The sequence below is a fragment of the Nuphar pumila genome, chromosome 2 (genome assembly GCF_984573655.1).
Source record: "Nuphar pumila chromosome 2, dmNupPumi1.hap1.1, whole genome shotgun sequence".
Taxonomy (NCBI): domain Eukaryota; kingdom Viridiplantae; phylum Streptophyta; class Magnoliopsida; order Nymphaeales; family Nymphaeaceae; genus Nuphar; species Nuphar pumila.
In genome coordinates this window covers 64455099-64527187 of record NC_143250.1, presented here as the reverse complement: position 1 = coordinate 64527187, position 72089 = coordinate 64455099, and the positions used below count along the sequence as shown (strand labels likewise).

The window sequence follows — 72089 nt, the reverse complement described above, 5'->3', positions numbered from 1 at the left end:
GTTTCCCTCGTTTCGACGAGGTGTCTTCCTCTAGTCCCATCAAAGTCCTCATATATTCCTTTCCCCATTAAAGTTATTTTGATATATCTTCGTCCCATCCAGGTTAAGGGCCAAACCTGAGTCATTCCAAATGGCTGATCTTGTCTCACCCATGAGACTTGATCAAAATTCTTATCTTTCACCATTTCGGGATCTTCGCCCAAAGTCCCATCACGATTTCCTCATCTCTATCATTCAGTCATATCATTGTCGAGGATTTCGTCTCCCCAAGCCATTCAGGACAAAGCTTTAAGCCTGAAAAGCCATAATTCTTCCACACCCAGTTCAGATCTGCTGACTGGGGCATTTTTCAAAATTTGGAGTGTTTTCTTTGCCACTAAGCTCGGCTTTCAACTGGTTTAGTAGCAAAGAGGGGCATCTGTGAACACCCCAAATTTTTCAAAATCTTTTGAATATTCCCCTTTTGCCCCTAAATTCATTTTTTGAGTAAATAAGTCATTTTAAATCTAAATTCCAGTTCATTTCTCAAAGTTTTATTGAAATTAAATTCATTTCATATGTTAAAATTAATTTTGGATCTGGATCTATTGTCCAGATCCAAATCTGAATCTCCTTGTTTAAATTTTAAATCAAAATTATAGAAAATACCAAAAATAGCCTTTAAATAGCTCGGATAGTCCATTTGACATCTGTTTGGATCCATCCCATTGTATTTCTCGATTCGAGCATCAAAACTCGAACATTTTCTCAAAACCTGGGTCCAAATCCACTTTCTGAAGAAATTTCTCCAAATCGGTCTGAAATTCTCAGAAAATATACTTTTGAAAATATTTCTCAGAAAAATACAAAAAAATTAGTGTTTAATCTTTGTTTTCGTGTAAAAACTTAGATTTTTGTTCCAAAAATAAAAAAAAAATAAATAGAAAAATAACACGAAAAGCAAAAAAATCAGAAAAACTACGAGAAAAATAAGTAGGTTTTGAAGGGTTTTTTTTGCCAAAAACCTCATCTTGAGCCATTTTTTTTAAATTTTTTTTAAAGAGGGGATCCTTGTTTTGGAAATTTGAGAAAGGTCGAACGGCCATCTCCCGCGCACTCTCCCCTCTCAATTCCGACCGTTGATCTTCAAACAAACTCCTTCTCCTTCAACCCCTCATCTTCAACCATCTCCCTCTCTCGAAGGCTCCTCTTCCCCTTTAAGAGGAAAGCTCGTAGAAGGAGCAAGGGATCCGTCTCCCACCTCCCCACGGCGCCATCCTTTTCCCTCCTCCTTCATATCAGGTAAGAGCTTTTCTTCTTTTTCTTCTTTCTTCATAGAAATTTCTTTTTCTAAATTTCATCCCTTGTTTTTGTTTCTTCATTTTTTTATTTTTATTTAGCAAGATTGTGCGATCGATCTGCATATAGCAGAACCGATTCACTCCTTTGCAACAACAAATGGAACAATCTTGTTCCAACACATTTTATGTATTATTTCACATTTTCATTTTTCATTTATATTAAGTTCCCCAAATGCTTTGCTCTGTCTCGATAATCAGGTAGTACATCGTTCTCCTTCTGATTTTATTCTACTTTTATTTCCTTTCTTCTTTTTTTTTTCTACTGATTTCTGTTTACATTTAGCTTCCAAATTTACCTTCTCATATTTTTTTTGGGGGTAAATGTAAGCCGAATATGGCATTTCGTTTAACATTCTTTTTCCCCATTTCACGTATTTGTCCTCAGTTATACTAGGGGGAGTCTTAATACGTCGATCTCTATTGATCCCCTGTTAAGTTTTTTTTTATATGCATCCCTCATAGATGCCATCAATGATGGTATTGGATTGCTGTGTTAAGTTCCTGAAGCAACGAAAATTGGATTTGATGATATTTGTGATGGACAGCAATATTGGGTAGGCTATCTTGGGTCAAAGCTTAAATATATCACATTTTGTTTCAGTCTTGCCTCTCGTTTGCAGCTAATGTTGGATTCCATTTGTGATAATCTGCTTGTATCCTGGGTTGCATTTTCAATTTTTTTTTTATTCATTTTCTGTTGATATGAAGGAATTTCGTATCAGTTTCCTGTAGATATAAGGTTTGTTTTAGATCAAGAATGAATTCAGATTCGATTTGGCTGAAGGCTAATTGAATTTTGATTCATCTCTCTGATGAGATATCAACTCATTTGCATTTGATTTCCTCATAAAGATTGTGATTATCAACCACGGCAATAAGCTGTTGCGCCAATGCTAAGCTGCAGAGCTTAAATCGCTGCTGCGCCAATGCTAAGCTGCAGAGCTTAAATACCCACCCTACATCCTCATCGTTTTCTATGTCCATCATTCCAATGCTTGGTCTGAACTTATATATCTACATGAAGCCGTTCATTTTCTTTTTCTTTTTTTTAGATACTTGTTTATTTCTTCTTTGCTCCCATCAAGGAGATGCTCAATGCCATGATTATAGCTGATATTTCTCGTCTATGTAATGCTTCCAATTGTTCTGGAATTATCGCTGGTGTCTTAATGGTGAAAGAGGCTTCCTTGCAACGTGGTTGTTGGGCTTTAGTCAGTTTTTTTTTTAGTAATAGAGTCACATCAATTTTTCTTGACTTCACTTCAGCATGAGTCTTAGTTTCTTGATCTAATGTTATCCTCATATCAATCATACTGTATAAGCTGTAGGTATAAATCCTTTATCATGTGCCTTTTTCACAAGCACCAGCATCAGATCATTAATATTAACACCAGTTCACCGATCCTTGTGGGCAATGCCATCTCTGTAGCCCTACGAGTTGTGTGTGTTTGCGGTAAAAGAAAATCTCATCCGGTTCAAGGTTCCTCAGGAAGGGATCCATCTTGATTCAAATCCCTGGCCTAGTAAGGGAAAGGTGAAAATTTTGTTGGTCTGAATCAAATCATGGCATGGTGGCCAAATTGATCTTCTAAGCAAATTGTAACTTTTGATCAGAAATCTCAAATTCAAATCCGTTCTTTTAACGGCTAATTCAGAAATCTCACGAAGCATGCTGAGATTACATATGGGTAGTGAAGTTTAGCATTGGAATTCTTGTGATTACGGAATCACAGCCGTGACATGCAAGCTATGCCATGGTAAGAGACTTATCAAAAGTGATAGGATTCTGTTTTGCTGTAAATTGCTAGTATTATACAGCATATCTCCCTGTTAAAGTTTTGGCATCTATGCACCTTCTCTCCATCGTCAACATGCACTGCCCGACGCCATCTCCAGGTAAGTCATTTGTTCCTGTAAACACCACCTATACATCACTCTCACCATTTGTTGTGCAACACCCTGTGTAATGTCTACATAACAGCCCCTGTTTTTTTTTTTTTTCTGTTTTCGACATTCACTAACTTCTCTGTTTCTTCAGTTAGTAGCTTTTCTTGCTTAAATTCTTGTTTTGTTATATAGTAGTTCTATATGATTTTCTGTTTTACATGAATCTACTGTATGTTTACATGACTGCATTTCTTGTATTATCCATTTTTGTTGATATCTTGAATTTCTGCAATTTAGCTTAAATTCTGCAAATTAGCATCATTGTCATCTACACTTTGCCAGGTGGTTATACCTTCATTACTATTTGTTTACTGCATAACCTACACTTCCTATCATGATGATAAGCACTGCACAATCCTTGCTTATTGCCCCTTTTGCATTTCCCTCTGTTCCTTAGCAGCAACTCACAATGAGCACCCACTGTAGCAGAATAACACTCACTTGCTGGCTGTGCATTACAGCTCCAGCTCACCCTCATTGTCTCTTACTACTCCAATATATATGCAATATCTAAACCACTGTACCCACTTGCAGTCCCACTGGCTGCAGCATATGATTTTTCACCTTCTAGCCATGCACTGTTCCCCTTTCATTTCACCCTTCCCAGCATATCACCCTTCACTTGCCTTTCCCTCACTACCGTATGTCACCATCTTCCCTCAAAATCTGTTGCATAGTAGCCTTACACCCTGCTGGACCTTCACGTTTCAGCTCCATTATCACTTATAGCATCACCAAATATGTCATTATATCATCTTCCACCTCTTTTTCTGCTACTATACGTGTACTACAAGCACACAACCCCTTTACAGCTGTCTCACCTTCATCATTACATTCCCCACAGTGCCTTCACATTACCTTCATTCCCTAAGTTTGCTTGGTGATTCCTCATATCTTGTTACAGTGACTTACAAGTTGTTGTGTATTCATGACTCTTAAATAAATACTATTCACCTACTCTCTATTTGTTACCTCCGCAGCACCAAGCCTCCCAACCTCCATCCTCCTCGTTGCCCCAACTGTGCTCATTCGCCATACTCATACATCCAGCCTGTTGCATCTCTTTGTAGTAGCTGCAGCAATGATTCCTCATATACCATCAGTCAGCCATGTTATACCTCTTTATTGTGCTTCATATCACCCCTTGGTAGTCCCTATTTTTACCTACCTTGTAGCTTCCTCCAATACTTACCTCACCAATATCTCTGGGTTTTCCTGTAATATCCACTAAATTCCAGTTGCAGTACATTACCATGATCATGACATTTGGTGTATTCACTTCATTAGTTCACCTTGACACTACGTCATCCACTCACTGTCATCTTCCACTTGCGAACTGCACTTACACAGTCCCTTCACACTCAGCATAGTGAATCTCATTCATGTCACACATATTTAATGAGAGTGTATATATATATATATATGTATATATATACATATATATATATATATATATATATATATAAATATCATGCTTGGATATATATATATATATATATATATATATATATATATATATATGCCTACATATATGTATATATATATATATATATGTATCTTCCACATATGTACATTGCCTACATAGATATGTGTCAAATCCTTAAATACAACATCTGTTTATTAATATCCAATATCCTGTGCTAACTCTCTTTTTCAGGAGGATATAAAAAGTTTGAATTTCTCTCTTGGATTAGAAATTTCTGATATTTACAATTCCAAGTTGTAATAAATTAGGTATAAATGAGAAATTTAAATTTCCTATTTTAGATAGAATGAATGAGCATTGTAAATATCATGAATTACTTGTTTTTCATGTATTTTGCCTTTATTTCTCAAATTCTCACAAATGGCTACACGAATGGCACGTGCACCATTTTGCAAGAGGTAAATTAATCCTAAGTTGATGATTTACATCAACGGCCATAGTCTGGATGTAAACAAGACTTAGGATTTTTATCTTTTACGAAATAACACTGGATCCATTTTCAAAATTTATCATATTTTTCTTAAATATTTTTTTCTTTTATCAGAATTTAACTTAAAATTAACTCAAAATATATACCAATGGCCATAGTCAGGGTATATTGAGAGTTAATTTCATTTTAAATTCTATAAAAGCACCAAATGTGTTTTATTCTTTACCTGAATTTAAATATAGATTATTATATAATACATTCAATGACCATAGTCAAGGATGTATTATATCCTCAATCTTATTTTAATTCATCCAAAGAATGAAATAGCTTTTCAAAATCTAAATTCAAAATTCTTTTTAAATCATTCATCATTTAGGATAGAACTGCATCATATTTCAAAATTACTTTTTCAAAACTCCAAGTGATGTAAATATCTTCTTTAATCAAACCTTCAAATCCTGTTCATCCTTTTCAATTCTATTTCATTTTCCATCTCAGAGTCCAATTTAACTCTGAGATTTCAATTTCATTTCATATTTAAAATTTCCAATTTAAATTCATTTTCAAAGTTCAATTTTTGAAGTTTCAAATTCATTTTCAAAAGACTCTAGTCAAACTCAAAGTTCAATTTAACTTTGAGATTCTTGATTCATTTCAAGCTTCAAATCTCAGGTTTGAATTGACTTTGGGATTCATCTATATATTCAAAATTCAATGTCTAAAACTCCTTTTCCCCAATTCAAATCAGACTTAGAAATTCTTGATTCCTCTTCTAAATCTAACTCCAAATCCATTTTAGGATCCAGGATTCAACACTCATATTGGATCTCAGACTTCAGATCCAATTCCTCTTTAGGATCCAGAGTCCAATTTCACCTTTGGATCTCAGACTTCAGATCCAATTCCTCCTTAGGATCCAGACTCCAATCTTACTTTTGGATCTTAGATTTCAGATCCAATTTTCTTATAGGATCCAGAATCCAATTTCACGTTGGATCTCAGACTTCAGATCCAAATCCATCTTAGGATCCAGAGCCCAATTCTATATTTGGATCTCAGACTTCAAATCCACTCCATTTTAGGATCCAGAACCCAAGTCCATCCTGGATTCTAAAGCTCGGATCTCATTCCCTTTAGGATCCAGAGTCCAACTCCACTTTTGGATCTCAGACTTCAGATCCAAATCCACTTTAAGATCTAGAATCCAATTCTACTCTGGATCTCGGACTTTAGATCCAAATCCCTCCTAGGATCCAGAACCCACTTGTATATCGGATCTCAGATCTCAGATTATAAACCCATCTTTAGATCCAATTCCATTCTCAATTCTAGATTTCATTCCATTTTCAGATCTCATCTGAACTCCCTAAATCCATTTCTATTCTTAAATACCATTTGATTATCCCAGATCCATTCCAAACTTGAAAATCCAAATTCAATTCCATCTCAAGTATTCATTTCCTTTTCTAAATTCAAATCCAAATTCAAAGTCGATTTTAACTTTGAAACTTCATTTCCTTTCACTTTTTAGAAGCTTCAAGTCATTCTTTCTCATTTTTTCCAAAAATCCTAATTTACTTCAAAAACTTAGAATTTCTCTGATCTATCTCAAGTTCTAAGTTAGATTAAAACATTTCTTCACTCCCTTACCAAATTCATCTCAGAATACTTGGAGATTTCTAAATCAATTTTCAAAAGCGCATACATCCTTGCATTGCACAAGCATGATTCTTTATACATTTAGAGTTAGAATAAATTCTTAGATTATATTTAGGCAAAGCAAAAGGCATAGATTCGATCCTTGGTTCGATTACCCCTGGTAAAGGCGCCAGGAACGGTCGAACCTCGTACCAACGAGCGAATCCCGTCTCTCTATTTTCCCACAATATTTTCAAAAACGGAGGCGAGTTAAATTTTTAAATGTTTTCAAATTAAGGTCAAGTGAGACTATGCAAAATAGTTCATCTTCTCTCTTTCTTTCTCTTCTTTTCTCTTCTCTCTTTCTTTTCTTTCTTTTATTCTTCTCCCTTCAAAAAGGAGGAAAATAGAGGTTGGACAAGGAAAAGAGAAGGAAGAGAGAGAAACCAACGAGAGAGGAAAAATTTTGCGATGATCACAGTATGCCATGGGTATATATATTAAGAAATGCATATTTGTTGTAAACAAACTCTACATGATTATGTCATGTATATTCAAAGCAAGCGAACAATTATGTTGGTCCACATCGTCACCCCTTATTTTATGGTATATCGGTTATCTTATATGTTTATTTTCTTTTTTTATTTACTAATGTATCTTCATGTTTTAAACTTACTATTATTACTGTTTCGTTCAACAAGGTATTGTCCGCCGAATGTCATACACGACTGAATTTCTAGACGAAATACAATACTGGGGTAACAATGACCAAACGACAGACTTTTGTTCAAGTGAAAAGTTTTGTAACCATATCGATTTGTAAGGTGTTAAATCTATTTAAGATCTTGTTCTGATTATTAGCATCGATTTTTATAGTATCAGTACGCATTTTTGTATCCATTTTTTAAGATATTTAAAATCGATTTGCAGATATTGATTTATACATTATGGTAATGAAAAAAGCATTGGGTCTTATACGTGTTGGATGTACGAGAACAAAAAATATGGCTATACAACTCCTTGGACTATGACATTTGTGAAGACTGTGACATTATGCATTTGGTAAGTTTCTATCTTTAAGATTACCGTATCTTATACCATGGACCGAAATTTACTTGCTTTTGCATAAACCATAGGTTGGATTTTTCAGAGATATGTTGGGTGTCGACATTGGCCCGTGGAGGCTTCACATCACAGATGGTGCTTCTTTACAAAATAATGGCATCGATTGTGGCATCTTTATAATGAAGTATATTGAAGCAATATACTATGGACGAGCACCAACATTCACCGTTGTATGCTGTATACTGAAACATGTTTTATTATCCTATATTATTGGTGACTACATTTTTATATTGGTTTGACTTTTGAGTTTTTTTTAGGAGGATATACCTGAATTTCGCATAGAACTATGCAAAAAAATTGAAGGATTTTCTAGTTGAGAAAGATACAAAAATCCAGACTGCAAGATTACCTAGAAAGCTACGAATGACGCGAGGCCTCCAGGAGTAAGAGGAAGTCATTTTAAATGTCTACCTGTTCTCAAGGATAACGTGAAGAGGGTTACGTTCTACTGCTAAGAGAGAGAGAGAGCATTTTTTGGTTCAACTTTTAATTTCTAATTTTTTATGTACAGACATTTATAACAAATTTTATAAGATTGTGTACAAAATTCACATTGATACATAAACCAAAATTATGAACCTGGCACATGTGTGTTGAATACGCAAATCACCACCTCAAGCGCCCAAATTGCAACAATATAAATTTTGCAGGCATACATTTCAAAATCATAATACAAATATCTTGCAAATCGACACATCTTATAATTTATAGGATATTATATTGATTTTTAAGAGATATTATTTTGTTTGTTAATATTGAATTGTAATATATTATGTTGAATTGTCGTATATCGATTTGTAAGATATTATGTGTTTTCTAGTGTCAATTTGTGAGATATTGTTTTGATTGTTAATATCGACTTGTAATATATTATGTTGAATTGTCGTATATCGATTTGTAATATATTATGCAGAATTGCCTTATATCAATTTGTAAGAGATTGTGCTGAATTGCTTAATATCGATTTATAATATATTATGTTGAATTACTGTATATCGATTTGTAAGATAATGTGTTTTCTAGTATCGATTTCTGAGATATGGTTTTGTTTGTTAATATCATTTGTAAGCTCTTATGTTGAATTGTCGTATATCGATTTGTAAGATATTATATGTTTTCTATTGTCAATTTGGGAGATATTGTTTTGTTTGTTACTATGGATTTGTAATATATTTTGTTGAATTGTCGTATATCGATTTGTAGGATATTATGCTGAATTGACATATATCGATTTGTAATATATTATGCTAAATTATCGTATATCGATTTGTAAGATATTATATGTTTTCTATTGTCGATTTGTGAGATATTATTTTGTTTGTTAATATTGATTTGTAATATATTATATTGAATTTTTGTATATCGATTTGTGAGATATTATGTGTTTTCTATTGTCAATTTATGAGATATTGTTTTGTTTGTTACTATCTATTTATAATATATTTTGTTGAATTATCGTATATCGATTTGTAGGATATTATGCTGAATTGTCATATACCGATTTGTAATATATTATGTTGAATTGTCGTATATCAATTTGTAAGATATTATGTATTTTCTTATGTCGATTTGTGAGATATTATTTTGTTTGTTGATATCGATTTGTAATATATTATGCTGAATTGCCGTATATCGATTTGTAAGCTAATATGTGTTTTCTAGTGACGATTTGTGAGATATTGTTTTATTTGTTACTATCAATTTGTAATATATTATGCTGAATTACCGTATACCAATTTGTAATATATTATGCTGAATTGTCGTATATCGCTTTTGTAAGATATTATGTGTTTTCGAGTATCGATTTGTGAGATATGGTTTTGTTTGTTAATATCGATTTGTAAGATATTATGTTGAATTTTCGTATATCGATTTGTAAGATATTATGTGTTTTCTAGTATCGATTTATGAGATATTGTTTTGTTTGTTACTATCGATTTGTAATATATTTTGCTAAATTGCCGTATATCGATATTTGTAATATATTATGATGAATTAACGTATATCGATTTATAAGATATTATATGTTTTCTAGTGTTGATTTGTGAGATATGGTTTTGTTCGTTAATATCGATAAGCGATGCTATCATGTTGAATTATCGGATACTGATTTGTAATATATTATGTTGAATTGTCGTATATCAATTTGTAAGATATTATGTGTTTTCGAGTATCGATTTGTGAGATATGGTTTTGTTTGTTAATATCGATTTGTAAGCTATTATGTTGAATTTTCATATATCGATTTGTAAGATATTATGCTTAATTGTTGTATATCGATTTATAAGATATTATGTATTTTTTAGTGTCAATTTTTATGATATTTATAGTATAATTTCTATTGTAGAATTACAATAAAATATTATAATATTACAACACAGAATTATTGATTTACAACAAAGAATTATAGAATTACAACAAAGAATAATCGATTTATAACAAAGAATTATAGAACTATAACAAAGAATTATCAATTTCTAATATCGATTTATGAGATATTGTTTTCGTTGTTAATATCATTTTGTAATATATTATGCTGAATTGCCGTATATCAATTTGTAAGATATTATGCTGAATTGCCGTATACTGATTTGTAATATATTATGTTGAATTTTCGTATATCAATTTGTAAGATATTATGTGTTTTTGAGTATCAATTTGTATGATATGGTTTTGTTTGTTAATATCGATTTGTAAGCTATTATGTTGAATTTTCGTATATCGCTTTGTAAGATATTATGTATTTTCTATTGTCGATTTGTGAGATATTATTTTGTTTGTTACTATCGATTTGTAATATATTTTGCTGAATTGCCATATATCGATTTGTAGGATATTATGCTGAATTGCCGTATACCGATGTGTAATATATTATGTTGAATTATCGTATATCGATTTGTAAGATATTATGTGTTTTCGAGTGTCGATTTATGAGATATGGTTTTGTTTGTTAATATTAATTTGTAAGCTATTATATTAAATTTTTGTATATCGATTTGTAATATATTATACTCAATTGTTGTATATCGATTTATAAGATATTGTGTGTTTTCTAGTATCGATTTTTATGATATTTGTAGTATGATTTCTATTATAGAATTACCACAAAGAATTATAACATTACAATACAGAATTATCGATTTACAACAAAGAATTATAGAATTACAACAAAGAATTATTGATTTACAACAACGAATTATAGAACTACAACAAAGAATTATAGAATGCTAAACATTACAACGATTTATAAGATATGAAAGTTAAATGCTACAACTATTTTGTAGCTGAAGAATCCACACGTGATTCCTGTGTTGTATTGCTCACGTTTGAATTGAACAGAGCCTGTCACGAAACAAAATAATATCAGACACTACATTAAGTTCAACAAGAAATGCAAACATCCTTCCAAAATTATTACATACCAAAAGACTTGTCAAACTCATGCCATCATTTCATTCAAACAAGTCGGGTGGATTGCAAGTTTCAACATTGTAGTTCACGTCTATATGGTATTGCTGCATGTTGAAAATTACACAAGTTAGATATTGATAGGTTGCACGTAATACAATTTACAGGGAAGCAATATACTGTATTAGATACCTGTTCATACGAAGGGCTTGGTTGTTTCTTAGATATTTTTTTGTCAACCAATTTCAGTGCACCCTTTGTCCTCTGACGACTGCGATCAGAGGCATGTTTCCTTTTGATACCCTTCGCTAGGTGAATATTTCTATCATAATCTACAACGTTTACTCCTGACTTGTCGAAGATGATGTTTACGCTTCGGCGCAACTTCTCACAAGGGTCAGAGAAAGCATGATTTTCACCTACGTTGTTCAATCCCATTTTCTTAGATTGGTCTTCACAAGTTGCAATGGACTCACGATAAATTAACTGCACTTTTTTAAGTAATTTTCTTTATACTTTTCTCATATATACATAAGCTTCTTTGCTTTTCGATGCCAAATCTGCAATATGCATAAGTGATCTACATAGTTGTTGGAAATGAGAGGCTATCTGACACTTCTCATCAACACTAGATGGACTGACATTATTTGTATCTAGCAGTTCAATCTTTGCTTATCTCGTCCATATTCACATTATATATGATTCAAGTATTTCTTGTATATTCTCTTGATTAAGTGTCTTTAATGCATGATGACATAAAATACCTTTGAATTTAAACATTTTGCATGTATATTCAATTGTTTCATTGTCAACATTGTACGTAACATGTGCTTCTTGCCTTTTTTGATGCTCTTCGCCCTTCCATACAACATGGTATTTGTGCATATTTTCATATTGCATACGTTCTTCTATGTTGCAATTCATGACCTGTATAACCTCCTTCTTAGTCTATTCGAATATAGTTAGTGTATACAGATCTGCAAGTCGCGTCAATATTTTTATGCCCAAAGTTATAGGGCGAGTGTTGAAGCATTTCACATCTTATTGAAGCTCATTTTGTCTAAGACTGTCTACAAATAATTCATATTGTTCCATAAAATGAAGCATTGTAAAACATGAATACAAAGTTTTTTTCAATGTGGCATGTATAGATTTAGCTCTGTGTGTGCTTATCATACCTACACAAAAGTATTGTCTTCCATATGTCAATGCCCACTTTTCTTCGTCTGCATATAAATGTTGTAACCACACACAATCTTTAAGGTCGTACATCTGAATCATTTACTTTTAATCAAACATAAAGGTGACATCGTCTATGCTCTCAAGTACACATTGTCTAAACTTTTTATCAAACCTTGTCGTCTGATTAAAAATGTGTCCTATGTTCTTTGCTGCATTTTGAAAGATATGCCATAAATATAGGCGATGATATGCATATGGCCATACATGAGACACTGCAACTACAATTGCATGATCACTACCTGTAAGTACAACTCCAAGGTGCTTCCCATTCATTGCCTGTGTAAATACTATGAACAACCACTCAAAGGTTTCCTTGGTCTGGTCATACAAAAAAACGCCGCCTAATATGCAACTCCGTGAGTGATGGTTTATTGTGCAAATGGCCACTGTTCCGTATTAATCTCCACTGTCGTATAAAAAACAAGCACATCATTGAAGCATTCATAATCCACTATTGACTTTGAATCTGCCCAAAACATATTCACAACATACCCATCTTCATCCAGTTGCATTGCACTAAAGAAACCAGGGTCAATGTTTGATTTTTTTTTTAGGTAATCAACCAAAGAATATATTCCTCCATTCTTCATGTTTTCTAACCTCTTCCTTCTCAAGTGGTTTCTTAGATCCATAGGTGTGAATGGTACATTCTCGCGACCACCATCTACGTGCACGCAGAAATTGTATATCTTCCTTGATGCAATACCGACGCTATCAGTTATTTCAACAATTGCAGCATGCGCTTCAGTTATTTTATGATGTGACCTCAACATAGGAGACATAAATGAAACGGCTAATTCATGGTTATGATCATTGATTAAAGTATGAACTACATATTTCCCATTCAGAAGTCTTCTTAACACCATTCTCGTTGGACAACCACATCTTGAATCTGGCTTGCTCCTTGTTGGATTTCCACTTGACTTCTTCTAACCTTGCTTAGAACAAACATATGCCTTTCTCACCATGACACCCTGTGCATTTTTTGCCCAAGAATACCTTCTAACACTGAAGCCAAGTTTTAAGGCATAATCATTGTAAAATTTATATGCAGCTTCCTCATTATTAAACTGCATTTCCTCTACGAGAACAGAGTCAAGTGTACTAATATGTAGACTTGAGGTGCTTGCACCTTTGTCAAGTGCATTGTTATGATCGTCTACCTCATTATCGAATTGCATTTCGTCTGCTGAAATATTTGAGTCAAGAGTGAATCCAATGCCTGCACCTTTCTTATCATGTGCATCATTAGTGCACATATTCAATTCTTCAGGTGCGTCGATAGTACAAATATCTGTTTGCTCCATGACTTCCCAATGATTGAGATACACCATATTCACTGCAACTAGTTGATATACACAACACTGTCATGAGCAAAATATAAATTTGTGTTAGCCAGCGCATATGTTTACTACGATTTATTCAAGATGCATATAACGGCTACCGATTAGTTAAGCATAATAGCTTACAAATCGATATTAACATACAAAACCATATCTCACAAATTGATACTCGAAAACACATAATATCTTACAAATCGATATATGACAATTCAACATAATATATTACAAATCGGTATACGGCAATTCATCATAATATTCTACAAATCGATATACGACAATTCAGCAAAATATATTACAAATTGATAGTAACAAACAAAACAATATCTCACAAATCGACAATCAAAAATACAAAATATCTTACAAATCGATATACGATAATTCAAAATAATATATTACAAATCAATATTAACAAACAAAACAATATCTCATAATTCAACAATAGAAAACACATAATATCTTACAAATTGATATACGACAATTCAACAAAATATATTACAAATCGATAGTAACAAACAAAATAATATCTCACAAATCGACAACAGAAAATACATAATATCTTACAAATCGATATACGACAATTCAACATAATATATTATAAATCGATATTAACAAACAAAATAATATCTCACAAATCGACAATAGAAAACACATAATATCTTACAAATTGATATACGACAATTCAGTATAATATATTACAAAACGATATTAACAAATAAAATAATATCTCACAAATCGTCACTAGAAAACACATAATAGTTACAAATCGATATACGGTAATTCAGCATAATATATTACAAATCGATATCAACAAACAAAACAATACCTCACAAATCGATACTAGAAAACACATAATATCTTACAAATCGATATACGGTAATTCAACATAATATATTACAAATCGATATTAACAAATAAAACAGTATCTCACAAATTGATATACATGTTTCTGCAACCGCGATCTGGTTACATTGCATATACTGAGTGAATGGATGATACTGGATGGGGTAGAGGCCCTTGCTCGCATATATAACCAAGCATTCTTGTCAGAAGATCCCACCACCTTACAAATATCTTCAAGTTTTCAAGCGTTGAAACAATATAATCTACCTGCAATAACAAAACAATGCCTTAATGACACTCACGATGAGATACGTTCTTCAACAATAACATGATGACATGGAAAGATACTCACGACGCTTTAATGACACTTGTTGGAATGTTTGTGCGTCATTGCTTTTTTCTATATTGCCTAACGAAAACGAAGAAGAAGAAGAAGAGAAGAATGTAAAAAGAGATGGCCGACAAATCCTCCTTTGACGCCCACCAATGATCGAACTAGTCGTTCGATTTATAGTTATCTCCACGAAGTAGGAATGAACCAGGAAAAGTTTTCTATCTAACACAAGGCAGAAACGAGAAGGCAGCCATGTGTTGTAGCACAAGCTAAAAACAAAGGCGGAACGCGCAAATCTATATACAGGGAGCGGGAGGACATTTTCGTCCAACGCATATCTATCTTACGGGAGGACATTTTCGTCAAAAACATATCTACCTTTTTTATATGTTATTTTATTATAAAGTCATTGTGGGCAACATTGGCATATGAATTATCGCGGGTCCCAAGATATTCCTCCATACACATCGAAACACGCAAATTTGTGTTCCGGGAAGAACCCACAACACCCTCTCTTGCTCTAAGGGGAGGAGTGAAACTTGCATCCGATGTTTGTGTTCCAGGCATGTTCTAGGCTGGATGCATGGGATGCCATGTTCCGGACGTTCCGTTCCTCGGATGTTTGTGTCAGGCACATGAAGTGCAGACAGTAGCAGCCCGCAGAAGGTGCTGGCTACTCTTGGAAAAAATGAAAGTTATACAAGACCTCGCTAACAGGGTTGTAAACGGGTCGGATTCAGAAAGCCAAATTTGCAAAAAATTGTCTGTCCCAGATCAGAACTGATCTTACTTCCCAGTGTACTTTGGGATCCCAAATACGATCCATTTGCATCCCCCTACTTGCTAAGCCCCTTCGTGGGTCACTCTTTATCAAATTCTTCAATCACACCCATATATTTTCCCCAAAACTATCAAATAGTGAGTCCCAGTTAACCACCAACTGGGCTCCGCTGTCTGGTAGGAGTAACTAGCACACGTCACCTTGTGTTGGAACGTTGCATGTTCAAAACCCAATGGTATGATTGTATAACAGGTAGGGGTCTGTCCATAGTGATAAATATCGCAAGATTTATGAAAAAAACATATATACTGCGATTTAAACACGATATTTACGTTTTAAATGGCCATTTATTGTGAAAAACTATGTATTTTATTTTTAAATATTTTTATTACTATTTTCTTATAAAAAATACTTTTTATATTTTTTAATTTATTTTTTATTGCCTAGATTTTGCCGAACAAAACACTAGATTTATGAAAACATTTCAATAAAAAAAGGGAGTTTGAGTTAACCCGGCCAAAAACAAAAAAGAGCAATGAAACAATTTATTTACAAACGCATATTTTGCCTAATATTCCATAAACATACTAATTTCTGAAAATATATTTCGAGACCCATCCTTTTCAATGACACCGTGAAAGACCTGAAATTCAGTTAATGGTATATGCGGTAGGGGGTGTCAACCGGGTTTAGTTTGGATGCAGGTGGAACCAAACTTGGCCCTCATTTTCGAGCATAGTATCTGATACGGACCCGAGTCTAATCAGATCCATCATAAAAGAAATCATACCCAGACCTGATAAGAAGTACATGAACCAGACTATCATTTTTACATTGAAATTTTGTGGGTCTTAATCGGAACTCGGGTCAGGCCCAGGTTTGGTATAAAATATCACAAACTATATCCAGGTCCATGTATTAATTGGACTTTCGGGTCCAGGCCCTGGTCTTAATCGGTTCTTCTTATTTATCACCATACCCGGACCCTATTTGGTTCGGGTCGGGTCCGGATAAACCCAACGGATCCGTTTCATTGTCCGTTTATGGAATTCTCAGAAATTTGACACGTGATCACCAAAAATAAGCAAAAGGTGGGTCTGATTGTGGAATTTCCCCTTATTAAAACCGCGGACGGATTTTTCCTTGCAGGGTCGGACGAACATATTGAGGTACGGCCCCGCAGGCCTGTCAATGAGGGCGTTCAGAAGGTACGAATAGGACCCTCTAAAGTACAATGTCAAACACTGGAATTCGAGTTTGATTATTAAACACCTGCGTCCTCTGGCTGCCTGGGCTCGGCTCGTTAAGGGTAACGCGCTTAGCCCGTGAGTTCGTCACCAGCTGAGCCGATCACGAGCTGACTCTTTTTATAAAATTTTTTGCTTTAGGGTGTTTTTAAAGGTAACCATAAAAAGTTTCTTTCTTTCAAAGGTATTTTAGTCATTTTTATAAAGTTAAATCTATATAATATAATGTTAAATACAAAACTCATATATATATATATATATATATATATATATATATATATATATATATATATATATATATATATATATATATATATATATATATATATAAGTGTTAGAATGCACCATCGTCATCATTATTTGTACATCCTAATAATAACATTTATAATTGATTTTGGGATACTAAATGCTCTTGAAAATGACTTCCTTTTGTTGAGGTTTTTTGTTATTTACTTAAAAATAATTTTTTAACATAAAAATCTAATAACAACATCTACCCTTTCCCTGCCCTCTTTCCCCTCTCTTCAATGGCCGCACACCCATTGAAAATTTGTCAGAACACAATCAGGCATGATACCTTCTAGCACTCTCAGCTGCTCCATCAGGGCTTACCTGAATCCAACCCAATGTTTGTTTGTTGTTGTGTATCAAGATCTAATGTGGAAACCAAAACCCATTGATTTCATTTAGTGTTGTATATTATTCTTTTTATTTGAAATATTCATTGTAAAATTCACAACAGCAACCAGAAATTGGCTCCTTGAACAAATCATGGTCATAGCAAAATGGTTCAGATCTCCCCAACCAACCAAAAAAGGTGGTTATAATACAAGGTAAATAAAGAAACTTCACAAAATTTCACTCCCAACTAAAAGTTTATAACAAAAGATCGAACAGTGTTGTGTTCCCTAATACCTATTATTCTATTAACCATCATTTCAAATTGGAACCGAAGCAGCAATTCTGAAATGCTGAACACCTTTGACAAATAGTGGCACTGTCAATAGCGCCACATACCATCCAACTTTAAATAGCAACTGAGATGATGTTTAGTTTTGAATGGGATAAAATTGTTCACTAAAACTTCAACTCTTTTTCTATATCAGCAACATCTCAACCAACTCCTCAACGCTCCACCAACCTACCAAGAGAGGAGGCATGAAGAAAAAGAACCCAAATCATTAAAAAAGAAAGAAAGAAAGCGGCTTGGCTACCCGAAAAAAGAATATAAAAATCAAATACAACATGAATTTAGAGCATTGAAACACCTCTTGTTTGGTATCATTTTTACACATGGTGTTTGGGTGTTCATCGCATTGGCTAAAGACATCCAAGAGGTACCCTTGACTTGATCTCTCTCTAAAGAATTCTATGCTAGAATCTTTGAATATGACATGGGAGCCCTGTAAAAATAGCATCCATTGAATTTCAGATTCTTGGATGTGTGTGTGTGTGCGTGTTTGGGGGGGGGGGGGGATAAGAATCAAGGGTTGACCATGGAAGTTGAATGATGCCTACAGATTGAGGGGTCTGGGAATTTGGGGTCACTTGTTCACAGAATGTGATTTCCATGTTTCAATATGGCGTGTAGGGCTGGAAAGAAAAATGGTGCCACTTTGAACACATTTTCTCGGAAACAAGACCAAAAATGGGTCAAACAATGATTTTTAGGAGCATCAAAGGGGAAAAAAATAAAGAACTGAACTTTGAAAATCCACTCATACTTTAAGATTATTTTCTTTCTTAGATGTGATCTGGTCACCTCTGAATGTCGTTGATCTGTAAAACTCTGATCTAAGATCTTGCGAGTTCAAGTTCAATTGGTATTACTTTTCAGAAAGAAAACATACAAAGTTCATACAGAGAAAACATGACTTTTTTTTTATACTCAAATTCTTTGACAAAGTTCATCATTCATAACATACAAAAGTAATAATTACATAAGTATTTAATAACATGAAAATAAAACTAACAATATACTTTGTTGCACAGTCAAAATATCTGAGACTCAAGGCTAATCATAATCATAATCTCATCACAATGCATGTTATTCAAAGATTATAACATACATATAGTGTCATAAGATAATATTTCTTTCTAATATGCATGACATATCATGACTGACATGTGCATATAATCATCTCATTGTGATTAACTCATGCATGACCATTCTATATATATCATGTTTACAATCAAGAGTTATATTTCTAAACATGTCTCACTGCAGTGAAATGATAAGGGAGACCCTATCGGTAGCTAGCCGAGAGGTCAGGCTCAAACTCAACATGATTTATATTACATTCTAACCATAAATGACTTTAAACCCACTGGTAGCTAGTCGGAGGTCAGGCTCAAACTCGGCATATATATTTTATGCTACATCCTAACCATAGATGACTTTAAACCATCCATGATTATCTAGAATCATAAATATTGTGTGAATATAAAACTCTAAGTCATATCTTAAGTTTATTACCTTGAACATTACTCTCAAGCTCGTGTTTCACTCGTTCTCCCATGAGTGTCATTGTGAAATAATCATGATAGTTCACATTCTCAATCTCAAAATGGCATTAGGGTTCATACTTTGTATTATACTAAGCATGCAACAAGGTAGTGTCTCTATATTGTTAAATCACTGGTGGCCCACTCTTCATGATGGTTACACTCTAACTGCGAACTAGGTAACTCTTTTTATAAGTCGTCACTTCTGAGGTTTAAGGAGTTAAGCATGCTAATCTCAATTTAATTAAAATAATATGACTAAATTTAAGAGACTCAAGGTTAATCATAATCATAATCTCATCACAATGCATGTTATTCAAAGATTATAACATACATATAGTGTCATAAGATAATATTTCTTTCTAATATACATGACATATCACGACTGACATGTGCATATAATCATTTCATTGTGATTAACTCATGCATGACCATTCTATATATATCATGTTCACAATCAAGAGTTATATTTCTAAACATGTTAATATGCAACAATAATGATAACATGCAACACAATATGATTTATTCACAACTAAGATTACTTTATAATATATATTACCTCGAATGTGAATGATGCACTCTGGTCGCAATCGAGTCTCAAGTGACTCTAACAATAGAATCTGATTACCATACAAGCATCTTCATATTAATACACATATATTATTTATATTTTGACAAAATTACCAAAATACTCCTCTCAAGGTGATCTGCCATACCTCAATTTGTGTGTCCCTGGTTTAGTCAAAACCATAGAACAAGAAATTTTTTCTTTACGATACAAATCCAATGCACCAAACCTCACTAAAATGTGAGTTCATAGTACGAAGTTATGCCTATTTTATTTAATTAGATATTGGGTACACACAAGGGTAATTTGATCATTTCAACTTTATGATTTGACTCAACTCATCCTAGGTCAAAATAGGTTCGGTCTGAGTTTAGAATACTAGGTTTATTGAACCTAGTCTTTACCCAACTGGGTTTGAGTTCAAACTCATTTGAATTCTCAAGAATCCATAATGGATCCGCTTACTAACATGTGTAGATCCATATCCAGTTTGGTGTAACTAGACTGGACCTAACTGTTTCAACTGGGTTCAGTTATATTGTAGTTAGGGATAGACTTGACTAGTTCAGTTTTGTCCCAGTCAGAAATAGACTGAACTGGATCTAATTCAGTTCCAAACTTGATCCATACTAAATTACAAACTGGATCCAAATCTAATTCTGGATCTAGAACTGTCAGACTGGATCTAAACCCAGTTCTGATCTAGATCTAGAACTGATCTGAATAGTCTCGAACTAAATCCAGTTTTAGTTCTTATCCAGATCTAATACAGTTCCATCCAGCCCCATACTAGATCTAGACCCAATTCTATCTGGATTCAACTCAACTTGGATCGATCCAGGTCAACTGGATCAAACTGGACCCAGATCCAGTCTGATCTAATTCTAACTAGATCCAAACAGATAACTGAGACCCTATCAGACCTGACTCAGTCTGGTTCGGTCGACTGAGTCAGGTTCGAGACTTGTTGACCAGACTCAGTCTGGACTAACCTGGACCGAGTTGGTCTTGGTTAGATCTGTTCTGGTTTGGGTTCAAACCCAGACTGGTTCGATCCGACCGAGACTTAGACTTTTTTTTTTGGTCTCACCTAAATCGACCCAAGACTTGGTAGACCCGACTCAGTCTAGTTTACCACCCAGACCGAGTCGGTTATGCCGAAGTCTCAGTTGGAGTTAAAGCGGAAGGAGCACATTCTCTTCTTGACTTCCACCTCCCACAACAGAACAAGTTGTCAGCCCCCTCTCTCTCTCTCTAACAATGCCGACAGCCATGGCCGCCATTTTTTTTTCTTTAATACGCCGGCAGCCATGACTGCCGGCCTTTCAAAAAAAATAAAACAAATAAGGGGGAAGGGCGTACTTGCTGGTGGTGGCTCCTCCAACGACGTGTTCCGGCGACTACATGCCGCCCTTCCTCTCTATCACTCTAAAGGTACTTATCTCTCCCACTCTCTGCAACTCTCTCTTTTGTGGTTCTCTTGTCTCGTGGGCAGAGAAACTCACTGTGAGGGCTCTTTATAGAACCCTCATGGCCAGTGAGGATAAGCCTCACCCTCCCCACCCAACGATAGGGGGGGGGGGGGGGGGGGAAGAGGAGGTTTATCCTCACCCCCTTCCCACGATGAGTGGGGAAGACGGTTGGGGAACCATCTTTCCCATTCGTTTGGGGTTCTTTTATTTTTTACTTACCTTCCCCACCCGACATCATCGGGTGGGTTTTATATGATCTTAAGATGAACAACATCCAAAACCTGTAAGAATTGGATGGGCCCCACTTTTTTAACGATGTTGTTCGTATTTCAGTTGGACGACATCAGAATGGTTTAAAATAAATGACTCACATTGAGCTTTTCTCATTGTTTTGATGGGTGTCATTCAATTTTAAGATGAACGACATCCAAGACGCCTTTGACTGTGTTCCTTTTTCTCTCTCTCTCAAACAAGATTAGGACGCTTAAAGAAGTTAGGGTATAAACTATAAGTACACCAAAGGCATGACCTGGATTCTAGTAGTAGAAAGACAACAAAGCTTTGCAGTGCCAGGTAGAAAATGCAACACAAGTTTTTTTATGAGTCAAGGAGCAAGCAATATCCGGTAGGACCTATAAACAGAAAAATTTAAGGTGTGTGAACTTTCAAAAGCAAGCAATGAAGACTTTTGGCTGAGATGATCACATTACCGCAGTATCCCCTTTTATCCTGATCAAGTATTGAAAGTTCATAGTTCATACATACTCATTTATCATAAAAATTATGTGGTTAAAACCCACGAGGAATGGAAGTAACAATGCACGTCCCTTTTAATATTGTGTGCCAAGAAACCGTAGTAGAAAATGTTTAAACATTGGCTATTCTACTAGTTTTGATACTATAAGCCATTTCAGGCTAGACTCACTCTAGAGAATTATTTATGTATATTGACCATCATTATATAATCAATGTAATTTAATGGGAAAAGATAAAAGAGAGAATTTATTGTGTTCTATGGTAGTTGATAACAAGCACACATATGGTCTGAAATTAACTGTTTATCAAACAATGCAAACAAATGTGGATCACTAGTTAATTGAGGTGGGCTGAGATAATGTCACGATTTCAGAAACAAATGAACATGTTTCATGCATTCAAGGAATGGGTCACTTTAGTATCTCAAAATGGATGCTTAGATGAGCGGACAAGAAAATTATGGAGCAAATACTCTTCTTCAAGCAGAGAATCTATGAGAAAATATGCCAAAAGGATAGCACAAACACCACAACTGGGCACAACAGTGTTGTGAAAAGCGTTGAGGCGTAGCGAGGCGCTCCACCAAAATCTGAGGCGAGGCGTAAAGCATAAACCTAAAAAAAAAATAACTTTAAAAAACTATAAAAAATATCTAAAATTACAAATAAATAAAAAAGAGCTTTATTGATAAAGCAACAACCAATAAGAAATAAAAAATCTCAAATAAATACTGAAAAAATATGAGATTAACATGTAAAAGTAACATTAATGCAACAACTTGATCTACATAAGTATTTAAAAAATAAAATATGAGCATTCATTCAATAAAAAATTAACATTAACAACGAAATGCATATTAGTATTAACAACATCATGTCATAATTAGAAAATGCATGTTAGCATTAACAACCAATTGTTAATACATTTGTCCAAAACTCTTTAAAATGAGAGTGTTAACATTCACAATTGCAAATGAAAGATCCAAAAAAACATATAAATGGTCATAGTCCTATGATATGAATTAGGGCTTAGGCTCATATTGTGTCTCATCATTTTCAATATCTAAGTCTTCAATGTCATCATCTGAAGAATCCATATAAATATGTTCTCCTTTATCTTCATTCTCGGATTCTTCATCATCTGCACTTTCTTCCTCCACATCCTCAGTCACTTCTTTTGCTTTTCTTTTTTCTTTAATAAAAAATTATGTATTAAATACTTATTTTATGTAATTAAAAAAATATATTTATATTCATAGCAAGGTGAAAAGAATATAGCTTTACCTCGATCTCTTGAAGACCTGTCCTGCCTAGAACTACTTTATAAATCATGCGGTGAAGTGACTTTTTTAATAGGCACATGCTCAATGTCATTCATGTTGAAGTTCAGATCCAACCATGAATCATCAAACCAATTGGGATCACTAGGCAACACTGGATCTCTCTTCTCCACAATCTACTCATCGTCTGAGTCTATATAATCTTGACATATAGAGTCTTTGGTAGTCCTTCTTATCATATTTCTCTCTCTTAATTTCATATTGTCCATTACAAAAACCAATGCATTCATCTTCTCTTGCTCAAGTCTATTCCTCCGTTTTAAATGCATCTATAATTATAAATCATTGGTAATCAATTATAAGATAATAACAATTATAAAAATATATTTCAAAAATAAAATACAAAGTCACAAACCAATGAGAAAATACTCCAATTTCTCTCACAGCCCGATGCACTACATGTCAAACTTAAAATTCGAATTGCAAAATTCATCAATTCAGAATTTTCTTGTCCAAATGAACTTCACCAATCAGCTGCATTCAAATAAAATAATAAAGAATTGATAAAAACATTAAGAATGTCACAATTAACAAAAACATAAAAAAAATATTAACAAATAACAACATAATTGCAAACTTACCAAGACTTTTTAATTTTCTTGTTGTAACGATTGCCTCTCTACCAAACAACCCTTTTGTCTTTTTAAATGCATCAATTTGTGTTGTAATTTTCAACCAAACATTTTCATTGGTAATCAATTTTTTAATACAATCATAAAAGTCACTCATAACTTCTTCATCCGGGTTGAAGTTGTTAGTATAATGAAAATGAAAATTTAAATAATAGGCAGCTGCATGCAAAGGCTTATGAAGTTGCAAGTCTCATCGTCTATCAATGATATTCCAAATAAATTTATATTTTTTTCAACCTTGACAAGGTTTGAAGCAATTTCCTCATTTGCTCTATCCATTGCCTCGTATAAAAATCCTATAGCAGACTCATCTGCATCGACTAATCGCAATACTTTCATGAGTGACAGTGTAGCTTTAATTGCATATGATATAGCAACCCAAAACTTATGATAATTAATAATAATATAAAAAATATTCTTAGCATCATATTTCTTATAGTAATTAGATGATCTAAAATTTGAAGACAAAAACATCGACTTCAACTCTTTTTTATAATATCCAATACTATGAAGTGTGAGATATGTTGTGGCAAAATGAGTGACGACTGAACGTAACCGTTTTTTCTTCTTTGTAAACTTTCTCATCAAATTTAATACCTATGCATGACTATAGATGTATCTTATAATTTTTTGTGCCTTTTCCACTATATCTTTAAAATTTGAAATATTTCTAATATCTTCTAACATCAGATCCAAGCAATGCGCCGCATATGGTGTTCAAAAACATATTTTTTTTGTTGTTAACATATTCCCAGCTGCCACATAATTTGGTGCATTATCTATAATGAATTGCACCATATTGCTTTCACCAACTTCTTCAAACAACTTATACAAATTTATACCCATTTTTTTCATGTCGATGATGTCAATGGACTTCAAAAATACTGATCATGATAAGAAGGTGGTTTGAACCCTCGTCCAAAATTTGCAATAGCTTCTACTATTGCACCAAAATATAGACTCTAACAATTAAACAGTAAAGGAATTGTTACATTTAGTTTGTATTCATTTATCTTTATTTGTCATTTGATGCTCTATAGTTGATCACCCATAATTCTTAGCAATTATTGTCGGTTGATGACAATAGATAACTGAAGATTTGGCTCTTTTTAAGGCCTTATAAATGTGTTTTTATTCACATGCCTTATCTATTTCCTCGATTTGGGGCAGCAAGGTGACAGAGTTATTCGAGACAAAAAAAAAGTTATTTCACGTTGTATACCAGCCTAAAATTTAATGCTAAAGGAGATTGGAACTCAACCGAACTGCAGACTGAAATTTCGACAAAAAAATAACAAAAAAGAAAAATATATACAAATATATAAAACATGTACCTCTCTTCTTCTTCTTTCGAAACCCAAGCTCGGGTTAGGTTGACATACGAGACGAAGAGAGGTGGGAAAGATCGAGATGAGAGGTGGAAGATGAGTGAGGGACTGTGAGAGAGAAATGAGTGAGGGACTGTGAGAGACGAGAGAGAGATGAGTGACAAAATGAAAAATTAGGGCCCGACCCAATGTTTTGGTCAAATGAGGGCTTTGACCCTCATTTGACCAAAAAAACAAGGCATATACGCCTCACATTGAGGCACATTTCGCCCTGGGGCGTACGCCTCAAGGCTTTTACGCTTTATATTTGAGCCTCAAGGTACAAAGGCCCTTGCCTTGAGGCGAGGCATGCTTTTTGCGCCTTGAGGCGTGTTTTTAATAACACTGGGGCACAGTAAACATAAGGATCTCATGATACCTGCAAAAGAAGGATGATGTATTTATGAAAGTAAAAAGCATAGCAGGGGAGAAACAAACACCTTTTCTTCAAGGAAGGTCTAAAGTGGACAATCAAAGCCAACACAGACACCAAAGGACGCATGTAAAATATAAAGCACCATACCTGGTGAAACAAACTCAAGATGCTTAGCAAGTGATTACCACACTATGAAGGAGTTCACGTGCTTTCAACAATACAGACAATATGTGAAAGCCCAATATCTCCAAGATTTGCCATACTTGAAAATAAAATCTGTATCTCATTCCAGATGCAGAATCAACAGCTGGCAACATCAAGAGAAAAATAACTAAATAACAAGATCAGAAATGTGAGATTACCACAACAATCAGTAAAAGCTGTTCAAGTCTTTAAGATCATTCTTGTGCTAGCCCAGCTCACACTTGAACAATAATATTTGCACCCATTACACTACAAACCTTCAATTCCCATTAGTATTACTTATATTTTGGTGCAATATCTTCATTACAACATGCCCATGACATTTCAAGCACTGAGAGATACAATTCTTGCTTAAGACTTAAATCTTGTAACCATTAAAGAAGGAACCTCCACATAAAACCAAGGTTGCCATCTTTCTGAAGGTAGTGCTACCTAGAACTCATAAAGACACCAGCCACAAAGAATGAGCATTGCATGATGACATAATGTAGCTTTACCGTAATGATCTCCCACATCACCTTAACCAAGAAGTGGTACTTAAAAAATAGATCTTGATTACAGGATCATGATTTACTGTTGAAAAAAGCACTCAGTAGAAAAATGACATTGACAAACTATAAACATATAGAAATAACATATCAGAACATGAATTTTTACGATTAAACTGAATTAGGCAGAACCCAAACATAAACATATGGAAATACAATATTGTACCATGAACTTATATCAATAAACCAAAATAGGCAGAACACAACTATAAACATATGGAAATAAAATATTGTACCATGAACTTTTATCAATAAACTGAAATAGGCATCCATAACAGAGAGAGAGAGTTCCATGAATTCATTCAACTCTTAGCTAATATCGAATTAGATAACTCCTTAGGAAGAACAATGTAGTTAAAGAATTTACATCCCAAAATGATTCACAATCCAAGTTTAGTATCAAAACTCAAAAGAATCATACCAATCAACGCAGTGAAAATTTTGCAAAAAAAAATAAAGGAAGAGAGGGAATCAAAAAGGAAAAAACGGTAGCGCAAATGGCAGAGTAAGTCCATCTGTGATCTTCCCCACTCCTAGAGAGACACAGAAGATATGTCATTGCTTGAAATGCTCCCATGGCTCTCACTAAACATCGAAACAGCTCTCTCTAAATTGGCAACGATATCTGTCATGCTCGGCCGCTCCTTCCCTTCCAAATTCACGCAATGCACTGCTGTGTAAGCCACGAGCTCCACAGCCTCTGCCTCCATTCCCTGCGGTGGAGCCACCCGCTTATCCAGTATCGCCGCCAACTCGTAGGAGACAATCTTCCCAACCGCGAAATCTACGACGCTCACCGGCATCCCGGTTTCCACATCCTTGTGAATTGCCCGCTTTCCAGTCAGCATCTCCAGCATTACCACACCAAACCCATAAACATCACTCTTGGCGGTCAGGTGCTGCAAGCCATAGTACTCAGGATCCATGTACCCAACTGTTCCTGCTGCCATCAGATTCAGGTGGTCGTGTTCCGCCTCCGGCCCCTTCAGAGACAGCCCAAAATCGGACACCCTCGCCGTCCATCCGGCGTCTAGCAGGATATTGGACGATTTGATATCCCTGTGAATGATCGGCGGCACTGCATAGTTATGCAAGTATTCGATGCCGCGGGCGGCATCGAGGGCGATCCTAATTCTAGTCCTCCATGAGTTTACAGGCGAGTCGGGGTCGTTCTTAGTGTGGAGGTGATCGTAGAGAGCGCCATTGTGCATGAATTCATAGACCAACAACCTCTCTTCGTTCTCCTCGCAGAAGCCTACCAGAGAGACCAAGTGTTTGTGGTGCAACCGAGAGAGGAAGGAGAGCTCGGATTGGAACGCGCTTTCTTTCTCCTGGAACTTGTTCGTCATCGGGCCGATATCTCCCCTCTTGATCGCCACCTCCCGGCCGTCGGCGAGCTTGCCTCTGTAAACCGTCCCGAAGCTTCCAGCACCAATTCTGTTCTCCGCAGCGAATCCATCGGTAGAGTCCGAGAGCTCCAAGAAGGAGAATTCCTCCACCCCGCGATCGATCGGCTTCGTCGACGACGTGCCGCTCCGCTGCCGCCTCATTCGCGCTAGCGAGCTCTGCCGCCGGACCATCGAAGACCTTGATGGGCTAGTTACAGCGCCACCACCACCGCCACCGATCGTTGGCTGAACTGAATTGTAGATCTTTTGGTGCCTGCAGCAGTAAATGCCGGACCAAATGCAGTAGACGACGGTGACGACGCCGGAAAATGCTCCGATGCATCCTATCACAGCGAAGGCAATCAATCCCTTGTTTCTCCGGTTAGCGGCCGGACTCGATGGTGGAGGAGAAGGTGGTGGTGGTGGTGGAGATTGGACGCTACAGGGTGCACAGATCAGCCGAGACGCCGAACAGAGGTTCTGTGAGTCAGGGTACGTACCGCATCGGCACTCCGAAGCTTGGGTACAACGTCCCGGGATGAGTTGAGGCAGCGGAACGGCTCTCGCAGGATTGAACCGGTTTGGCCCCCAACAGACGACGGAAAGGTTGCCGGTGGTCAGCCCGCAGACGAATTCATAGCCGGAGACGATGGACTCGAAGGAGGTGTCGCTCGGAAGACCGCCGGAAAACCCACCGCCCCAGCACACCACCGTCCCGTTCGGTCTCCGGATCGCGCAGCTCCAGTTACTACCCAACGCGAGGTCGGAGAATCCGAATTCCGGCGACGGAGGAGCATTAAGCTGGCCGGAATCGTTCTTCCCGTGGCAAACCACCGCACCGTCGACGGCAACCCCACAGACGTGGGATTCTCCGGCGACCAACAAGAGAAATCCGACGCTGGAGAAACTGGCCTGAATATCAGCCGCGATCGTGGCGGAAGCTGCATCGCCGGGGACGGCCCAACAGAGGACGTGGCGGTCCTCGGCGGCCGATATCCCGCAGGAGAATCCGCGTCCGGCGGTGACGGACCGGAGCCGACCGAAGGCCGGCGGAGGCACGCGGACAGGCCTCCAGCAATCGACGGCGCTGGAGGCGTTGCGGATGGCGCAGACGTGGCCCTCCCCGACGGTTGCCTCCGCGAGCGGCGCGCTGGCGCTGTTGTAGATGCGCCTCGGGAGGATCAGCACCGAGCCGCCTGGCGCCGCGTCCCAGCAGAGCAGCTGAGAGCCGCCGGATCGGAGGCCGCAGAAAAAGTCCCGGCCGCCGGCGATACCGTCGAAGGAGACGTTGGGCGCCACCTGCACCCTCTTCTCCCCCACCACGCACTCCACGCTCTGTGGGACCCACCTCCCGCTGCGGATACCGCAGACGGTGCCGGTCCCGTATGCCACTGCCACCGTCGACATGGAGCCGAGCGCATTGGCAGCCGGAATCACGAGCACCAACCCTATCACCACCACCACCACGGTGGCAATGATTTTAGAGGCCTTCTCCTTCATCTTCTCCTTCTAAGAAGCAGAAGAGAAGCAGAATAAAAGATGATCAGTCCAGGCCTCATCTTCAGGGATAGAGAGAGAGAGAGAGTGGGAGACGCCCAATTATTCATTCAAATCACTGTTTGGTTCGTCTCTGAATTTAGAGAAGGTAGGCGATTAAAAGGAAAGATATGCAGAAAAGGAATTCAGATTAAATGAAGGGAATTAAATAAGGATTTGATAATGGTAAATGACTGTCTCTCTCTCTCTCTCTCTCTCTCTCTCTCTCTGCTGTGGAGCGTGCGAACGAGAGAAATGTTTGGTGGGTGAAAAACGAGAGACATCAAGTACCACCATTGGCTAATTTTCATTACACGACCATTTGTTTTTCACGGTCACGTGAAAAACGACTTCATTTTTTGTGGGAAAATGAGCCTTTTTTTTCCTCAAACGTTCTCAAAAGCGGTTCACTGAATGAATCGGTTCTTTTAAAACCGATATAACAGGTCTGAATACATTAAATAAGATTCAGGCACCGATGGGTAGATCCAACCATATGGATCTATTTAAGGGGTTGCCATGCTAAGAGGGTTATTTATCTTGAAAACATAATAAGATTCAGCTTTCAAGCAGTCCTCCGATGAAAAAAGGACCGGATCCAGTATGAAACCTTTATGAATTTTGGTTGTTCCGACCTGATCCAGATCCGGCTTTCCTACGTGTTTAGCTGATCCGGATCTCATTTGTTTGATTCACTCTTTCCTACTGATATACTACTACCGAGTAAACTTTTAAAGGATTCTTTTATATTTGAATCTGATTATTTGATGTTTGCAAGCTTGATTTTATAGAAATCAACTCTTAAATCATTCAATTATGATATATGGGTAATTTTTTTTTTAAGATTTAAAAATGCATATAAGTTTTATGAATATTCAAGCTTCAAAAATCATATTTTTTTCATAGACAATACAACCCAAATATCAATTCTTAGCAAACGAACCATGTTGAACATATTTGAGGGTCAAATTTACAAAAAAAAATGTTCAAAATGCCTACTTCATACTCAATTTCTATATTCTCACAATTCTCTCTCTCTCTCTCTCTCTATATATATATATATATAGAGAGAGAGAGAGAGACCCATTTGGTGCTAAACCGTATGCTAAATGGGTTTTTTGGGCTTCTTCGGTGCTTTTTATACAATTCCGGCCATAGTGACAAATATGGCAAGATTTACGAAAACCTTGTGAGAAATTGCCTGAAAGTTTAAAACTGCAATTTCTTGCGAGATTTATGAAAAAACATAAATATCGTGATTTAAACACGTTATTTATGTTTTAAATGGCTATTTATTGCAAAAAAATCATGTATTTTTATTTTTAAATAAATTTTATTAATATTTTCTTATAAAAAATATTTTTTATATTTTTAATTTTATTTTTTTATTACCAAGATTTTGCCGAAAAAAATGCAAGATTTATGACAGCTACCAGCTAGGATGGGTGTTTATGCATTTGGGACCGGAAGTGAAGCCCTTTCTTATTTGTATTTACACTAAAAGAGGAATTTGGCAGCTACCAGCTGTCACTTCCTCAAATGCATAAACTCCATAAACGCCCATCCCAGCTACCTATCCCAATACGATTCAGACAACATTGATTTCAGGTGAAAACAAGGCTAAAGACAAACTATGGAATTTGTTCATAAATGAATGCATGCAAGAATTCATACGAGTACCAAAAACAAATTTTTTTGTCCCTGTGTGAACAGGAGAAAAAGAACGGGAACAGAGCACCTTTAGATGAGGTTGATTCTCAAGATGAACGGCATCCGAACCTGTAAGAATAAGATGCTCATCACTTGAATGGGCCCTACTTTTTTTTTTTTCCCGTTAGTGTTTCAAATGAACGGCATCTGGATGGTTTAAAATGAATGGCTCACAATAAGCCTTATTCATGGTTTGATGGGTGTGAATCATTTTCAAGATGAACGGCATCCAAGGCAGCTCTGACTGGATCCTCTTTCACAGGAAAAGCACGTCATAAGAACAGCATACGCGGCGGTCGCATACCTTAGAAACAGTTGGTGCATGTCACCTTGTGTTGGGACGTTGCAAGTTCAAAACCCAATGGTAAGGTTGTATAACTGATGGGGGATTGCCTAACCCCATCTTGTGTGCTACCAACCGAAGGCATGGTGGGCGTGATGTTTTGAATGCTTTTTCAAAATTGGTAGGCTTTTGTTTTTCTTTACTTTTTTTTATGCACAAATTATATTGAAAAAAGGGGAGTAGGAAGATTCAATCAAATACATATATGCGGGCCCCATATGGCCAATTAAAGAAAATTGGCATCGCTTAAGACTTAAATTCATCTCGCTTAAAACATGTGGCAGAGGGATTCGAACCTGGGCCTTCAGCTTGTCACAGGACCCCGCTTACCGCATGGGATACCTACATAATCCCCACTTTCTTGAAAAGGACTTGAGAGTGTAGGGCTGCCTTTTTTTGGATTGCCTTACTGCCACTGTCCTGGCCGCCTAAAACTCCATAGGCTTACTCTTCGCTCCCAGAAAGTTCATCATGCTTTGGCTTGCGCAAGGGGTGACACTCATACAATTAAGGTAGGGCTGGCACTACTATGGTGTTTTTCTGGCAGTGAGTGGTTAGAGAATTATTCAAAAATATGTTTCTGAGCGCCCTATATGGCTGGAAAGTATTTCAACGGCTCTGATCCCATCATTTGAGGTATAATGGTATTCATCCTACGGTTAGTATTATTAGTCCACATTATCACGTGGACTCAGGCTAGCTTAACCATTCAGATGCATCAAATAGATAGCTAAGGGCCGGTTTGGAATCTGTAGCTGGGACGGGCGTTTACGGGGTTTATGCAATTGAAGAAGTGGCAGCTGCCAAATCCATGTAGTATGACCAAGATTTTACCTCAGGACCACCAAATGCATAAACGTCCATCCCAATACTGAGATTTCAAACAAGCCCTAAGATCAACATGGAGGATCCTTCTTAGGCATACAATGCCAAAAACCAGCTTATTTGCCAAGCCAAAAAAGCGCTTTCCAATCAATCAGAGATTGCAAGAAAAAGGTCCATCAACTTTCATCTTATAGTTTCTCTCTCTCTCTCCAAAAAAAAAAAAAAAGAAAGAAGAAAAACTAGTCTTATATTCAGAATATGTAGTTTTGATGGGTAAAAGAACTAAGGAAATGAATACCCTTTTTCTTTAGGGACTTCTTAAAGAAAGGTATCAACCCCACCAAGTAGACATGAAAGTATAACAATTAGGGGTGCAAACGGTACAGGGAAGATCTGAATTTGAATCCAAAATGCAAACAGTAGATCTGAATCTGAATCAGATTGGAGGAGGTTAGATTGAATTTGAATCCAAAATCAAATGCATTCAAGTCAATTTTTTATTCAAAACAACTCCATATCCCACTTAAAATGCTGATCTGAATGTGAAAGTGATCAGATTACAAGTGAAACTGGGATCAGATATCCGACCATATCTGATCTGTTTGCAGCCCTAATAACATGAGAAAAGACAGAGGGAAATTTTCTATCTGTCAATTCACTCTTTGATGCCGGATAGAGAGGGGAAGCTAAGCTACTCCTTTTTTCACATCAAACAAACAACACATGCTAATGCTCTGTTAATGCTATGCATTCAAAAGCATTGGAAGCAAGCTTCCTCTTTCCCTTCATCCGAAAGGCGAAAGAAAGTCGTTGGTGGGTTATAACCTCGAGGGCCTCACTCACCAAATTGAGCGAGTGAGGCCCTGCACACTCAGGGCCACACCATATCACTCACATAGCAGAATGCACACTGCGAAGAAAGCCCCTACCGCACTCCCCACCCACAAACTCCCACTTCCCAGGCCCTTGCGCATAGCATGATGTCAGAGTTTTCCTCGTTCTTGAAGCAGGTTATATGTTCCCCCCCCCCCAAACACGCAGGCGCATGTTCGGGGGTTTGAATGAGCGTCACATATATAAGCACATGGGACTTATATCCTCGTGTGTGTCAGCATCACTTAGCGTCGGAGTCCAGTGCGATTGCAAAGACTTAAGTACCCTTTCCCGTCATTACCGCCATGACATTGGTCACGATGTATTTATGAAACGTTTGTGGTTGTAAATCGCGCAGATAAACTACGATATTTGTTGCAACATCTATATCTCACAACTAACTTAGATCAATACATGCTACCTGGATTTGAAAGCACAAGTTGTCATGTTACTTGATGACTTTAAAGTAAAAGTCAGAAATGAGTTGTCCTATAGCGATTTACACAATGACTGATAAAAGGTGAAAAAGAGTAAAAAAAAATCAACATGATGTTTATTGGTAGAGTACAAATCGAAGTAACTTGGTAAATACAAATCGACTTACAACCACATCGATTTAAGTTTTATACTATAACAATATTTTAGTAACAAAGGCAAATCGTTATGCCGAACATAGACGTCATTGCATAAATTACGATATTTGTTGCAACATCTATATCGCAAAACTAGCTTGGATCAATACATGCTACCTGGATCTGAAAGCACAAGTTGGTATGTTACTTGATGACTTTAAAGTACAAGTCGAAAACGATTTGTCCTATCGCGATTTACGCAATGACTAATAAAAGGTAAGGCAAAAAAGAAAAAATAAATCGACACGATGTTTATTGGTAAAGTACAAATCGAGGTAACTTAATAAATACAAATAGATTTACAACCACATCCGTTAAGTTTTATACTATAACAATATTTTAGTAACAAAGGCAAATCGTTGTGGTGGACATAGACGTCATTGCGTAAATCACGATATTTGTTACAACATCTATATCTCACAACTAGCTTGGATCAATGTTTGCTACCTAGATCTGAAAGCACAAGTTGGCATGTAACTTGATGACTTTTAAGTACAAGTCAGAAACAATTTGTCCTCTCGCGATTTAGACAATGATTGATAAAAGGCAAAAAAGAGAGAAAAAACAAATTGAGACGATATTTATTGGTAAAGTACAAATCAAGGTAACTTTATAAATACAAATCGACTTACAACCATATCGATTTAAGTTTTATACTATAACAATATTTTAGTAACAAAGGCAAATCGTTGTGGTGGACATAAATGTCATTGCGTAAATCATGATATTTATTGCAACATCTATATCTCACAACTAGTTTGAATCAATACATGCTAGATCTGAAAGCACAATTTGGCATGTTACTTGATGACTTTAAAGTACAAGTCAGAAATGATTTGTCCTATCACGATTTACACAATGACTGATAAAAGGCAAAAAAGAGAAAAAAAATAAATCAACACAATGTTTATTGGTATAGTATAAATTGAGGTAACTTGATAAATACAAATTGACTTACAACCACATCGATTTAAGTTTTATACTATAACAATATTTTAGTAACAAAGGTGAATCGTTGTAGCAGACATAGACGTCATTGCGTAAATCATGATATTTGTTGCAATATCTTTATCACACAATTAGCTTGGATCAATACATGCTACCTGGATCTGAAAGCACAAGTTGACATGTTACTTGATGACTTTAAAGTATAAGTCAGAAATGATTTATCTTATCGTAATTTACATAATGACTGATAAAAGACAAAAAAGAAAAAGGAAAAATAAATTGATATGATGTTTATTGGTAAAGTACAAATCGAGGTAACTTGATAAATACAAATAGACTTACAACAACATCGATTTAAGTTTTATACTATAACAATATTTTAGTAACAAAGGAAATCGTTGTGGTAGACTTAGACATCATTGCATAAATCGTGATATTTGTTGCAACATCTATATCTCACAACTAGCTTGGATCAATACATGCTACCTAGATCTGAAAACATAAGTTGGCATGTTACTTGATAACTTTAAAGTACAAGTTAGAAACAATTTGTCCTATTGTAAGATTCGTAATTTATGAGGCATTTTCAAGTAAAAATAGCATCTGAATCCGAAATATGAATCAACTCGATTTGTACGAACCAGTTATACTTAGGGTATTCGTATCTTCGCGAATATATGCTCAAACACTCTGGAAGTCCTAACTTCCTACCTGAGTAAAATCAAGAGATTTCCACGAGCCAACTTTCTTAGTTACATTAATACGAAGAGAATGGCGTACTTAGAATTTTTCAAAAAAAAATCACCGAAAACCCAAAATTTTGGTGGGACCCACGAAAATGTTGGTGGGACCCATATAAATATTTCTCAAAAAATATCTGGTGGGGCCCTGAAAATATCCTATCAAAATATTTAGTGGGACCCACAGGATAAGATTAGTGACTCATCTGCATAAGATCAACATAGAATTTTTGGAAAAGCCAAAGGCAAAAAGGTAAATGGGTTGCTTAGGGGCTAAGCAACCTTGGCTATAAATAGAGGAGCCCCTCCTTTGAAAAAATCGTCTAGCCCTCTCTCTCTCCTCCTTTTCCAAACCTCCCCTACCTAGCCTAGCCCACTTGAGCCTGCCTGACCTGGTCTGAGTCTGCCTGATCTGGCCCTAGTCTGTCTGACCTAGTCTTAGCTCACCTGACCTGGTCCAAACCTAGTTGACTTGACTTGAACATAGTTGGGTTTGAAGTTAAAGTCAAAGTCTTTTTTGTTCCCAGATTTTGGTTTGGTTTTCTGAACCCAGACTTAGCCTGCTTGGGCTAAGATCGAACCTGCTGAACCCAGTTGACTTGGACCAAACCCAGTTTGATTTAAACCACTTAGGTTAAGCAGCTTGACCTGCTTTACCTTTTTCTCAACTAGGTCGATCTTATCTGACCTCTCGACGGAAGGATCGAACCTCATTCGAAGCGTTGAAGTTGTTTTTCAACGATTTGAAGTAAGTTCGCTTCGTTGATCCATCTCTCTCAAGTATTTATTTATTTGTATATAGCATATACTTTCTGAAGTAGTATTTGATCCTAGTTCTTGGTTGAGCCCTTTAGGATACTTTGGTGTTCACGCGCTCGCCTCGTAACTATCGTTAGATATATATGTTGAATACGCAGTATATGCATTCTTAAAAATGGTATCTCGCCCTAGTTTCTGGTTGAGCCCTTTAGGACACTTCGGTGTTCACTCGCTCGCCTCATAACTATCGTTGGATACGGATCTTGGTGTATATCATCTGAAAATGGGTCGTCGCGTCTTATATCGCCAAGGCTATGTAATTTACCAGTCGTCGTCGCATTGTATGATGCCAAGGCTCCCTGCTTTCTACAATTTTCGATTAATGCACTTTTGATTATGTATTTACTTACGCCATCGCGTTCAATGACGCCAAGGCTTCTGCTTTCTGCAAATATATATGTAGAATATTTTGTTCGGTTACACACCCCGAACAATAAGTATATGCATTTCATTTACGCCGCCGCCATATAAAGCATAGGCTTCTGCTTATATTACATATATGGCGCATAAATGAGTGTTCAAATGGAGATCAACTCTAAATCACCAATGTGATTTCATTACCGCTACTCGTTCAAGATTTTGTTTAACGAATGAAGCCCCTATTAGAAAGGCTTCACTTTTTGGCAAAACTGCTATTTACGTAAAGACTAAGTCATTTACGTATGGTCTGGCTATGGCCCAGAGTTCAAAACAACCTTGATGGATATAAGGTAAGCACAATGGTACGCATCTATTTCCCGAGTTAAGCATAACAATTTCCCGCCAAAGAGAGGAGATGCCGCTGAAATGGATAAAAGAAACGCACGCTTTCTCCGTCAAAGAGAGAGTGCTGCAGAAATTTCTGAAGAAGCTAAAAGTAGCTCAGAAAGAACGTAGCAGGATACTCCGTCATACAGCAGAGTGCTACCTAGTTCATGAAATGCTTTCTACAACATAGAAAGGATCGTCGTGCCACTGCCGATAGAGCAGGGGAGGTGCTGACGAAATGGTTGACAAAAGAACTGCCAGAACCGGTTGAATGACATAATGATGTTCATTGTTAGAATGATGCCAGAATGACTCATTTCCCAAATACCTGTAAGGGCACCTTATTCGAAGGGCCGTTGAGCCAGAGTCGAGGTTGCGCCTTGACAAGGTTTGGACTCATTGCGTAAAAATATGCCGAGCAACCAATCTATTGAGATCGAGTCATATGCATGCTCATTGAGAACGGTTACACAACCAGACTCGTAAGGGCCGCAGAGCCAGAGTGTGTTGTTTCCATTCAAAAGAGGTGAGATGCTAGTGATGGCCGCAATGTCGAGAGCAGAGTTAAGCATGCATATGAATAAAACTTAAGGTCGCACATACCCTGCGGTTGATGATCGTGTTAGGGGTATCCCCCTCGGTTGATGAACGTGCTTGGGGCATACTGAATGGGGTCGGGTACATATTCCCGTAGTGCTGAGGCATGGGCTACCTAAATGACATGCAATATCTGACCAAGTAATCGTAAGACTGACAGACCCCTTCAGAAATTATGCTCACTGTGGAATGACAGTGATGGTACAACCTTGAGTGACATGTATAAACTTTGGACCCGATAGAGTCCACGATGGCCTCAGTCACTCATGGGTTTTAGGGTCGTGGTTATCCTTAAGATCTAAGGATTGAACCCAACTACTACAAGTAGATGATGCATCTGAATATGGGCCTAGTAGGGTTCTCCCGGTTGAAACACACTGCCCTACTATGAATAGGGTCAACAGGCCTCTGGGGTATCTAAAATACATAGAATAATCAACCCCTAGAACGTCGAGTTGATGCCCGGACAATGCTTCGCCCACGTACCAAGAGTGAAAAAGATTAAATATTGAAACAATGCATTAGCTCTAGGTTCAGTGATGCTTGAATGTATGACTGGATAGACGTTGTTGAGTCAGTCTTGCATAACCTTTGTGAAGATGTCATGATCGGTATACAACTGGGCAAAGACCCGTGTTGTATCCGCACAACTAAGTGAAGCTCGAGGAGTTGTCTTTAGATGCGTGGGATACAGATGTGCCAAGTATAAAGACTTGAGCAAGGTATTCAGCCCGGGAGAGGCTTGCGCTAAGTCATGATGACTTGAGCGGATGTTCAACTCATAGCCCTGAGGAGGTTCTTGCGATATACGCTAAGTCGTGGAGACTCGAGCGTTGTTATTACGAACAGTGACCCTGAGTGGTCGACGTATTTATTTGAGTTGAATGGATGTGTGATTGCTTGCTTACCAGACCATCAATGGTTCTGACCCTGTTTTATGGGGAGTTTAGGTGTTGAACCTGCGTTGCGATATGCGGATCAAGGCGGCATCGAGTTCCAGGGTTTCTCTAGACAAAGTTGTATTGCTTCCTTTTATTGAACCTATATTACTTTTCCAAGCAGTGATGTTGTAATAAACATGTGGTTTTCGATAAAATGGAACACTTTGGTGGTCAATGAGTTGTTTGGCCACATACCTGTAATGTGCCTAGAGTTTTCTAAAACTGATGACTCATTATCGTCTGATTCCGCTGCTAAAAGCTTTTCTAAGTTTCGCTGCAAAGAAAAAAAAAAGAGATTCATGAAAATTTTAACTTAGCTTTGTTTTAGAAATCTGAGGCGTTACACCTATCATGATTTACACAATGATTGATAAAAGGGAAAAAAGAGAAAGAAAAAATAAATTGATACAATGTTTATTGGTAAAGTACAAATCTAGGTAACTTGATAAATACAAATCGACTTACAACCACATCGATTTAATTTTTATACTATAACAATATTTTAGTAACAAAGGCAAATCGTTGTGGCAGACATAGACATCATTGCGTAAATCACGATATTTGTTGCAACATCTATATCTTACAACTAGCTTGGATCAATACATGCTATCTGGATCTGAAAGCACAAGTTGAAATATTACTTGATGACTTTAAAGTACAAGCCAAAAATGATTCGTCCTATCGCAATTTACACAATGACTGATAAAAGGCAAAAAAGAGAAAGAAAATATGAATCGACATAATATTTATTGGTAAAGTACAAATCGATGCAACTTGATAAATACAAATTGACTTACAACCACATCGATTTAAGTTTTATACTATAATAATATTTTGGTAACAAACGCAAATCGTTGTGGTGGACATAGACATCATTACGTAAATTGAGATATTTGTTGCAACATCTATATCTCACAACTAGCTTGAATCAATACATGCTACCTGGATCTGAAATCATAAGTTGGCATGTTACTCAATAACTTTATAGCAGATCTTCAGGCATAATTGGATCAATTTCTCAAGATCTATATCTCACAACTAGCTTGGATCAATACATGCTACCTGGCTTTGAAAGCAGAAGTTGGCATGTTACTTGATGACTTTATAGCAAATCTCCAGGCATAATTGGATCAATTTCTCAAGATCTATATCTCACAACTAGCTTGGATCAATACATGCTACCTGGATCTGAAAGCAGAAGTTGACATGTTACTTGATGACTTTATAGCAGATCTCCAGGCATAATTGGATCAATTTCTCAAGATCTATATCTCACAACTAGCTTGGATCAATACATGCTACCTGGATATGAAAGCAGAAGTTGGCATGTTATTCAATGACTTTATAGCAAATTTTATGGCATAATTAGATTAATTTCCCAAGATCTATATCTCACATACTACCTGGATCTGAAAGCAGAAGTTGACATGTTACTCGATGACTTTATAGCAGATCTCCAGGCATAATTGGATCGATTTCCCAAGATCTATATCTCACAACTAGCTTGGATCAATAAATGCTTCCTGGATCTGAAAGCACAAGTTGACATGTTACTCGGTGACTTTTTTTATTGAGTATAACACACAAGTGCCACTGAACAAATTATTGTAATGTTCGACCTTCATAAATAAAAATTGAAGAAGCGTTTAACGTTGTGTACTGTGGAAATTATGATTTGCTTTTACGAACTTTGTCTTTCTATTGCGATTTGCTTGTTATCGATTGGTTTGCAACCAATTATAATTATTTATTGTAATGTAACATTCTATAATTCTATAATTCTTTTTATAACAGACCGCGATTTGTTTTTTATAGAGGAAGTGTTCTATCACGATTTGTACAACTACGAACATAAAACGAAAATGATTTGTCCTATCGTGATTTGCTTTTACGAGTTTTATCTATGTGAACGATATGCCCTATCACGATTTACACAATTACTGATTCATAAAAGGTGAAAAAGAAAAACAATAAACAAATCAACATGATGTTTAGACTTAGTAAAGTACAAATCAAGGTAACTTCATAAATACAAATCGATTTACAACTTGATACCGATTTAAGTTTTATACTAAAACAATATTTTAGTAATAGTTGCAAATCGATATGAGTAAATCACGATATTACATACCGATATCGTTCACAAAGACAAAGTCATATTGTTGTCATGGTAACTTCATAAATACAAATCGACGTGATTTACAACCACATTCATTTACAAAAAATATGTGTATTTAGTTACAATACATCATGACCAATGGTTTGGCCATGAAACGATTTGTATTATGAAGATCTTATCTCGATATTCTATTTTCTATAGCGATTTGCAAATGAAATGATGTTTTTTAATTTATCCGTAATGTAATTTATTCATTTATTATATACTTTGCGCATGATTTTTAAAAATGAGCAGGATGTGAAATGACATTTCTTTTATAAATGAATGACACGTTGCACAAGTTCAGGAGGGTGTTGCTTCGCTTTGCTTCATGAGTAAGGAACAAACAAATCGATGTTTCTTTTTTAAATGACATGTTCGGGGGCCGAACATATAACCTGCTTCATCGCAAAGGGGGTCTCAAGTATGCACCTTGTAAACTTTTTATCAAACCCTATCTTCTGATTAAATTGTTACGACAATGAAGCCATACATGATACTTCAAGTACAAGGTTTTGATGATGAATAAGTGAATCAACTGCATTTCAGCTAAGGCAATGATGAAAGATGACAAGAATTGAAGAATTCGATGAAGAATCTTTAAAGACTAGTGTGCAAATGTAAAATTCATTAAAAGTCTTAGACTCTTGTAAGAGCCTTACTTAGAGTGCATATTTCAGTTGCATTTCACCTAAAAAGTCTTTAGAAAAACTTTTCTAAAAGAACCCTTTATGAAAATCTTTTTAGAAAACTCTTCATTTAATTTTTCATGTTTATTAGTCAATCAATAGACTCACCAGCCGACTAATCCTTTCGCGCCAAATTTTCTAAGCAAAATGTCATTTTTGTCAAATTAGTCGACTAACAATTTTATCAGTTGGTTGGACAAAATATGTGTTTTCTGGAAACTTTAGTAGCAGTCGACTAATGATTTTATCAGTCGACCGGACAAAACATGTATTTTCAGAAAAATTTAGCAGCAGTCGACTTAAAGATTTTTCAGTCTATTGATGATATTATCAGTCGACTAATTTTTTATCTAGTCGACTAAGTTTCAAAACTTCAAATTTTCAAACAGCTTGATAAATACATTAGTCGACCGACGATAACTGTCAGTCTACTAATAGTTAATTATCAGTCGACTAACTATTGTTCCAATCGACTAATTTTGTTGTTTTTCTGTAACTTTTAAAAGGTGTGTCTTTTCATTTTTCAAACATTTTGATCATTCAAAATGGACAGTATTGACACCCTTTCATACCCTCAACGTATGGAATTTTTCAACTATAAATATGAGTGCATTCTACACTCAAAAAGATCAAATCCAATCGAATTACATTGAATTATTTTTTGCTTTTCACTCCTATTCATTCAAGTATTTATTTTCTCACTCACTTGATATTTTTACTCCAGTTTTTCACTCAAATTCTTTTGAGAGACAGTGAATTCGTGAGTTGAGTATTTCAACAACCTCAAAAGCCAATTGCATTCCATTTGCATTTCTAAGAAGGGTTCGTAGGTTGTTTATAAGTTGTTACTTATTTTATTTTTCTGTAAAAGGAAAGGACTCCTTGGTTTAAAGGAGTTGTTTGCTTTCAGTAGATGTGTTACTAAAAGTGGGACCGGATTTGGTCTGTATGTTCTTGTGGTTACACAAGGTTGATAGTGGAAATCTTAAGGTGGTTTTGCTTGGGGACTGGATATAGGTCGGGAAAGACCGAACCAAGATAAATTCTTGTGTTCTTTGTGTGATTGCTTTGTGAATCTCAAAATCCGTCAAAATTCTAAAGACGCTATTTAAAAGCACTATTCACCCCCCTCTAGTGCTCGTTGCCTCGATCCTATAACACTTTCATTTGGTATCAGAGCAAGGTTAGCTATATTTTGATCTTACCATCATCTAGCATTGCAACAACATCATCTCAGCACAAAGAATGATGCTCATCTGTTCGTCCTAGTCTCTTCTACGGAACAAACTATGGATACTGAAAAGTGAGAATGACAATATTCTTACAATCCATGGATCTCGAAATTTAGAGAGTTGTTTTAGAAAAGTACCAAATGCCATCAACTGATTTTAGTCAATGAACCGATGAAGAAAAGAAGACTGCTTCACTTAATGCCAAAACTATGAATGCATTGTATTGTGCCGTTAACAATGTAGAGTTCAATCGTATATTTCAATACTCTATAGCAAATGAAATCTGACATACTCTTTTCGTGACTCACGAAGGTACGTCAAAGGTAAAGGGATCTAAAATTGCTTCTTTAGTTCATAAATTTGAATTGTTTAAAATGAAACAAAATGAATCTATATCGGACATGGTAACTAGAATGACTGATATTACTAACACTCTAAAATCCCTTAGAAAAGAATATTCACAAGTGGATTTAGTCAGAAAAAGCCTAAGGTGTATAACTCCTAAATGGGAGAGAAAAACCACAACTATAGAGGAAGCAAATGATTTAAACACTCTCACTCTTGAAGATTTGGTTGGTAACTTAATGGCATATGAAGTCCAACTTCAAGACAAACAAGAAGAAGAACCCAAGAAGAAATCTCGTGCTTTTAAGGCTACTTCTAACTTTGAAAATTCAGAAGAAGATGAAGATATTGCTTTTATTACAAGACAATTCAAAAGATTCATAAAAAAGAAAAGATGTCAAAGAAAGGTAAAGAAAGCAGATTCTTTCAATCCTAATGAAGTCAAATGCTTTAATTGCAAAAAGGCAGGACACATCAAGAAAGATTGTCCTCTTCTCAAAATCAAGACCAAGGATCAATTCAAGAAGAAAAAGGCATTTCAAGCATGTTGGGATGATAGTGACTCCTCTTCCGATGAAGAATCAAATGAAGAAGTCGCCAACATGTGCTTTGTAGCACAAGAAGACTCGGTAAGTCAATTTGAGTATGATGATTTATTAGAAGCATTTAATTATTTATATGCAAAATTTAAGAGTCTAAGTTCTAAAAACAAAGAGTTAAAAACTGTAAATTCAACTCTTGACTCTCACAACAAAGTGTTACTTCAAGAGATAGAAGATCTCAAGAAGGAAAACTCTTGTCAAGCATTTGAGATAAAAGAAATTGGAATTAGAACCAATCTCTTACAAAAAGAAATAACTAGTCTAAAAGAAAAATCAAATGATCTTCTTTCTATAGTGACCAAATTCACAAATGGACAAGAGAATCTAGAAAGACTTCTTGGTTCTCAAAGATGCTTGGTTAATAAAACCGGATTGGGATATAGCTTCTTTGATACTCAAAATAGACCAAACTATGTGGTGAAGAATCAAAGACAATATTCTCAACAATTTGTTCAAAGAACTAAATTTTTTAGTTATAATAGAAATGCATCTAATCATGGAACTTATAATGCTTATAAGCCTAGACATGATTACTCTAGAAATGCTAAATCTTTTTATAGAAAGAATATTTATTATCAAAGGAAACCAAAATCCAAATGGATATGAGTTCCTAAGACTAACTCTTATAGACCCAAAAATAGAAAGGGGTCAAATGCTTTGTCTTCTAATTTTGTTGTAGGTACACAAAATAAGGAGCAAATGGATATTGGACAGCGGTTGTTCCAAACATATGACTGGAAGGCCGGAGTTATTTTTCACCCTTTAAAGTAAGGATGGAGGAATCATCACTTTTGGTGACAATAACAACGGAAAAGTAATCGGTATCGATAACATTGGTAATCCAAAATTTCTCTTGATAGAAAATGTTATTTTAGTAGATGGTTTAATGCATAATTTATTATCCATTAGTCAATTATGTGATAAAGGTTTTCTTGTTTCTTTTGAACATGATTTATGCTTAATTTCTTATTTTCAATCTAAAAAGATCATTTTTAAAGGTAAAAGAAGGAACAATGTGTATGAACTTTATCTAGATGAGTTACCCACTTTTAATAAAAAATGTCTTATTGTTTCAACTGAAATTCAATGGTTATGACACATGAGACTTGGACATGTTAACTTTAAAATTATTTCCAAGTTATCCAAGAATGATCTTGTTAGAGACCTACCTAGAATATCATATAAGAAGGATCACTTATGTGATGCTTGCCAAATGGGTAAACAAATCAAGAGTTCTTTTAAAGCAAAAGATATAGTTTCAACAAAACGTCCCTTGAACTTTTATATTTAGATCTATTTGGGCCATCTAGAATTCAAAGTTTGAATGGTAGCAAGTATGCTTTTGTTATAGTAGATGATTATTCTTGATTTACATGGTGATTTTTTTGAAAAGCAAAAATGATGTTTTTTCTTAATTTTTCAAACTTTATAGAAGAATTACAAATGAAAAATCTTCATCTATTATTAAAATTCATAGTGATCATGGTGGTGAATTTGAAAATGAATATTTTCTAAAGTATTGTGATTTACATATATCTCACAACTTTGCTTTTCCTAGAGCGGCTCCACAAAATGGAGTTGTTGAAAAAAAGAATAGAATTTTGCAAGAATGTGCTAGAACCATGCTTCAAGATAAAAATTTACCAAAATACTTTTGGGCTGAAGCAATAAATACAACATGTTATATTTTAAATTGTGTTCTTATTCGACCAATCTTACATAAAACATGTTTTGAATTGTATTATGATTGTATATCAAAGATCTCATATTTCAAAATTTTTGGTAGTAAATGCTTCTTGTTAAATACCAAAGATAATCTTGATAAGTTTGATTCAAAATCAGATGAATCAATATTTCTTGGATATTCTTCTAGAAGTAAAGCTTATCGTGTTTTTAATAAAAGAACATCATGCATTGAAGAATCTTTACATGTTGCATTTGATGAGAACTGTGAGCAAGTTATACCTCTAAGCGAAGGAGAAGAAGTCATACTTCAAGAAGAACCTTTGATAGAGAGTACTTCTCAAGAAAATGTTCCTCTTCAACCGGTTTGAAAATAAGTTCCCAATCATCCACATGAACAAGTTATTGGAGAAATAAAGAGTGGTGTCCAAACTAGAAAGCAATTGCAATATATTGCAAATATTGCTTTCATATCTAAAATAGAACCAAAGAATATCAATGAGGCTTGTGATGATGAATTTTGGCTTTTGGCTATGTCTGAAGAACTTAACCAATTTACTAGGAATAATGTATGGGATCTAGTTGATAGGCCAATGGATCATCCAGTAATTGGAACAAGATGGGTCTTCCGAAATAAGCTGGACGAAAATGGCGAAGTCATTCGAAATAAAGCAAGACTAGTAGCACAATGCTATAATCAAGAAGAAGGTATAGATTTTGATGAAACCTATGCACCAGTGGCTCGATTAGAGTCAATTCGAATGATGCTTGCTTTTGCTAGTTACTTGAATTTTAAGTTATATCAAATTGATGTTAAGAGTGCATTCTTAAATGGACACATCAATGAATAAGTTTATGTAGAGCAACCACCAGCTTTGAAAATGAGAAATATCCAGAAAAAGTCTATAAATTAAAAAGAGCTTTGTATGAACTTAAACAAGCACCAAGAGCTTGGTATAAAAGACTACAATTTTTTTTAAACAATCTGATTTTTCCATTGGTCGGGTAGACTCCACTTTATTTATTAAAAATCTTAATTCAGATATTCTTATTGTGCAAATTTATGTTGATGACATAATATTTGGTTCTACTAATGATTCTTTTTGTAAAGAATTTGCTAAAGCTATGCAAGAAGAGTTTGAAATGAGCTTGATAGGCGAATTAAACTACTTCATTTGACTTCAAATAAAGCAAACTGAAGAAGGAATCTTCATCAACCATGCTAAGTATATAAAAGAACTTCTCAAGAGATTTGGGATGGACTCATCGAAATCAATAAGAAATCCTATGAACACAACTACTTCTCTTGATAAAGATAAAAATGGTAAAAATATAGATACTAAGCTCTACAGAGGTATGATCAGATCTCTATTATACTTAACTGCTAGTCGATCTGATATAATGTTTAGTGTTTACATGTGTGTTAGATTTCAAGCTAATCCAAAGGAATCTCATTTAACTGTAGTAAAAAAAATTCTTCGTTACTTGAAAGATACTTCAGATTTTGGTTTGATTTACCCAAAATCATCTTCCTTTGATTTAGTTTCATATATTGATGCAGATTTTGCAGGAAGTAAATCTGATCGCAAGAGTACTAGCGGAACTTGTCATTTCTTAGGAAATTTCTTAGTCTCTTGGTTTAGTAAAAAGCAAAATTCAGTGTCACTCTCAACAACTAAAGCAGAATATATAGCGACTAGTTTAGCGTGTTCACAAGTACTATGGATGAAACAGACCTTAAAAGATTTTGGTTTGAATTACTCTACAACAACTATTTATTGTGATAACACTAGTGCTATAAATCTTTCGAAAAATCCTGTTCAGCACTTAAGAACTAAGCATATTGAAGTTAGACATCATTTCTTATAAGATCATGTGTTAAAAGGAGACATTTCATTAAATTTTATATCCACTAATGAACAACATTCTGATATCTTCACTAAACCACTTAAAAATAAAGATTTTATGAGAATTAGGAGAGAACTAAGCATTTGCTCATTTTTAGATTTATAAATTTGCTTTTTGAAAATGCTATTTTTAAACAAAATCTTAAAATCGCACCTTATTAGTCGACCGATAAAATTCTAGTTGACTGATGTTTTTAAATTTCAACTGAAGGGACCTGATACCCCTTGGATTTTTTTTTGGCAATTGTTTTTTTTTACGCACCGTTTCATTTTTATGCCTGTATATTTTCCCCTTTTCATAAACGAAACCTCTCTCTCTCTCTCTCCTTTGTCTCTTATGAAAACCCCTAGGAATGCCGAACAAACTCCTCCTCGTTGAAATCCTCTTGCTTTGACAGGGTGCCTCTTCAGCCAACGATGCTTGCGACGCTTGCAACAACATCTTCTCACCTGCCATCATCCATCGCGTCACCTCCTGTTCGCCGAACCCTTTATCGCCTCTTCCCTCTTGCATAAAATCCATGGAAACTTGACATCCCTTTTCGGTGGGTTGTTACTACTGATTGTTTTGGCCACTAACAGAGACCTTGATCGTAGAAAGCACATTGTCTGCATCGCACAAAGTGTTTCAGTTGCATTGGTTATCCTCCACGACACCGGACAATATCTTCCTCCCATCGGACGTCATTTTTAAAGCATTTGGAAGCCGACATCAGCATTGTCTCTATTTGTTCCTCTCAACGACTTTATTGATCAACCACTCCCTGCAACAACGATTCTCTTTGACATGTGAATTTGTTTCATTCTTAACAACCATGCCTCGTCAGAAAACAACCTCTGCACAAGGTACCCCTCCATCTACACCACAAGCACATCATGGATTTTCTCTCAGACTACTCAGAAATCCTCTTTTATATGATACTTTTAGATCGATTTCTGCACTTCTTATTTTACCAGACCAAAATGTTCTGTTTTATTTATTTTCTCGATACAAAATCAGAGAATTATTTATAGGCATTTCACACATTTTTGACGTTGGTGTAGACCCTCTTCATTATCCTTTGTTGATCCATTTGTTTTACACAAATTTACAAATTGATCATGAAACTGGATTTCTTTCCTCTCTTGTTCGCGATGTTGAAATTAAGTTTGATTCTAAACTTCTTGGACAAATCTTAGATATTCCACCTTCAGAAACTCTTTTCAATACTATTGAACTTAATGATGAAAGAATTTTTGAACAAATTCTTCTTCCTGATGCACCTCATTGTCCTCTTTTCAAGAATACCAATCTTCAAACTTGCGCTCACATTGCTAGATGAATTCTTGCCTACAATGTTCTACCTAAAACTGGATCTTTTAATTACTATTTCACAGATCTCTCTACGACTCTTTACGTCTTATTTGGAAATATTTCGGTAAATTGGGCCAACATGTATTTTACTACTTTGTGGAAACAAAAACCTTTTCTTTCGTATGGATGTCTTCTTACTCGTATTTTCAGATATTTCAAAGTACTCCTAACCAATGAAAAATATATTGAACAAAAAGGAGTTCTTTGATCAAACTATTTTTAAACGAATAAAAATCAAATATCTGCCTCCTTTAAACTTTGATCAAACTGAACCATATGAACCATCACCCTCTAAACCCTCACAATCTCCTGTGACACCTTTATCTCAAGCAAAACGAAAGAAATTCTCTACTAGTCAAGACAATAATGAAATTTTGTAGAGAATGGAAGCTTTGGAGTTGCATCAACACACTTTTCGTGAAGATGTGACTCAACAACTTTCTTCAATTCAGAAAGATATTACTAAACTCAAGGAGATGATCAAGCAACACTTCTCTTGAACTTTGTTTACTATCATTACTGAACTTTGATACTTTCTGGGTTGTAATATTTTGAACTTGAATTTGTATTTTTTCTTATGCTATATCTGCACTTACTCTTTTTTATTATGACAAACAGAGAGAAAAAGACGGAAATTACATGAGAAATTGCATCACATGAAAATTGCAAATGAGAAATAGATGTTGCCTCACATGGCATAGAATTTGTTGCATGAAAAAAAAATAGAAAAAGAAACATGAAAATTGCATCATGTGAAAGAATTGAAAATTGCATTCATGAAAAAGTTTTAGAAATGCATGAAGTAATGCAAAACAATCAATATGTGATATATGTGATTTGATTGTACTAACTTCTAATGTTTTGCAACATATTGATAAAGGGAGTAAAATCTCCATCTATGCATCTAAATGTTCCATCTTTGATTAGTTTGTCATCATAAAAAAGGGGGAGATTGTTATGACAATGAAGCCATACATGATACTTCAAGTACAAGGTTTTGATGATGAACAAGTGAATCAACTGCATTTCAGCTAAGGCAATGAAGAAAGATGACAAGAATTGAAGAATTCGATGAAGAATCTTTGAAGACTAGTGTGCAAATGTAAAATTCATTAAAAGTCTTAGACTCTTGTAAGAGCCTTACTTAGAGTGCATATTTTGGTTGCATTTCACCTAAAAAGTCTTTAGAAAAACTTTTCTAGAAGAACCCTTCATGAAAATCTTTTTAGAAAACTCTTTATTTAATTTTTCATGTTTATTAGTCGACCAATAGACTCACCAGCCGACTAATCCTTTCGTGCCAAATTTTCTAAGCAAAATGTCATTTTTGTCAAATTAGTCGACTAACGATTTTATCAGTCGATCGGACAGAACATGTGTTTTATGGAAACTTAAGCAGCAGTCGACTAATGATTTTATCAGTCGACCGGACAGAACATGTATTTTCAGAAAAATTTAGCAACAGTCGACTTAAAGATTTTTCAATCTACTGATGATATTATCAGTCGACTAATTTTTTATCTAGTCAACTAAGTTTCAAAACTTCAGATTTTCAAACGGCTTGATAAACACATTAGTCGACCGACGATAATTGTTAGTCTACTAATAGTTAATTACCAGTCGACTAACTATTGTTCCAGTCGACTAATTTTGCCATTTTTCTGTAACTTTTAAAAGGTGTGTCTTTTCATTTTTCAAATGTTTTGATCATTCAAAATGGACAGTTTTGACACCCTTTCATACCCTCAACGTATGAAATCTTTCAACTATAAATATGAGTATATTCTACACTCAAAAAGATCAAATTCAATCGAATTACATTGAATTATTCTTTGCTTTTCACTCATATTCATTCAAATATTTGTTTTTTCACTCACTTGATATTTTCACTCCAGTTTTTCACTCAAATTCTTTTGAGAGACAGTGAATTCGTGAGTTGAGTATTTCAACAACCTCAAAAGCCAATTGCATTCCATTTGCATTTCTAAGAAGGGTTCGTAGGTTGTTTGTAAGTTGTTACTTATTTCATTTTTCTGTAAAAGGAAATGACTCCTTGGTTTAAAGGAGTTGTTTGCTTTCAATAGGTGTGTTACTGAAAGTGAGACCGGATTTGGTCTGTATGTTCTTATGGTTACACAAGGTTGATAGTGAAAATCTCAAGCTGGTTTTGCTTGGGGACTGAATGTAAGTCGGGAAAGACCGAACCAGGATAAATTCTTGTGTTCTTTGTGTGATTGCTTTGTGAATCTCAAAATCCGTCAAAATTCCAAAGACGCTATTTAAAAGAACTATTCACCCCCTCTAGTGCTTGTTGCCTCGATTCTATAACACTTTCATAAATATGTGTCCTATTTTTTTTGCTGCATTTTACAACATGCGCTTCAGTTACTTTACGATGTGACCTTAACATAGGAGTCATAAATGAAGATGCTAATTCATGGTTATGATCACTAATTAAAGTACGAACTACATATTTCTCATTCAAAAGTCTTCTTAACACCATTCTCGCTGGACAACCGCATCTTGAATCTGGCTTGCTCCTTGTTGAATTTCTACTTGACTTCTTCCAACCTTATTTAAAACAAACATATGTCTTTCTCACCACGACACCCTATGAATTTTTTGACCAAGAATGCCTTCTAACACTGAAGCCAAGTTTTAAGGCATAATCATTGTAAAATTTGTATACAACTTTCTCATTATTAAACTGCATTCCTTCTACGAAAACAGAGTCACGTGTACTATCATGTATATTCCCAGTGCCTACACCTTTATCAAGTGTACTGTCATGATTGTCTACCTCTTTATCGAATTGCATTTTTTCTGCTGAAACATTAAAGTTAAGAGTGAATCCAATGACTGCACCCTTCTTATCATGTGCATCATTAGTGCACATGTCCACTTCTTCAGGTGCGTCATTAGTACAAATGTTCACTTCTCCATAACTTTTCAATGATTGAGATATATCATCTTCATTGCAACCAGTTAATAAGCTCACCACTGTCATAAGCAAGATATCAATTTGCATTAGCCAACGAATCTATTTACTACGATTTATTAAAGATGCATATAATAATGGATACCGATTAGTTAAGCAAGTCAAAGAAATGATTGAATGAATCACAATATAAAAGCAACAATATTTTGTTATTTGCTTATACTATGCATCGAGTTGTTGTTTACCTTGTCAATAAAAGAAAAGATTTATCGTATAAGTGTGTTGACGATAGCGATTCACGTGACAATGATTTAATTATATCTACAATGCTATAAAGCAATTTCAATAGAAATCACTAAATGAGCAACGATTTGAATACATAAATCGCCACCGCAAGCATGCAATAATATAAATGCCGCACACACATATTTTAAAATCATACTATAAATATCTTACAAACCGACATTAGAAAACACATAATATCTTACAAATTGATACGGCAAGCGCGCAATAATAAAAATTATACACACACATGTTTTAAAATCATACTACAAATATATTACAAATCGACACTAGAAAATACATAATATCTTACAAATTGATATACATATCGCATAATATATTACAAATCGATACGGCAATTCAACATAATAGCTTACAAATTGATATTAATAACCAAAACAATATCTCACAAATCGATAGTATGTTACTACAACCGCAATTTGTGCTACATTGCATATACTGAGTGAATGGACGATACCGGATGGGGTAGAGGCCATTCCTCACATCTGTAACCAAGCATTATTGTCAACAGGTCCCAGCGTCTTACAAATATCTTCAATTTTCTAACCGTCGAAAAGCCAATATCCACCTGCAATAACAAAATAATACCTTAATGACACTCACAATGACATACGTTCTTCAACAATAGCATGATGACATAGAAAGGTACTCACGATGCCTTAATGGCACTTGTTGGAAAGTTTGTTCGTCATTGCTTTTTTCTATATTGCCTAACAAAAATGAAATAGAAGAGAAGACTGTAAAAAGAGATGGCCGACGAATCCCCCTATGATGCCCACCAATGATCGAACCAGTCGATCGATTTATAGTTATCTCCACGAGGTAGGAACGAACCCAAGAATGTTTTATAATACAAGGTCGGAACAAGAAGGCAACAATGTGTTGTAACACAAGCTAAAAACCAAGGCAGAAACCTGAACTCGCGGGAATGTGCAAAGCTATTTACGAGAGGACATTTTCATCAAACGCATATCTATCTTACGAGAGGACATTTTCGTCAAATGCATATCTATCTTTTTTTATATGTTATTTGTCTTTTTTATATGTTATTTTATTATAAAATAATCATGGGTAACATTGGTATATGAATTATCATGGGTCCCAAGATATTCCTTCGTACACACCCGAACACACGAATTTGTGTTCGGGGGAGAACACACAATCCCCTCTCCCTAATTCGGATTCCATGGAGCACAAAGCCCCCCCCCCCCAAAAAAAAAATAAATAAATAAAAAATTATTGAATTGGTTGTACGATCAACATTGAATATCAGGCATCGGGTCTAGCTTTGAGAGAGAGAGAATTTTCCATGATACAACCTGGCGATAGAATATGGAGTGTTGTGTAATGACAGAGAGAAGATGTGTGTGTAATTTAATAGGCAAGCTGGGGTTAGGCAGACCCTACCAGTTCATTAATCAATAAACAATTTATAAAGATCTTAAAAGGAAGTTAATGCAAAGAATACAAGACAATTTTTAAGAAATAAACCCCTAAACAAAAATCCAAGACTCAAACCTAATATTATAGTTTCATAATGGACCTTGATTTTTATTTAAAGCTCCTTATCCAAGATCAAGAGATCCAAGACTCATTATGGGTTTCCCCATTAAAACTCTTTATCCTTTGAACTTTCGATGGATGGCCCACTTTTTTAAGTCTGTGGGAGATAAAAAAAAAACTTTCTTCAACATAGGAACCTTTCCAAATGAATGTATCTCCACATTAGGTGCCAGATTAGGTTTAGGGTCCTCTTTGGCCAAGCAAGCATGATCTCTATCCAAATCTTTATCAGGCACATCTAATGAATCTTCACCAAAATTATTTCCTTTAACTGATTCCCATCAAGTTGGACTCAATGTGTGTGGTTTAATTATTGATTCTGATCTAATTGGGTTATCCAACCAAGCTGAATTTACAGACGAGATATATATGTGTGTGGTTTCAAGGAAAGCACAAATTCTTATTATGAAGGATAAAATTGTTTCTTTTTAATAATTATAAAAAGGTAAAATCAAGAATTTGAGTGAAAATAAGAACTAGAGGCATGATTTTGGTTAACCACAAAATAAATGAGGTATGTTATTCTTTTTTTTTTTTAAATAAGAAAACAGGGTATTACCCATTTCATTCAAGTAGCAGAATCTGCAGCTTACATCTGTATATGATGGTTGCAGCTTACATTTGTACTTTGCCCATACAAAATGCAGAAAATCGCTGCAACGCATAGAACTCAATTGTTCAAATTGAAGAAACTCAGGGAATAATTGATCTATACCTACAATGTAGCCAACACGTAGGAGTGAACCGCATTAATCTCTCTAATGGTATAATATTTGTTGAGATGACCATGTTCCTAGCACGAAAATAGCAAAATAGGTCACGTTTGGAACATGTCATTTTCTTGAAGTTTTTTATACGTGTGTGCCCAAATGGTTATTTTAAATGAACCAATGTTAATTTGCACGACTTCATGCAAGAGTGCATTACTAAGTTTCTGCAATCGGAAGACCATATTCTAGCAGATATGAATTCATTTGCAACCATGATTCTGATAAGAATATGGTTCTTCAAGAGTTATACATGTAGCAAACCTCTAAAGTGCGTGAACCTCCAGATAAACTAGAACACCAGAATATCCAACGTATGAAGACTTTTGAACATTAAAGAATCCTTGATGACTTCATGTTATCAAGGACTTCATGTTATCATTTTTTATAATGACAAAAAATAGTCTCCCTATGTTAACGTGTGTTGCTTGTATATTGTATGGCTATAAATAGCCTTCATATGTTTGCCCATAATCATCAATCTAAAGAATACAACAACGTGCTATTCAGCTCTGCGTTTTACTTCAAGTTCTGCATATTCTTTCATGGTATCAGAGTCATCGACATCCTGATCAAATTTTTTTCATGTTTGTGCAAAATTGGGTTGAGCTCGGTTCATCAACCACTCACCTGTGAATCTCATTCTCTTCGCTAGATCTTCTGCAGGATTGGTCTTGTTCCACTGCCCAAACCGCATCATCCTCATCATCATCAAGCTTTACATGGCCTCTTCGTCGTCTCCTTCTTGTCCTATGACTCAGTGGAATGCTATTGCCCGCCTCTTCTCAATCAAACTCAATCGTGACAATTATTTGTTGTGGAGATCTTAACTCGAATCAGTCATGATTAGCCAGGATCTTCTTAAGTTTGTCGATGACATATCCTCTCAACTAGATTGTTTCGTTGTTATGACAGATGGAGGTAAGTTAGAAAATCCAAATTACCCTATTTGGATTCGCTCAGATCAACTGGCACTTAGTTGGATAAAAGTCATTGTGTCATAAATGGTTCTTGGTTAAATTATACAAACCAAAATAGCCTACAAAGCGCGGCTTATTCTAAAAAAAATCATATGGATCTCAATCTCCTTTGAGACTCATGATTCTGAAGAAAGAACTGACTTTCATTAAAAAAGACACTCTGGATATGCTGTCCTATTTGGATCGCATAAAATTTTTAGCTAACTCTCTTGCCATCGCCAATCACCCTGTAGACGATGAAGAATTAGTCTAAATCACCTTGAATGGTCCTCCTCATAAATATGAAAGCATTGTAACGCCTGTCACAACCAACTCGACGCCATACTCCTTCACGGATTTATATGACTTGCTCCTTAATCAGGAAAAACATGTACTCCTCTCACATGCTAAGAATTCTGACACATCAGATTCTCAGCAAACGACCTTCACAACCTTTTGAGGTAGGGGCCGTGGTCGTAATTTTTTTCGAGGTCGTGGGAGAAGCCAAGGTAGAACTTCCTCTCCTAACACGATGAACACTAACTCTAGTTCTCAAGGCAGTCATGGACCTGTTACCTGCCAATATTACGGAAAATGAGGGCACACTACTAAAACATGTTGGGACATTCCTAAAGCCTTCTATGCCATGTCTCTTCAACAATCAAACGATGGTTATTGGTATCCTGACACTGGTGCTACAAATCACCTAACAATGGATGATCACCAGTTGTCTTAAAAATCGCAATACCAAGGTGGTGAGCAAGTCATGGTGGGTAATGGTAAGATGCTCTCTATCTCTCATACTGGTAGTCTTACCTTAAATTCTCAAGGTTCTGCATTTCATTTAAAGAATGTTCTTCACGTTCTGGCTATTACGAAGAACCTTTTGTCTGTGGGCAAATTTACTGAAGATAATGACTGCACTTTTGAATTCACTCCCTTTGAATTCCTTGTCAATGATCGACAGACAAGCAAGATTCGTCTACGGGAACCGAAATCCAATGCAGGGCTTTATCCAATCAAGTCTGATCCTCACATACAGGTGGCGACATATGCTGGTAAAATAGCATCCTTTGATATTTGGCACAAGAATCTTAGTCATGAAAATAAGAAGATCATCTCTCATTTACACTCTAGTCATGTCATTTTTATTAACAAAAACAATAAAACAAAAGTGTGTAAAAGCTACCTTGTTGGCAAGGCTCACAAACTTCCTTTTGGACACTCAGTCTCATCTACTAAATCACCTCTTAAACTTTTTCACGCCGACATCTGAGGGCCTTCTCTAGTCATCTCACGTGAAGATTTTCGCTTTTATCTTCTCATAAAAGATGATTTTTCTAGGTTCTCATGGCTTTTTCCACTGCGCACTAAGTCACAAGTTTTTGAATATTTTAAAAACTTCAAGTGTGTTATTGAAAAGCAATTACAAACCTCCATCCACACTTTTCAATCAGACAATGGTGGAGAGTTTACCTGTCATGAGTTTGCAAATTTTTTACAAGACCATGGCATACTTCATCAATTTTTGTGCCCCACACCCCAGAATAGAATGATCTTGTTGAACAAAAACATCGGCATGCCATTGAGACTGACCTTAGTCTTCTTCATTCATCCTCTTTGTCCTATTCCTTTTGGGTAGACACATTTTGTACTGCCGTGTACATCACCAACCGCCTACCTACTTTAGTCCTTCACCGTAAAACTCCTTACGAGCTTCTTTTTCACAAACCAGCCACCTACAATCATCTTCGTATTTTTGGTTCTCGTTGCTATCCACTTTTAACATCCTATCTCACCAACAAATTCCAACCTAAGACTGTCCCGTGCATCCTCCTTGGTTATGCCGCTCGACACAAGGGCTATCTCTGCATTGACCCATCTCGCAACCAAACTTATGTTTCTCGTCATGTTTACTTTGATGAGTCTACTCTTGGACTTGTCCCTTCAGAGCCCTGTTCCTCCTCACCCTCATTTTCTGACTGGGGTCTCTCTCCACACGTCATCCTCCCTCTTTCGGTTCCTCTTCTCCTACCTTCCTCTAAACCACCAGCTCCACCTGATCCTTGCTCAAGTGATGCCCCTCATACTGGCCCACCTGATCTCTCCTCATCACATGTCCCTTCCTCAGCTCATGAACTCCTCGAACCTGTCCTAACCCCCCCCCCCCCCCCCCCCCCCCCTCTGATCGTGTTCATCCTATGGTCACTCGGTCTATGACCAACTCTCTCAAACCCCGAGCCTTCTCTACCTCTTGATATCTGATTCCTCTCGCCTTCTTTAGCCCAACTTTACTTACACCTGAACCCACCTCCTTTAAACAAACCAGTCTCGATCCCAAGTGGTGTTCGACCATGCAAGACAAATTCCATTCTCTTCAGGTCAATCATACGTGTCATCTTGTTCCTCGTCTTTCTCACTATAATGTTGTTGGCTCCAAATGGGTTTTTCGGATTAAATACCACATCGATGACAATGTTGCTTGCTATAAAGCTCGTCTTGTTACCAAGAGATTTTATCAAGAAGAAGGTATTGATTATTTTGAAACTTTCAGTCCTGTGGTCAAGCCTACTACCATCCGTGTAGTTCTGGTTATTGCGGTTTCATGTGCCTGGTCGTTACATCAGTTAGATTTTAATAATGCCTTTCTCAATGGTATTCTCTCGAAAGATGCTTATATGGTGCAACCTCTTGGTTTTGAAGAATGCGCTCATCCTAATCATGTTTGCAAGCTGGATCGTGCTTTGTATGGTCTCAAGCAGGCTCCACGTGCCTGGTACTATTGTCTCAGCTCTTATCTTCAGTCTCGTGGATTTCACATATCTCTCTCTGATGCCTCGTTGTTTATCCTTCAGGATTGTAATTTAGTTATGTATGTTCTAGTTTATGTTGATGACATCATCATTACCAACAGCTCTTGCCTCGCCATCCAAGATTTAATTTAGCATTTTAGTTGTGTCTTCTCTGTCAAAGATCTTGGGCTTCTCAACTATTTTTAGGGTATTGAAGTTCACTACGCCACATTTGGTCTGTACTTGTGCCAGCACACTTATGCCTTGAATCTTCTTCGTCGTGCCTCTATGGCTGATGACAAGACTATCTCCACTCTCTTTAGCTCCACCACTCGCTTACTCAATGATGATGATTCTCCATTTTATGATCACAGCCTATATCACAGTGTTGTTAGCAGTCTTCAGTATCTCACCATTACTAGGCCTGATATTGCCTTTGTTGTCAATCAGTTCATGCGTCGTCTTACAATCACTCATTGGTCGACAGTCAAGCGTATTCTTCGGTATATCAAAGGCACCATTCAGCATGGCCTCTCCTTCTCACAGTCTCCCTCACTGCAACTAAGCGCCTTTTCTGATGCTGACTGGGCTGGTAGTCTTAACGATTGTAAATCTGCCAATGGTTTTGCTATTTTTCTGGGTTCCAATTTGATTTCTTGGTCGTCTCGCAAGCAACAGACTATTGCCCGCTCAAACATTGAAGTCGAATATAAATCTCTCGTCTGTGCTGCATCCGAACTTCTTTGGCTCAAGTCTCTCTTGACTGATCTTGGTCGTGCTCCTTTTTCGCCACCCATTCTTTAGTGTGACAACATTGGTGCACAGTATCTTGCAGAGAATCCATTTTTTCATGCCCGCACTGAGCATGTAGAAATCGATTTTCATTTCATTTGGGATCACATGCAAAAAGGGCATATTCAAGTTCAGTTTATATCTTCCCCTGACCAGGTTGCTGATGGACTCACTAAGCCGCTTCCAGTATTGAGATTTGTTTTTATTTGAGACAAGCTCAATGTTGCTGACCCCACGTTGAGCTTGCGGGGGCATGATAAGAATACGGTTCATCAAGAATTACACCCAACCTCTAAAGTGCATGAACCTCCAGATAAACTAGAACACCAGAGTCTCCAACGTATGAAGACTTCTGAACATTAAAGAATCCTTAATGCTTTCATGTAGTCGTTTTTTATAAGGATCAAAAACAGTCTCCCTATGTTAACGTGTATTGCTTGTATATTGTATGGCTATAAATAGCCTTCATATGTTTGCCCAGAACCATCAATCTAAGGAATACAACAACGTGTTATTAAGCTCTGCGTTTTACTTCAAGTTCTGCATATTCTTTCAGATTCCTTGCAAACCATCACTTGAACTCCCATACAAGTGATTGATTCTGCCATCTTCTGCAGCAGAAACCTTGAGGAAATGGCCATCCAAATATTCACAGCAACAGGACAGGAAATAAAAAGGTGATCCACTGATGCAGTGCTAGTTTTACAGAGATGGCATCTATTAGGAAGACTTCAGCCATACTTATATCTTTAGGCAATTTTTTGGATGCAGTGTGAAGAAACCATGTTATGGTTTGGATGTCTCATACGGGCCGAGAGGTGTCACCTTGACTACGAGTACTCCTCTCATACCCACCGGAGATAGTTTTCCATCTGGCTTAGGCCTTGCAGCAAATTAAGAATGCATATGCATACTGGGTATCAAACTCTTGACCTCCTTCAACATGAAAGTCTATGATCATGATAATAAACTTCTACCGGTGGTATCCAACTCCTGTTCCTGCATCAGCATTCCGGCTGGGGATGGTAAACGAGTCGAGCTTAGGCTGTTCGGGCAGGCTCCTCTGCTCAAGCTCAGCTAGTGAACTCGTAATGACCCAAGCCGAGCCTGAGCTCATTATGAGCCAAGCTTTACATGTCGATCACAAGCTGGCTCATTTTATGAAAAATATTGTTTTTTTAATTTTTAAAATTTTGATAATATAATATATATATATATATATATATATATATATATATATATATATATATATATAATACATGTATAAGACATACATATCATGTATATAACATATAATATTATATGTATGTAATATAATATATATAAAAGGGAATACCCACCACACCTTTTAGTCAAATTAGGGATGGCAGTGGACCGGGGCGGGGGCAGGGAACAAGGTCTCCACCCCCACCCCATCTCAAAATCCTAACCTCCATCCCCCACACGGGTTTTGATTTTAACCTCCATCCCTGTTTCATGTCCTCAATCCCCATTCCAAACAGGGCCAAAAGGGATAGGGTCGTGTTTCCCCTCAGTCCACTACCATCTCTAAAGAAGGATGGGGGACGGGGCAAGACCGGGATCGAGGACGGGGACTGGGCGAGGCAGAGGCAAAGTGTAAGTTCATCCCCACACGGGTTTTGATTTTAACCTCCATCCCCGTTTCATGTCCTCCATCCCCCAAACGGGGAGAGGCAGGGCGGGCTCGCTTCCCCCGGTCCACTGCCATCCCTAAGTCAAATTCATGTGCACACCACCTAAAAGTTTTACCTGAGTTAAGCAAATGACATCTATATTGGCTAATGTCAAGAGAACCTTCATTTGTTATTTAATAAAAATGAGCAATTTATCCATACAATTTTTGAGATAAACATTTCTCACATTACGAAAGCCTTGTTGTCATGAAATTTGTCCTTATTTACCACGTCTTTTGATCTCTCCTAATCCATTGGCCTCTCTCTTTCCACTGTTTTTATTCTTTGGGTCTAACCTAAGGATGCAGAATTGTTCAATTAACCAATAAGACCACCTTTTGTCTATCTTTTTTGGTTTTGTGTAGGAGAACATGTCTCGGTGAGCAATAACTAAGAAGTTTGTCCCAATGGATAATGTAGAAGAGTATTTCATGGTGGTCATTTGACTGCAACAAGCCATCTCTCAATGACTGCTATTATCCCATTGATGGTTCTTATGAGTGCATCTTCTGCCTGCCCATAACCATTTTGCTTCCATTGTCCATTGTTTTATAAGCATGGCCAAACTTCATATGCTTGGATTGGGAATTAAACATGAGATTGCATTTTCTGGTAGGAGTTAATGTAAGATTTCATAACTTTTATTTATATTATTATATGATGTATAGGGTTTCTTTTTATGTTTATGGGCAATTTGATGTTTTCTTTAGTCTGTTGCAAGTGCTGCTGCTTTATTTTACAAAAGGGGCAAAATAGTAATTTTTTTATCATGATAACAAACTACCGGTGATTAGTGATTGTGAAATTTGGTTAAACGTGACAAGGACAGTGGCGGAGCCAGAAGTTTTTCCTTGGGTGGGCAGATTTCGGGTCTCAGGGACAATGCTATGGTCTTGAAGGACGATCCATTTATTCGGACCAGCGGCGGAGCCAAAAAATTTTCGCTGGAGGAACAATCATTCGTGGAGAGATAAAACTTAAATAAGCCTTTGAATTAAAATAACAATTGTTACAAAAACAAACAACTAAATTTATGAACATAATAAGATAAAACCTTAAATTGTACTTTTAAACTAAAATGAAAATTGTTCACTTAAGAAATACAAACAACTAAATTCATGAAAATTTTACAATTGGCATCTTCTATTTTTCATATTTTGAAAAAAAATCATAATTGCATCATCATTGATGGTATCAAATGTCTTCTTCTCTATGTAAGTAACCAAAGCATCATTGATCCATTCATCTCCCATTCTATTACATAGACGACTTTTGATATTGTTCATAGCTGAAAATGCTCTTTCAACACCTGCTGTTGCAATTGGCAAAGTTAATGCCAACTTAATCAATAGATATACATGAGAAAATACAATGTGCTTTTGAGTTGCTATCATCATCTCTGCTAGCTCTGCTAAAGATTTTAAACTTGAAAACTGATCACTGTTTCGCATGTCTGCAATATATATATCCAATTGATTTTCCAGTCTAATTATGTTTACTTTAGAAAAGTCCTTAGGGTAAAGCTCAGCAAGACGGATCAACTTATTTTTATCAAAAGCAGAAAAAGAATTCTTTGGACTCAAGCATGCCATTGAAAGGAGAAGCTCTGTATTTGCTTCAGTGAAACGATCATTCAACTCTTGAAGTTGCAAATCAATAATAATATAAAATACATCAATACGATAATGATGCAATGTGGTGATCTTTTCAACCTTACGTCTTGGTCGTCCTTGAGGTGTATATGAGTCCCCTAGATCAAGAATAAGAATATCAAATCTCTTACAAAATCTGAACACTTTGTTTATGAGAGAGTCCCATCCATTGTCTCTCATACCTTGAAGGCACTGTTTTGATATAGTGACTAAACTCATAGCATTCACAATGTCTTGATCTTTTAGCTGAAGTGCTTGTGAAAGATCATTAGTTATTCCCAAAACTTTACACATCAAATGTAAGCAAATCACAAATTCAAAATCTTGCAACTGATGATATAAAATAATTGCATCTGAACTTTTTCCTGAATATGTATCTTCTGCAATGAAATCTAACACTTGAATAATAGAAGAATACATACTGAGTAAATTAACCAAAGCATCGTAATGAGAACCCCACCGAGTATCACCAGGTCGTTTGGAACTTATTTCTTGATTTAATCCTCGTCCTGTTTCAAGTTCACCCAATGCAAGTGCTTCAGCAATTCGCATAAATTCTACTTCTCGAATAAACTCAGATCTCTTACATGAAGTGGAAAAAAAAGTTGACAACCTACCTAATATATTGAAAAACACATCAAGCAATGAATTTTTTTAGCAACACCAACTAATGTCAATTGAAGTTGATGTGCAAAACAATGAATATAATATGTAGATGCATTTTCATGTAATATAAGACTTTTCAATCCATTAAATTTCCATCTCTTATTACTTGCTCCATCATAACCCTGTCCACGCAACTTGTTTTAAGAACATGCACAAGAGTAAGAAATCGCTCGACTACTCAACCTTTTTCATTAACAAACTATAAAACAATAGCCATTTGTTCTTTAGTTGATATATCACGAGAATCATCAAGTAAAATAGAAAAAAACGTATCTCTAAGTTCCATGATAATAGCATTTGTAGTTTGTATAGAAGCAACCTTGATAATATCCTTTTGTATATCAGGAGATATCAATTTGTTATTTTCTGGAGCACTTTTCAATACAACTTTATTTATGTCATCATTGATCTTTGCAAATATCTTCAACAACTCAATAAAATTTCCTCTATTAAGAGATTCTTCAACTTCATCATGCCCTCGAAATGTCAATCCTTGATTTAACAAGTATCTGATTGCATTAACAGTTTCCCAAAGGTGAAGTCTATATTCATCTTTCTGTCGAACACTTTGTTGATAAAGTATAGAATCAATATGTTGTTTTTGTTGCATCAAATTTTAACACTTCATTCGTGTTGAATTATGAAAACTGTCAGAGCTTCCAACATGTTTATCAAACCTCTTCTTGTCTTTCCAGTTATCACGACATGGGTGAGCCAAGCATTTCTGTTTATCACGACATCCTAGACTTGATAATTTGCCTAATTTACAATGACAATCTTCTCATTTGCATAAACCAACATTGAGAAACGTCAATATCTTAAGAAAGGCTTTGTGTGTGTGCTGGCAAGTGCACACACGTATTCTAACTTGTCAGTCACCAATATTGCTATCAGCAACATTCTTAGTTGAAAAATAGTCACTCTTTTTCAAAGATTCTGTAAAAATTTTGGCAAAGAAAATTTGAAGAGAAATACCTTTTGTCTAGCTGCAGTACAATGCATCAACAACTCGAAACATTTTTTAAAAATAAGTAAAAACCACACACAAAATAGATACATGATACAAACTACTAAATATGCAATTTGAGTACAAATTGGATATTTCCTATACTACTTTCACAAATATGACCGCACATGTGTTTCACATAGCACATTTGCTAGGAACCAACACATTTCAGACGAAAAAATATAACTTTTTGAGGCTTGAATATTAATGAAAGTTCTAGGCCATTTATTTTCAAACGCTAAAAAAACTTGCTCGCATGTTGTAATTATACGATCCAAGAGCGGATTTCTAAAAAATCAAGCATGGGTGCCCCCCCCCCTTAGAATTAGAAACCTTGGCATGGGTGCCCGCCCCCCTTGCCTCTGCGAGCCCTTCCCGACAGAGGGCTTTGCCCTCCCTGTCCCTCGACAGGAGATCTGCTTTCCTACCTCCTTTGATTGCCGGCCTGGCCCTCGAATAAATGAATCATCCTTCAAGACCATAGCATTGTCCCCGAGACCCAAAGTCTGCCCACCCAATGAAAAACTTTTGGATCCGCCACTGTCGTGGAGCCCCCAGCTTCGACAAAGGTTCCTCATCTTAAAAAAAAAAAATCAAAAGATCATTCAACGAGAAAATGCAACTTGGCTGAAATAAATAAATAAATAAAAGGCCCACTAAATTTGTGCCACAATTGTTTTAAACTTTTTATAAAAAGTACAATAAAATGTAACACGATTTTACAGTGAACTTGTCTTCCTACCAATTTAATATCGCAAAAAATCCTGCCTCCCTAATCCCCACCGGCCAAGATACTAGTAAAAAACCCACAAAGCTCTTGTTGGATTTTAGTTTTTACCAAATTGTACCGCCCCTAGACCTAGACATTGTATTCGTCGCTTGACCCCAAAAATCTTAGGCATAGATGCGGTGTTTTTTTTATGTTCAGATGTGCTTTAAAGTGAGACCACTCGTCCTAACTAACAGGTCCAAAGGCAATTATATATATATTTTTTGTAGCTCCTACAGAAATTACTGAGCAAAATACATTTGGATAGACATGTTACTGAAATATATAAGAACATATGTACAGTAGCACAAGCTAATAAAAAAAATTACTAACCATCCAGATTGAACCACCACCAAAATGTAGACAAATTTATAGTTAAAAGCTAAATTAGTAGAGTATGCTAAGTAGTTCAACACAAAAACAAACCAGTTTGTGTGATCTACATGGACCACAACCATATGAAGGTAGTAAAAGTTTAATACTAAGAAAAGTAAAAGTAGATCATCACAGAAAAGAACAAACATCAGTTGTTGTGATTTAAATAAACCACAGCTCCATAAAGAATGTTCAGATCATAAAAGATTTTTTCAATAGTAAGATCAAGTGTCATTCTCTTCTAAGGGAAGGTGAGATGTTTTAGCATCACTGGTTGATGGCAAAAGATGGTCAGGATACTCCAAAGATAACTTGCAACAAACATTTCTTTATTCCTCGATCCTATCAACTGCAAGAAGGTTGAATTTTAGAATATTATATTGTCGAAATTCCTTTTTCAGGAGTTTCAAGTGGACAAAAAACTTGAAAAGGCCATCAGTTTTCAAGCTTAGTTCCCTTTCCAATTTAAACTTATCATGTTCATCCTGAAACATAAAACTTAGTGTTAGCTATAGAATAAGAAATTTTTTATGTTAATTAAAATGTTTTCTCTTGGAATACATTACCGTCATCATTGTTTTCTCAAACAAATCATCAACTAAGCAATCGATAATTTTACATGCTTGGTCATTGAAAATTGTAATGGCCAAATCACTTTTGTGGTTATCTACAATAGTCATCTTCAATCTGTAACTATGATTTAGCTAAAAAATAAACAAATAAAGATCATGAAAATACATGAATTATAATATTAAATTAGATCAAATTTCAAATAAAAAAAATAAAATTTAGTATATCTCTAATGAAACAACTCCACAAGAATTGCAAGTTCCTTTTAGTCCACCTGAACTTTCTTATTGCAAGTTGTACATGCACTATACCATGGGATACTGCTAAAGTCTATATATAGAATCTCATTGTATTTTGTAGATTTTATCCTGGAAAGACGTTAATTTAAGTATCAGAATCAAATTTTGTAAAAAAGGTGGTAATTAACCAAATAGATCTTAAGCATTTACACGAATAGGTCAATGAAGTAGATCTACAACAAAGAACATTTTTAAGTGTTGCTAAGAGATCATTTTGTAGTAACTTTTCAAAAGGAGATGATTCAATCTCACTAATTTCAGATGTGACATTGTGTAGTTGGAGCCTAAGTAACAAAATCATATAAAGTGAGAAAAACATGAGAAAGTGCTATTAAAGTGTACAAAATGCTAAGAATATCCATAAATCCAGTAAGAGTTCAATGTGGAAGAAGTTACAGACTTTCAGTTTCATCTATTTGTGTGGGTCAATAAAAGGGATCGTAAGATTCTAAGTTGTGATGGATAGGCCTATAAAATAAAAAAACATTGTCATGATCCTTAGATATAGAAAGTAACATTTTTTAATAATTTAATTGAATGATAATAAAGTATAAATTTCATACATTAAAATATCAAAAAATTCATTTATTAATTAAAAAATTAAGAATCATGTCATGATCCGGTCATAGCCGTATCTCGGTGACAGTTCCTGAGTGGCAATAAGAGAGAGAGATGGAGACCGCACCTCCTGCAATCTCATGGGTGGTGGGTAGTCGCCAAATCTCTACAATTTCATGGGTGGGTGCAGTCGTGCATCATGCCTATGAATCCACGACCACCACCATGTCCATCCTTCTAACACCAATCAGAAACCCACCCACCACTTTCCTCTGCCATCGGGGCCCCCATTCTCTTTGGCTTCCCTTCCTAAAGACGGCCTTTCCCCACCGGGAAGATACCCACCATGTTTCTTTTGCAAGGAGGAGTTGGTGGGATTCGGATGCAGAGAACGTCCGAAGAGGAAGGCGGTCCAAGAGTGGGATTCTTGACAACGAGGACGACGGAGGTGAATGGTCGTGGTGGTCTCGTTCTTACGACGACTACGATGGTTATTATGATGATGGCGATGATTCCATGCTCTTCGAAGACGAACCCAATATAGGATGGACGGACGTTGGATTTTTCAAGGTAGTTTTTTTCTCTTTATTTGGTGTGCATATTCTTCTTCTGATTTTCCATGTTGGGGTGTTTATATCTGATTCCAGAGGCTGGCCCTCGTGTTTATCAATGGAAATAACTAGTTGGTCTCGATTTGTTAAATGATTTGTAGGATGAACTAAGATCCCAGTGTTTGACTAAATTGCTTGTGTAATGAAACCAATTATGGTTTTGGTCTTGATAGCCGTTGAAATTGCTAGTGTTGTACAGAGGTTGCACTTAAATTTATGAATAAAACTCGACCACTGTTTCATTGAGCCATACCATATCATGAGGAATAACGAGTTAAAGTTGCGTATGCAGACAATTCAATCTTTGGTACATCATTTTTTAACAATCATAGCTAGTGGGTAAGCTACAGGTAACGATAAATGTGATTAGAGGATATATCAAGTGAGACTTGGATATAATGTCTTCCTTCAATCCATTGATAAGGAAGCCGATTAGCGAATCCACAAAATCCGTTTAAAGTTGGTTTGGTAAGCAGACTATTGTAATTTGACATAAATTGGAAACTGTGGCTTTGATATCCTCAGTCAGTGGTACAGAACCGAACGCCAAGGGTGTCACTTGTTCAAACCATAGGAACGGTTGCTTGACCTTATTTATAAAAGAAATTACTTTTTGGTATATTCTTGAAGTTGCAAAATGGTTTTACTCCCCCTCACACTCAAAAAAAATTCAACAGGGATACTGTGCCTGAAATGACCAGGCCCTCTGTTTGATAACTCTGTCTCAATTGATATATCTTTGAATGCTGAACTGTTCCGTGTCTTTCTTACTTATCAATATTTCCGATTTCTAGCACTGAATTTCGCAGCAGAGGGTATTCGGAAATCAGCTATTGGGCTATTAGGTGTCGCATCTCCTCTGCCATATTTTTATTTTGGCCTCCATCAGCTTGTTTAGAGTTTCCTCCCCTGGACATGCCCAAGAACATGCTTTAGTGCCAATTTGATATGATACCCTTTGAAGGGGATCTTGTGATTGAAATGGTGGAGACAACTTAGTCATGGTAAAGCTTTTCTGAAATCATATTTTCCAACTTATGGCAAATTGAAATGGTGTGAGGTTACCAAACCAACTTCGAAAGTTTAGTGAGCTGCATAGAGGGTTGGATCAAGAAGTTATCAGTTGGATGTTTACAGTGGACTGAAAGAGGAGACTAGGGTTCAAACCAATACATTGGTGCCACACATTCAGCCACCTATATATGCAAGAGAAGAAGCTTTACTGATTGGCAACGATCTTTTCTTCTCCATATCATTATTGGTGGCCATGTGCCACACTAGAAAAGCTTACAGTGCAAACATGAAGAAGCAACCAGAACAAATTTCTGTCATGATCATGATGTAAATTTTGGGCTGACATATTTCAAGTACTAATAGTTCAAATGGAGAACAATCACATGAAGACTTGGTAATATCCCAAATACAGTATGTGAGCAACTGAATATATTTCAAGGAAGTGGAAATATCTGTGCACGAATTTATGGACGACACTTTCCATTATAGAAAAGCCTACAAGGAATGAATGACTGAGCACAAGAACAAATTCCTGACACAATTGTGATGAAAAGTTTGGCTTAAGACTTAAGATATATTTCAAGTGCTAATAGTTTAAATGGAGAATAATGGCATGAGGACTAGCCATTCAAATAGTGATATCCCAAATACAGCATGTAAGGAAATATTCTCTCTGAACGAGCTTATAGAGCCATGAAAAAAAGTTTTTTTTAAACAAAAAGCACATATATTGGAAAGATGTGCTTAAACTAGCTTTCTCTTAAATTTTGGGCACTCCCTGTATGAAAGTTGGCTGAAACAAGGCATTGAATCAATAAATACAAGCAACCAATAGTTAGATCGATTCACCCTCGGGAACCATATTGGAGTTTTTCACATCATGGGGCCCCCCTTTTTCAGATATACAATGGAGACAGAGGTCATTCTATGGCCAATAGTCTTCAGAAAAATCTCAAAGATGAGATTTTTTATCAAAGAATCAAGAAAAATTTGGCTCTATGGCAAGGGTAATTGTTGAAGAGCCCAAGCTCTGAGGACTGTGTATGCTTAAGAAGGCTTCCTCTTTTTTTTAGGATTACTTTTTTAAAAGCAACTCATATTTCAATGTGGTATTTTTGCAAGGCTACCCAAGCTTGGCTTGATGAGCCGTGAACTTATCTGGAAAGATAAACTTCGGAACATGTTCCCGAATGCTATAGACTTGTAAGTGCTACCAGTAATTGTGAGTAACTGGAAGGGTATCCCAGATTGCTCATGAGAGAAGAAAAAGAAAGGGGTATAGATAGTTCAGAATACATTTCCACATATCAGATGTTGATCAGAAGGGTTATTTGTAATTTTGTATGGGTGGAATGTCGATATGTTTTCAACTTGATTAGTGATAAGTGGAATTTATTTGTTAGCTTAGTTGGATTAGGTTGTTGTCTCTTATTTGCATTTTCTTTTTTCTGTTTCTATGAGTTATATACAAGAGATTCTAGATTTGCATGGCTTATATATTGCATCCTAGGGTTTATAGGACAATCACCTCAAGGAGATTTAGCCTACGTAGTAGGTTCCAAACAACGTGTTACCTATTTATTTGTGGTTGTAGGTAACCAGATGAAAGTGAATTTTGCTCTTCTTGACTGAAACCAAATGGCCTTGAGTATTCCTCTTTAGTTATTTATTTTATTTTCTAGGATATTGCTTTGAAACCCAATCTCTCCTACACTGACAAGTGCATGGCTTGTATAATGAGTTAAAGGTTCACGATTGCTGCCTATGAACATGTTGTGTTTGAAACTGTAGTTTGGGCAGATGTGCAAATGGGCTTCAAGCATGTTTGCAAGTCCTGATGAGATCAGAAGAAGCATCAAGAAATTTAGGGATAATGTATACCAGTTTTTGTTATGTAATAATTTGTCTAGTTAAGTAGGTTTTCTAGCTTTTACAAAGTAATGGGTTTCTCGGGCATCATCTTTTTTCGGTTTGGAACTTAAGGATGACAAGCATCTCATAGAAAATGATGTCAAGATGGATGAGGCCAACTTCCTAAATTTGTAAGAAATGCTTTTATGGTAATGATTATTGAACCTCGATTGCATTGATGCAATTCATCAATTGAAAATTTTGCAAATTAAGACAAGTTTCAAAACAGAAGTCCAGAGAAAATGAATTCCATTTTTACATGCTGAGATATTTGGTTATATTCCCTACCTGTATCCCTAAGGTTCAGGAATGTCTAATTACCTCCATTTTTATGGTGTATCCTTTTAGTCATTTTTAGGTCGGTTGAGAGAGAGTGTATGGTCCAAAGTATTCTCAATGGTGCTTCATGATGTGATTTTATGTTTTCTTGAGCTTGCTTTCTTGGAAAAAGATATTTGTAGATTTCTATTTTGCCTCTTCCTCAAATTTGAGATTTCACTCTGTCATGGTGGGTAGGCTTCTGACTAAATTTTGATCTCATAATCAATAGTTTGATGGAATTTAGGCAGTGTCTCATCCGTATCTGGTAGAAAATTGTCAACTATGAAACTACTTGTCATGATGATTCCAGCAGCAAAATCAGATCAAACTGGGCACATAATTTGATTGATACAGCTATTTATAGCCTTGATTAGACTGACCATCTTTGGCTTTGATAAGAAAGTAAACAATCTAGGTATGGGCTCTGGCAGTCTGAGCCCCTATTTAAGGCCCTAATACACAGGCAGGATCCAAATATGTTTCCTGATTAACTTTGCACTATGGTCTTATCGAACTTGATTTTTCTTTCTATGTAGTTTTTTCTTGCATTTAGAATTTGTTTGCAGCCAATTACCTTTGCTACCACTGCTGCTTTGGATAGCTTCTCAGCAGTCTGATTTTTCTTAACAATGGTGTTTTGTCTATGTAGGTAGGGCAAGAGTACAGTCACTTGTGTCATGGATACAATCATTTATTGTTACAACAATTTTTTTGTTTGGATTAGAGATATTCCTGATGTACATGATTGACTGATGTGTGTGTGTGTGTGTGTGTGTGAGAGAGAGAGAGAGAGAGAGATTCATCTTTTTTTATCCTAGTTTTACTGCCCCCCCCCCCCCCCCCCCCCCACCCACCCACCCACAAAAAAAAAGAGTTGGAGTCTTTTCTTTTATTATTGTTATTTTTTGAAATTTTAGTGTTTGTTTCCTTGTCTATTATAAACTAAAATTAGCTAAACCTAAGATTGACTTAACCACACTAGCAAGTAAGTTTAAGATCTTAATCATGATCTTTGATTTTTACCCCCATTAGGAGGGTCAGCTAGGCTAGCCACTTTTTGAAATTTCATCTTGGCCGTTGCAAGGCTATGAATTTTTGAGGCTCCTATCTTCAGTTTTACCTCGTTAAAATTATTGAAGTAATTACCTTATATTATGGGCATGTTTGTTTTTGGTCACAGGTGAGAAAATAGAATCTTGAGAAAGTAAAAGCTGTGATTGTGATACACAAGGTCAACCTTATGATCTACTTTCACAATATTCAAAGCACAAATAGGCAAAAACAATCACAGCTTTTACTTTTTCATGTTCCACTAACCTTGAGAAAGTATGGTGATTGTGATTTACAATCACAGGGCATCTCAAACATTATGTGTCTCCACTTTGGGTCAGTGCTTCCTGATCCTTTGGAGTTTGTATCTTTGTGGGAGTCCTGGATGGCACTGTTCATAAAGTTTAGCGATCACTCAGATTTTCTGATCCTGGCATCCTGGATTGAGTGATTGATTCCATGTGATGTGTCTTTTGGACAGG

At 36.0% G+C, this 72089-nt stretch overlaps 2 pseudogenes across 1 annotated transcript in view; one reads left to right on the top strand and one right to left on the bottom strand.

The window, feature by feature from the left end:
• Window positions 1-27216: 27216 nt before the first annotated feature.
• Window positions 27217-55265, bottom strand: LOC149845597 (putative serine/threonine-protein kinase-like protein CCR3 pseudogene; annotated as a pseudogene).
• Window positions 55266-66814: 11549 nt separating this feature from the next.
• Window positions 66815-72089, top strand: part of LOC149845596 (uncharacterized) — a 5859-nt pseudogene continuing 584 nt past the window's right edge. The window contains exons 1-2 of the transcript XR_016427860.1: window positions 66815-67270; window position 72089. The exon at window position 72089 is cut by the window's right edge and continues 584 nt beyond it. The product of XR_016427860.1 is annotated as an uncharacterized LOC149845596 (transcript). The remainder of the gene's footprint in view (window positions 67271-72088) is intronic.